The sequence below is a fragment of the Hemiscyllium ocellatum genome, chromosome 40 (genome assembly GCF_020745735.1).
Source record: "Hemiscyllium ocellatum isolate sHemOce1 chromosome 40, sHemOce1.pat.X.cur, whole genome shotgun sequence".
In the NCBI taxonomy this organism is placed as follows: Eukaryota; Metazoa; Chordata; class Chondrichthyes; order Orectolobiformes; family Hemiscylliidae; genus Hemiscyllium; species Hemiscyllium ocellatum.
In genome coordinates, this window is record NC_083440.1 from 19,870,873 (window position 1) to 19,942,961 (window position 72,089).

Genomic DNA, 72,089 nt, shown 5'->3' on the forward strand with positions numbered 1-72,089 from the left:
TTATTGCTAAATTTAGTAACTGTAGTAACCAGCTGACTAGTGCTCAGTTCAATAACCACAGTAAACAGCTGATTCATGTTCAGATGAGTAAATACATATCTTTGCAATACATCAAAGATACGATTGAAAAGGCCTGAATCCTACAAGGAGGTTGAACAGTTCATCAACTTTACTAACACCTTCCATCCCGACCTCAAATTCATCTGGACTGTCTCAGACCCCTCCCTCACCTTCCTAGACCTTTCCATTTCTATCTCGGGCGACCAACTCAACACAGACATCTACTATAAACCGACTGACTCCCACATCTACCTGGACTACACCTCCTCCCACCCTGCCCCCTGTAAAAACTCCATCCCACATTCCCAATTCCTTCGTCTCCGCCGCATCTGCTCCCAGGAGGACAAGTTCCAACACCGTACAGCCCAGATGGCCTCCTTCTTCAAGGACCGCAGATTCCCCTCAAACGTGATCGACTATCCCCTCCACCGCATCTCCTCCACTTCCCAATCCTCCGCCCTTGAGCCCCGATCCTCCAACCGCCACCAAGACAGAACCCCACAGGTTCTCACCTACCACCCCACAAACCTCCGTATACAGCATATCATTCGCCATCATTTCCGCCAACTCCAAACGGACCCCACCACCAGGGATATATTTCCCTCCCCTCCACTATCAGTGTTCCGCAAAGACCACTCCCTTCGTGACTCCCTCGTCAGGTCCACACACCCCACAAACCCAACCTCCACTCCCGGCACCTTCCCCTGCAACCACAGGAAATGCAAAACTTGCGCCCACACCTCCTCCCTTACTTCTCTCCAAGGCCCCAAAGGATCCTTCCATATCCGCCACAAATTCACCTGCACCTCCACACACATCATCTATTGCATCTGCTGCACCCGATGTGGCCTCCTCTATATTGGGGAGATGGGCCGCCTACTTGTGGAACGCTTCAGGGAACACCTCTTGGGCGCCCGGACCAACCAACCCAAACACACCGTGGCTCAACACTTTAACTCTCCCTCCCACTCCACCGAAGACATGCAGGTCCTTGGACTCCTCCATCGCCAAAACATAACAACATAACGGTTGGAGGAAGAGCGCCTCATCTTCCGCCTGGGAACCCTCCAACCACAAGGGATGAACTCAGATTTCTCCAGTTTCCTCGTTTCCCCTCCCCCCACCTTGTCTCAGTCGATTCCCTTGAACTCAGCACCGCCCTCATAACCTGTAATCTTCTTCCTGACCTCACCGCCCCCACCCCACTCCGGCCTATCACCCTCACCTTGACCTCCTTCCACCTATCACATATCCATCGCCCCTCCCCCAAGGTCCCTCCTCCCTACCTTTTATCTTAGCCTGCATGGCACCGTCTCCTCATTCCTGATGAAGGGCTCTGGCCCGAAACGTCGAATTTCCTGTTCCTTGGATGCTGCCTGACCTGCTTTGCTTTAACCAGCAACACATTTTCAGCTCTGAATCTAAATATAGTCATGCTGGACAACACTGGCACCTCCACGAAAGAGTGACCAGCTCCTAAATATCTCCAGCTAACTCACAAACTGGATCTGGACAGTTATTCAAACGTTTCCTACAACAGGCAATTTAGACTCGTCCTTTAACAAGGTGGAAGTGCATGGAGCAGATTGGCCAATGGACTAGTAAAAGACTCCGAGTAATTTTCATCATTTGTACAAATGAGCTGCCAATGACCATGTTGTATAAATTCATCCATGTCGATGACATTTAGTGTGGCAATTAAGTTTCATAATCCTCGTCTTTGAAGTAGATCCTTATTGAAGTATTGGACTACATGGCATTTTGCATTCAATACCTCATCAACAATATCCAGTCCTGTACTCAGCTTTCAAATTCTACCTTCCAAAATGCATCACCTCGCATTAATCCAGGTTGAGCTCCATTTGCCACTCTCAGCCCATCTCTGCATCCCGTTAATGTCCCGCTGCAGCCTACAACAGCCCTCTATACTGTCAACGACACCACCAACCTTTGTGTCGTCTGCAAACTTGCTGACCCATCCTTCAATCCCGTCATTCAAGTCATTAATAAAAATTACAAACAGTAGAGCCCCAAGAACAGATCTCTGTGGAACACCATTCACCACAGACTTCCAGGCAGAATATTTTCTTTCTACTACCACTCGCTGTCTTCTGTTGGTCAGCCAATTCTGTATCCAGACAGCTAAGTTCCCCTGTAACCCATTCCTCCTGACCTTCTGAATAAGCCTATGGGCAACCTTATCAAATGCCTTGCTGAAGTCCATATACACCACATCCATAGCTCTACCCTCATCAACCTTTCTAGTCACATCCTCAAAGAAATCAATAAGGTTTGCGAGGCATGACCTTTCGCTCACAAAGCCGCATTGACGGCATTTAATCAAGCTATGCTCTTCCAGATGGTCATCAATCCTATCAATCAGAATTCTTTCTAAAATCTTGTAGATGACACACGCGAGACTTACTGGTATGTAATTGCCGGGGATTTCCCTATTTCCTTTCTTGAAGAGAGTAATTACATTTGCCTCTCTCCAGTCCTCAGGTACGACTCCAGTGGAGAGCGAGGATGCAATGATCTTCGCAACTGGCGAAGCAATCACATTTCTCGTTTCCCAAAGCAGCCGAGGACAAATCTGGTCTGGGCCTGGCGACTTGTCAGTCTTAATCTTTGACAAAAGTTTCAGCACATCAGCTTCCTCTATCTCTATATCCATTCCAGCATGCACACCTGCTGTTCAAAGGCTTCATTCACCACAAAGTTCGTTTCTTTCATAAAGACAGAAGCAAAATAGTCATTCAGGGATTCACCGACCTCCTCAGACTCCACACACCAATTCCCTATGCTATCCCTGATCGGTCCTACTTTTTTTTTGACCATTCTCTTATTACTCACATAAGTGTAAAATGCCTTTGTGTTCTCCCTAATCCATTCTGCCAAGCCTTTCTTGTGCCCCCTCCTGGCTCTCCTCAGACCATTTATGAGCTCCTTTCTCGCCTGCCTGCAATCCTCTAGAGCTGAGCTTGACCCTAACTTCCTCCACCTTATGTAAGCTACCTTATTCCTTTTGACGAGAAGAGCTCCACCGCTCTCATCATCCAAGGTTCCTTTATGTTACAACTTCTTGCCTGTCTCAGAGGGACATATTTATTCGTCACTTGCAACAACTGTTCCTTAAACAGTCGCCACATGTCTATAGTGCCTTTACCATGGAACAATTGTTCCCAATCCACGCTTCCTAACTCATGTCTAATCGCATTATAATTTTCTCTTCCCCAATTAAATATTCACCCATTTTGCCTAATCCCCTCCTTTCCCATAGCTATGTAGAATGTGAGGCAGTTGTGGTCACTGTCATCAAAATGCTCTCCCACCACAAGATCTGATACCTGCCCCGGCTCGTTTCCGAGCACCGAGTCTAGAATGGCCTCTCCCCTCGTCGGCCTGTCAACGTTGAGTTAGGAAACCCTCCTGAACACACCTTACAAAACAGCTCCATTCAAACCTTCTGTTCGGACGAGGTTCCAATCAATATTGGGAAAGTTAAGGTCACCCATTACAACAATCCTACCACGTCGACACTTCACCAAAATCTGCCGACCTACGCTTTCTTCCAACTCCCTGATGCTATTGGGGGGCCTGTAGTAAACCCCTAACGAGGTGACTGCTCCTTTGCTGTTCCTAATTTTCACCATACTGACTCGGTAGGCAGATCTTCCACGACAATGAAAGCTTCTGTAGCTGTGACACCCTCTCTGGTTAGTCGTGCTACTTCCTCTCCTCTTTCTCCCCCTTCCTTATTCTTTTTAAATGGTCTAAACCCTGGAACATCCAGCAACAATTCCTGCCCCTCAGAAACCCATGTCTCCAATATGGCCACAACATCATAGCACCAGGTACTGACCGATGATCTAAGTTCATCACTTTTATTCCTGATACTCCTTGCATTAAAGCAAATACATTTTAAATAATCCCTTGGTTCCTTCCCAGGAAATTCCTTCCCACTAGCTGGTCTACCTCTTGCTACTGCCTCATCTGCATCAACTCTCACCTCCTGTATACAGCTCAGGTCCCCACCCCCCTGTCATTCAAATTTAATCCCTCGTGATTTACAAGAGCAAACCTTCCACCCAGGACATTGGTCCCCTTCCAGTTCAGATTCAACCCATCCTTCTTGTACAGGTCCCAACTTCCCCAGAAGGCATTCCAATTATCTACATATCTGAAGCCCTCCCTCCTACACCAGCTGCACAGCCACGTTTTAAGTTGCACCCGCTCCCTGTTCCTCGTGTCGCTATCTCGTGGCACCGGGAGTAAACTAGAGAACACTACGTCCTGCTTTACAGCTTCCTTCCTAACTCCCTGAAATCACTTTTTATATCTCGATCCTTTTCCTGGCTATATAATTAGTGCCAATATGTAACACGATTTCTGGCTGTTCGCCCTCCCCTTTTAGAACCTTATACACCCGATCAGAGACGTCCTGAACCCTGACACCAGGGAGGCAACATACCTTATGGAAATCCCGATCCTGACCACAAAATCTCCTGTTGGTTCCCCTAACTATCGAGTCCCCTACCACGAGTACTTTTCTATTCTGCCCCCTTCCCTTCTTTGCTACAGCGTCAGGCTCAGTGCCAGAGAACTGAACACTGTGGCTTCCCTCTGGTAGGTCATCCCCCCACACCCTCTCCCCCAGCAGTATCCAAAACGGTATCCTTATTGTTGAGGGGAATGTCCATAGGGGATACCTGCACTGTCTGTCTGTCCCCTTTCCTCCCCCTAACTGTAACCCATCTATCCTTGTCCTGAGCCTTAGGAGTGACCAACTCCCGGTAGCTCCTCTCAACTACCCCCTCAGCCTCCCGAATGATCCGTAGTTCATCTGTAATGTCCTTTGTATTTTCCTGGGTTATCTTTTCTTCGGTCTTCTGCTGCACAACATTTCTTATGGACAGGTACCTTTCAGAGAGTTATTCAGCTTGCAGTCTGTACTTGTGGGTACTCTTTGCAGTTCTCCCCCAACTGTGGAAAATATCTGGTTTTATGCCCCTAAGCATCAGATCAGTAAACTTCAAATTCAATTGGATTTTGATTGACATAATTTAAGCTGATTGTTTGAATTTGAATTTGTTCTTGTTCCCTGGCAACACAACTCCAGCTATTTGTTTCAAGCAAATCTTCCATTTTTAAATTGTTCTGTACACTTTGTGCTTTCAGTCAGCTTCCTCTCTCTCTCAAGGGAACAGCACACACCTACACCTTCATAATATCATCCCCCTCAAGGAAAAATTAGCCATCATAATGAAAGATGGCTTCATTCTTTCCCCTCTAATCCTTAACCACGTTACCATAATATGCATATGACTTTAACCTAAATTCTTATTAACTGCTTCCTGCATATATATCAAATATGGAATATTTTACAATACCAATCACATCTATACTTTATTCACTAAATCCGCGATAACTCATCTATGATGACATTCTTACACACCACAACATGGCCGATTTGTAAATTGAAAGTCTGTAGCATAAGACTCCAATGAAATAGTCTCATACTTTTGTCTTTAAAGCATTACAAGCATCTAAGAGGATGATGATCCGTGAACACAACCGTCTCTGACACATTCTTTGTGGCCTGCATATCAAAATGTTGTAAGGCCAGTACCAAACTCAATACCTCTTTTTCAATTGTGGAGTATTTCCTCTGGTGGATGCTGAGTTTCTTCAAAAAGTAACCAACTGGCAGGTCAATCCCGTTCACGTCATCCTATGTCACTAGGATCGATGGCAACTTTGAAGGTGTTTGAAAAGTTTGGTGTAGCTAAAACTGGTTAATATTACTTTCAGATGGTCGGATGCTTCCTTGCATTGTTCTGTCCACCGAAACTTTGTGTTCTTCTTCAGAAAATTGGTGAATGGTGCCACTACACTGCTAAAGTTTGGAACAAATTTTCGATTGAATCTGCTTAGCCCCAGAAATCAAATAACCTATATCTTAGAAGTTGTTCAAGGAAAATCCATGATGGCTTTCGTTTTGGTGTTCCGTGTAGGCAACCTTCCATGACTGATGTTACATCCTAAGAATGTCACCTCTGCTTTCACAAATTCAGTTTTGTTTAAGTTTATTACCTGTTTTGCTTCTGGTAGTCATTCAAATAAGTCTGCCAACTGCTCCATGTGATCTTTCCACGGCTTATTAAAGATTGCTACATTGTCCAAGTAGACTCCATGGTTTATTTTTAACCAAGCCACAACTCTATTCATGAGTCTTTGGAATGTGGTGGGACTGTTCTTCATTCCAAAGAGCATCACTTCGAATTGATATAGCCCAATTCGTGTTACAAACGCAGAAATTAATTTCACCGTCTCTGATAGAAGTACCTGTCAGTCACCACTCTGTAAGTCCATTGACTATGTAAGTGACTTGTCTGACTTTTTCGATACAGTCCTTCGATCCTGCTATAGCATATGAGTCCAATTTTGTAATGGCATTGACCTTCCGATAATCCATGCAAAATTATTGAGTCCCATATGCATTTTGAACTAAGACAATCAGAGAACTCCACTCGCTCCAGCTTGGTTTAATGATATCCTCATTGAGTATGGCCTCCAACTCCTTCTGGACCTAGGTGGCTTTGACAGGATTAAGCTGACCGGGTCAAACCCAAATCTAATGTTTTTGCTAATTCCACAAGTATGGCCTTTTTCTTTTTGTCTAAACTTCCTTGGCAAATTTGAGAATCATCTTCATATCCAAGACTCTCTTTGGCAATTTTAAGAGCCATTTCTCTCGCTTTCAATTTAACCAACCACAAGTTCGTAAATTAATCAAATTGTGTCATCTGCACTTAATTTAAAGATGTTGGACACTAACCTGCAAGTATTTCAATTTACTGGGCTTTCTCGTGCCCCGAATGTATTCAAATCTGTCCAAATCTCAGAGTGGATCTGTCTAAACCTATTTAAATTGCAGATGATAGCCCCCAAACTGTTTTGGCATGTGGCAAACCCCTCTGCAAGACAGAAAAAGATTCACCTTGTGCTGTAATCTGTTAAAATTCAAGAGGCAAAGAACTATCCCAGAGGTCATTATTTAGAGTTAAATTTAACAACTTTATTCTTTATGTCCAACAGAGAATATTAACACATTTCTCTTAAATGTATCTTTTACCTCCGACTCTGCAATACTAGTCCGACAGAAAACTCCCAATTAAGATTTACAAAATAAAATGTTACAAACCCAGTCAGCTTTGCTGCATCTCCTTTGTAGTTTTTCCGCTGCAGATTCTTTCCAGATCAGCCTCGATGTTCTGCTGTGGAAACACCTTTCCCAGACAGATATCTTTCAGATAGCTCTTGAGCTAGCAGTGTCTGTGGCAGTTCTCTCTCAAGTGTTCAAAAGTGTCTGGTTATATACCCTAAAACATCAGATCGTTTCATTGGTTATCATATTACCAAAATGCGAATTCGAACTTGAATGGAGTTTGGTATCTTGGAGCGTACTTTAAACTGATTGGCTGAATTTGAATTTGCTTTTTTCTCATGGCAACCTAGCTGCTCTATTTGTACCAACCACGTGTTACATTGTCACCTTGTTCAGAACAGTTTGTGCTGTATCAGGCAGTTTTGCTAGCTTTTACAGTACCTCTACACCTTCCTAACACTTTCTACTATCAAGCCAATTTTGGATTCAGTTGACTATCTCTCCTGAATCCCATGAGATTTAACCTTACACAACAACGTCCCCATGCGATACCTTGTCAAAGATCTTGCTAAAGTTCATGTAGACAATAGTTATCGCACTACCCTCATCTACCGTCTTGGTTCCCACTTCAAAAAAAACCGAATCAATCAGGACTTTGTTTAGGCTAGATTTGGAGAATTGTGTGCAGTTCTGGTCACTGCATCAGAGAATGGATGTGATTGCACTGGAGGGAGTGCAGAGGAGATTCTCCCTGAATGTTGCTGGGGATGTCGCAATGCAGCTGTGAAGAGGGTGGCCCATAAGCTCAGGTTGCTTTCCTTCGAGCAGGAATCAGGATATATAATACCAGGAAGGACAAGGACAGTGCGGATAAACAGTAGTTGTTTCCCCTTTGTCAAAGGTCCAATAACAAGGCAGCATAATTTTAAGTTGAAAGGCTTGGGGGGGGAGGGCATGAGGAAAACTCTTCTCACCTTGAGGATGGAAGTGGCATGCAATACACTGACCAGGAGGGTAGTTGAGACGGGAAACCTCACAAGCTTTAAACAATACTTGAGGGACCATGAAATGTCTAACAGTCAAGGCTCTGTGCTAAGTGTTGTAAAATGGGATGAATGAAGATTTAGTATAATTTTGGTGGGACAAACATGATGGGCCGCCCAGTTTCTTCTGTTCTATGTGATTCTGTTATTCTATAATTCTGAAGGTAAGGTTTTGAATTAGTTTCTTTTCCCGTATTTGTCTGAGTATCAGTTCCAATTCATGTTGTGATCAGTATCAGCATCAAGTTCTGTATTAGAATACTCGTTCACAGATAGAATTTCCCAAATGAGTTGGAAAATTGAATGAATAAGAACAACAGTGGGATAACAGGGTGCAGTAGAACAGCTGTCAAGGAGCTCGATAGCATGAGGGACTGAATGACTGAATAGCCTCAGCAAAATGAAGGGATTCACTGAAAAGAATAACAGAAGATATTTAGATATTTATGGCATGTGAAATAATTCAAGTTTTTTTTGTTTGAAGACAAATTGAATTTAACTTTGATGCCTAAGAGGATCAGATTAATCCAGTCTTTGGGGTATTCAATTCCAGAGGCAAATCTGAAAAATGCCACATCATTAAAATAAACGTGTTGCCATAATTTGTTTGTTCGAAATAATATAAAAACATATAATCACAGTTTCCCAGTGGAGATGACATGCAGTATAAAGAAAGCATCACTGGATCTGTGTCAGTTCCAATTTCGAAAGGATTCTCCTATTCTGACAGTTTGCAAGCAGCAGACAGAGGTTGTTTCACAAATATCAAAATGCATCGCCCAGAACAAAAGGTCGCCAGAGTATACTACACCATCCTTGTTGTTGTTGGTATTCCTGGTAAGTCTTGCAACAACTTAAGTTGTATACATTTCTGCTTTAAATCAGACTAATTCCACTCTTTGGCTTTTAATCATTTAATTTCCATTTAGCAAGGCAAATACTGATGCCAGATGCCAGTATCCTCACTTACTGAGTCTAAAGAAAATAGTTGTTTGATTAGGAGGTTCCCCAGTAATGTGTAACATTGTCTGTTTCTCTATACTGTGCAGAATGGGTTTGTCCTGATGCCACAGTGATGGACTTTGGTTGAGCACCAGCCTTGGTTGGTCTAGAAAGTGTTTAGCAAGATCCCACTCTCTCTGTGGGAGTTCAAAGCTTACCATTTGCCAGTTGGCTTTTGCAACAACCCACCTGTTAGTGATACCTGGTGTTTCCAATTCGTGTATGTGAAGGGATTGTGTTGGTGGGTCTTGCTCAGGCAGCTCGCTCCAAATCGGAGCCTAAATGCAACGTTCGAGTTGAGCAAGTCATTACAGAGTGAGAAGTGAATGTCATCATGAACAACTTTGACCATCTTGTCTGTTTTCTTTTCAGTCAGTGGATGTATGGGAGCATTATATTTAAGAGGACAGGTCACTGGGAGTGGCATTGAGTACAGGATTCTAATTATGATGTGTAATGTTGAATTATTTGATTGACAGAAAAAAATGAGTGGGTTGTGCCACTTGTAAAACATTGGACAGTATTGTGGTGTTGAGTTTACTAGTACAAACACTGAGATCTGGGGTATAGTAGTAGTACCTCTGCACAGAGGATCAAACAACTTTGTCCAACAGGACATTTCCCATATTGTCTTTTGTTGCTGTTACCCTTTGATGTTCCTGGAACAATACTGGTCCATGTAAAGGGGCTCCCATGTACATTTCTTTGGGATTGTTATTTAGTCTTTAGTTACCAATATGGATAAGTTTTACTATTATTTTGCTTCTTGTTATTGCTATTTTGTTGGTACTGACAAATGAATCCACAGGATATATTTTAAAACTGATTCACCATCAGGCTATAGTGTTACACCATGGAGTGCAGTGCCCCATCAACTTTGTGAAATCTCTGTTCTTCTACCTGGTCCACTGAGCTCACAACGGTGGTGACTAAGTGGTTCACCAGGATTTTTCACTGATGAAAGACAACTTGGTTTGGGGTGACTGATGTGTAATTTAGGATATTTTATATCGTTGTGCTGCTCTGAGGGTCCAATAGGGATCAAGAACATCCGGCCATATGGACTGACAGTTAGCCCTTCTGTTGCGATGAACAGCCTGCAGACCCTGGTTTGCATGACGTTCTTTGCCCAATATTATGGGACATCATTGCACGAATTGTCACACGGAATTTCTGTCCAATCAGTGATTGTGGTTTACAAGGTGGGGTGGTTTATTGGAGATCACATTTAGGTGCTAAGTAAACCCAGAATGTTTTGTGGCTATCGAGGAATGCTAATTGAGTTGAGGATGGGAGAGAGTTAGTATTGAAGGGACTTGTTATTGCCAACTAGCACTTAGAATGATAGAGTCATAGAGTCATAGAGGTGTACAGCATGGAAACAGATCATTCTATCCAACCTGTCCATGCCGACCAGATATCCCAACCCAATCTAGTCCCACCAGCCAGCACCCAGCCCATATCCCTCCAAACCCTTCCTATTCATATAGCCATCCAAATGCCTCTTAAATGTTGAATATGTACCAGCCTCATCCTCTGGCAGCTCATTCCATACATGTACCATCCAATGTGTGACAAAGGTGTCCCCTTAGGTCAGTTTTATCTTTCCCCTCTCAACCGAAACCTATGTCCACTAGTTCTGGACTCCCCCACCCCAGGGAAAAGACTTTGCCTATTTATCCTATCCACGCCCTTCATAATTTTGTGAACCTGTATAAGGTCACCCCTCAGCCTCTGATACTCCAGGGAAAACAACCCCAGCCTCTTCAGCCTCTCCCGATAGCTCAAACCCTCCAACCCCGGATACATCCCTGCAAATCATCTCTGAAGCCATTCACATTTCGCAACATCTTTCCGATAGGAAATTGCACGCAACATTCCAACAGCGGCCTAACCAATGTCCTGTACAGACGCAACATGACCCCAACTCCTTTACTCAACACTCTGACCAATAAAGGAAAGCACACCAAACGCCTTCCCCACGATCCTATCCCACCTGCGACTCCACTTTCAAGGAGCTATGAACCTTCACCCCAAGGTCACTTTGCTCAGCAACACTCCCTGGGACCTTATCATTAAGTGTATAAGACCTTCTAAGATTTGCTTTCCTAAAATGCAGGACCTCGCATTTATCTGAATTAAACTCCATCTGCCACTTCTAAGTCCATTGGCCCATCTGGTCAACATTAGGTTGTAACCTGAGGTAACCTTTTTCGCTATCCACTCCAATTTTGGTGTCATCCACAAACTTACTAACTGTACCTCTTAAGCTCACATCCAAATCATTTATTTAAATGATGAAAAGTAGTGGATACACCACTGATCCTTATGGCACTCCACTGGTCATAGTCTGAAAAACAACCCTCCACCAACTAGATGTTCATAAATGCTTGCAGTAATGATAACACTGAGCTGTTCACTCCCACAGCACATTGTAAATATCAGGGCTTCTGCATCAATATTGTTGGCTGGGGCATAGCTGGCACAGTCGACAGTGTAGTGCTCAAAAAGCACAGCAGGTCAGGCAGTATCTGAGGAGCAGGAGAATCAACATTTCGGGGATATGCCATTCATCAGAAATTAGGTTTGTGGGGCAGGGCTGAGTGTTAAATGAGAGGGCATGGGGTTTGGGTAAAGGTAGCTGAGAAATTGGTAGATGGATGAAGGTGAGGGGGAGATTGATAGGTCTGGAGGGCGGTGCCGAGTTGGAGACTTGGGACTGGGATAATGTGGGGGGAGCGGAAATGAGGAAGCTGTTGGAATCCACATTTATCTCATGTGGTGGCATGGTCCCATGGTGGAATATGATTTGTTCCTTTTCCAGGCATCGGGTGGTAACGGTTTGGTAGCGAAAGAGCTGCAGGAACTGCATGTCCTTGATGCAGTCGGGGGCGAATTGAAGGGTTCAGCCAAAGGACAGTGGGGTTGGTGGGGTGCACGTGTCTCAGAAATGTTCTCTGAAATGATCCGCAAGAAGGCATCCTGTCTCCCCGATGCCAAGGAGACCACACTAGGTGCAACGGAGTGAGTAGATGACATTGGTATAAGTGCACGTAAACTTCTGACAGATATGAAAGGATCCCTTAGGACCGTTGACAGAAGTGAGGGGAGTGGTGTGGACACAGGTTTTGTACTTCCTACAGTGGCAGGGAAAGGTGCCAGGAGTGCGGTGTGGGCTGGGGGGAGTGTGGAACTGATGAGGCAGTCGCTGAGAGAACGGTCTTTTTGGAACACTGATAGTGGTGGGTAGTGAATATATCTCTGGTTGTGGGGTCTGTTTGGACATGGCGGAAATGGCAGAGGATGATGCATTGTATGCAGAGGTTGGTGGGGTGGAAGTTGAGGACAAGAGGGTTCTGGTCTTGTTGCGTTGGGAGAGGTGGGGTTCAAAAGCAGTGGAGGAGATGCACTGGAAAGGGAAGTTATGATCTTGGAAGAAGGAGGCCATCTGGGACTTTTGAGGTGAAATTGATCATCCTGGGAACAAATGTGGAGGCGGAGGATTTGAGAACAAGGGCTGACATTTTTATATGACGTCGGATGGGAGGAGGTGTAGTCTAGATGGCACAGTGTGTTTTACGTCAGGGATGTGACACAGTGGATCAAAATCTTTAATGCAATAATGTCCTGTTTCTTCAATTCCACAATAGTTCACCTGGGGGAAAATGTTACTGTTGGAACGTTGGGTAGGAAAATATCAAATAACTTTCATATGCTAGCCAATAAGACTGTAAGAATGAGAAAACATGACGGCCATAGTGCCAGAGGTTAATGCAATACAGAAATCTGAGTCAACAACAAAACAGATACTGCTGGGAAAGGTCAGCAGGTCTGGCAGCATCTGTGGAGAGAAATCAGAGTTAACGTTTCAGATCCAGTAATGGGTTTACTGTGATTTCTCTCCACAGATGTCACCAGGGCTGCTGACAGTTTCCAGAAATTTCCAGTTCTGTTTCTGATTTCCAGTATCCGCAGTTCTTTCGTTTTTTTTTGAGAAGGCAGAGTGTTTTGTAGCATGAACATTCCGTCATTCGCTGCTTTTTGGGGGGTTTTTTTGTTCTACTCTTGAAGTTCGGTTTTTAATTCTCCAAAAGGTCCTCCTCACTGATGTCGAGTGCTGTTCGATCCAATGCTCTGCAGGATAGATACATTTAATCCTTGACTTACTGAGCACTGGACTGGGGCAGTGTTGAGTGTGTGGTGCTGGAAAAGCACAGCAGGTCAGGCAGCAAACGAGGAACAGGAGAATGAATGTTTCGGGCATAAGCCCTTAATCAATAAAGGGGCTTGTGGGCCAAGGGAGAAGAGAGATGAATGGGAGGGGTGGGGCTGGGGGAAAATAGCTGGGAAAGCGATAGGTAGACAAGGGGGGGTGAAAGTGATGTGTCGGAGAGGAGGGTGGAGCAGATAGTTGGGATGGAAGATGGACATGCAGGACAGTTCAAGGGGGCAGTGCCAAGTTGGAGAATTGGGACAGCGTTAAGGTGGGGAGAGGGCAAATGAGGAAACTGGTTAAATCCACCTTGATTCCATGGGGTTGGAGGGTCCCAAAACGGAAGATGAGGCGTTGGGTTTTTAGGGTTTTGTGGTCGAGGAGGCTGAGGATCTGCATGTCCTTGGCGGATTAGGAGGGGGAGTTGAAGTGTTCAGCCATGGTGCAGTGGGGTTGATTAGTGTGAGATACACAGATATGTTCTCTGAAATGATCTGCAAGTTGGTATCCCATCTTCCAGATCTGGAGGACACAATATCATAAACTATATCCCTAAGTCTGGAGGGATATAGTTTATGATATTGTGGGCGTACAGGTAAATTTCTGTTGGAGGTGGAAGGATCTTTTTGGGCCTTGAATGGATGTGAGGGGGCAGGTGTGGGCGTAGGTTTTTCCCTCTACATCACTGAGTCATTTTCACAGAATAACCCCACAACCCCAAGGCTGAACATTTCAACTCCCCCTCCCACTTCGCCAAGGAAATGCAGGCCCTGGGCCTCCTCCATCACCAAACCCTTACCACCCAATGGCTGGAGGATGTACACCTCATTTTCCTCCATTTCTTGATCTTTGAAATTGGGTAAAATTTGCAGTGGATCATTTCACATTTGCGATATTGTACTCAGTGTGGGGATATCCAATCCCAGAGTATGATCTAAAAAGGGAGCAGTGAGCTTAGGCAGGTTGATGGCTGTGCATGGGAACTCCATTTTATTTTTTTCATTGCAAGGATGTGGGTGTCTCTGGTTAGGAAAACATTTACCACTCTTACAGAATTGCCCTGAGAACAGTTAATCAGATTGTCATGGGTCTGGAGTCACATGGGTAGATGAGGTAAGGATGACAGATTGCCTTCCCTGAAGGACATTAGTGAATGAGGTGGTTTTTCTTCCTGACAACTGTTTCATCGTCATCATTAGACTTATTGAAATTCCACCATCTGACATGGGTAATGTTGAATACAGCTCCGAAGATCATTCCCTAAGTCTGTGAATTAACACTGTCGTGATAGTCCCTTTAGGACATTGTCCTCCAACATCTTTAGTAATGGTGTGAATCCACAGAGATGTAAGGATGGCACGCTGGCACCGTGGTTAGCATTGCGGTTTCTTAGTGCCATGGAGCTGGGTTAGATTCTTGAATAACTGTCTGTGTGGAGCTGGCACTTTTTCGCCGTGTTTGCATGAGTTTCCTCCCACAATCCAAAGATGTGCACATTAGATGGGCTGGCTAAGCTAAATGGCCCCATAGTGTCCAGCATATCAGGTTTGGTGCGTTAGTCATGGTTGGGTGGGTTTGGGAAGGATGCTCTTCAGAGGGTTGCTGCAGATTCGATGGGCTGAATGACCTCTTTCCACACGGAACGGTTTCTATGATCGATTGCCATGGAAAATGCTGGTGAGGTGATGGGGATTCCTAGTCCTACTGTGTTATCTGAATCTGGGAGGGGGAATTTTTATACACCAGGAAAGGAGTTTGGGAGCATGAGACGGGACTTCACTTAATCCCGGATAAAATGTATGATTTCAGAACCAGAAAATTGCAATGAACAATGCAGCACGGATCCCGGTTTTATGTGGGTGGGGGCTGTGGTGTACGATGTTGGACATGTGGGAGAGTCCATGTCAAATGTTGCAGTGCTAATGATTTCTGTGGGTATGCAGCTTGGGACATGGTGGTTGGATTCACAGCTGAGTACTTCCATGTTACAGATTGTCAGGTTGTTCAATCCTGCTCATGAAGGATGGACTCAATGTCTGAACATTTGATTCTCCACATTGCAGACAACTAGGTAAAAAAAAACAATCACTCAGATGCTGGAAGCCAGATTTTGGATTAAAGTGGTGCTGGAAAAGTGTAGCAGTTCAGACATCATTCAAGGAACAGGAAAATCGATGCTTCAGGCAAAGGCCCTTCATCAGGAATACAGGCAGAGTGCCTGAAGGAGGGAGAAATAAATGAGAGGAGGGTGGGGGTGGGGAGAAAGTAGCTTCGAGTACAATAGATGAATGGGGGTGGGGATAAAGTTGATAGGTTATGGAGGAGGGTGGTTTTACAATTCCTGCGGTGGCAAGGGAAGGTGCAAGGATGGGAGGGTGGGTTGTTGGGGTGGGGGCATGGACCTGATGAGGTAGTCACAGAGGGAACGGTCTTTGCGGAAGGTGGAAAGTGGTGGAGAAGGAAATATATCACTGGTGGTGGGGTTTGTTTGGAGGTGGCGGCAATGTCACCGGATGATTTGGTTTATGCGAAGGTTGGTAGGGTGGAAGGTGAGCACCAGGGGGGTTCTGTCCTTGTTAAGGTTGGAGAGGTGGGGTCTGAGGACGGAGGTGTGGGATGTGAACAAGATGCATTGGAGGGCATCTTTAACCATGTGGGAAGGGAAATTGCGGCCACACCTCCTCCCCCACCTCCATTCAAGGCCCTAAAGGAGCCATCCACATCCATCAAAGTTTTACCTTCACATCCATCAATATCAATATTGTATCCGTTGCTCCCTATACGGTCTCCTCTACAATGGGGAGACTTGGCGCCTCCTGACAGAGCACCTTAGGGAAAATCTCTGGGACACCCGCACCAATCAACCCACCGCCCTGTGTCCAAATATTTTAACTCTCCCTCCCACTCTGCCGAGGCCATGGAGGTCCTGGGCCTTCTTCACCATGTCTCCCTCACCACCCGACGCCTGGAGCAAGAACGCCTCATTTTCCGCCTCAGAATACTTCAATCCCAGGGCATCATTGCAGACTTCACCAGTTTACTCAGTTTCCCTCCCGCCGACCTCACCCCCAGCTCCAAATTTCCAGCTCAGCACTGTCCCCATGTCTTGTCCTACCTGCCAATATTCCTTTCCACCTATCCACTCCACCCTCCTCTCTGGCCTATCACCTTCATCCCCACCCCATCCATCCATTGTACTCTTTGCTACCTTCCCCCAGCCTCCTCTCCGACCTATCACCTTCATCCATGCCCCCATTCACCTATTGTAATCTATGCTACTTTGTCCCCACCCCCACCCTCCTCTAATTTATCTCTCCCCCTTTCAGGGACTCTGTTTGTATTCCTCATGAGGGGCTTTTGCCCTAAGTGTTGATTTTCCTGCTCCTTAAATGCTGTCTGAACTGCTGTGCTTTTACAGAACCATTCTAATCCAGAACATTGTAGACAACGTTCATTCCTGGACATCGTGTATGATTCAGTACCCTGTTCATAGTGTGCAGGTACAATTCTGGGGATAATATGAGCTGTGGAGGCTCTAAAACCAAATACTGTAATTTTGCAAACAATGTCCAAGCTGGATATTTCCCATTTTTTGTTTTATTGATTCGAGGTGTCATTGTGTGGATGTTGTGGTCTCAGGGGAAACTCCAGTCAGTCTGAGTAAACTATAAATCAGGTGAAATCAGCCGCTACCAACCCAAAAGAAAACATTCAGTACATGATTGTGTTTCTGTGAACAATCTGCTGTTCATATTCTTCCCTTTGTCTTTTAAAAGTGCAAGTGATTCATTTAGAGAGAGATTACTGCTATGGTTCAGATTCTTCAAACTTTATAAGACATGGAGCAACAAATATCATTGTGCCATTATTTACGTCTGGGCTCAGGCATCACAGAAAGTTTGATGAGTAACTTCAAGTCTGTTTATTACTTTTTTCTCTCTCTCTTACAGTTAGTCTCATGGTGATCGTAATCTTAGTTCGGCGAAAGTGTGGTCTGTCTACATGCATCACGCACTATCTGGTGGCCATGGCAGCATCTGATCTACTATTCATTGTTTTTAGCATCGTACTTTGCCGATTTTCATATGATTATTATCCACGGTGTTTCCTGGTCATCACTCCTGTTTGTAGTGTTATCTTTGTCCTCGTCCAATTGACCATTGATTGCTCTGTCTGGTTCACTGTTGCTTTTTCTTTTGATCGATTTGTTGCCATTTGTTTTCATCAGATGAAAACTAAGCATTGTACAGAGAAAACTGCAAAGCGTGTTATAGCAACAATCTGCATTTTCTTTTCTTTAAAGAACATTCCCAACTACTTTCGATATATACCTGGAAAGATCAGAAACAATGTTCCATGGTACTGTAAAACGAGGTCCAGCTATTATGACGACCAGTGGAAAAGTTTTAAATACTTTGAACATTTTTTAACACCAATGTTACCTTTCACTTTTATTCTCTTTCTCAACATTCTGATTGCCGGACACATCTTTGAGGGCGTGAAGATGCGAAAGAGACTGAGGGCCCACGGAAATATAAAGAATGACCCAGAGATAGACAGCAGAAAGAATTCTGTGACTTTACTCTTTGCCGTTACCACTAGCTTCATGCTTCTTTGGTTTCTGTATGTTTTAAAGTTCTTTCAAGCTGGTGATTCCTTGGATTACTATGGTTTTCATCTCTTTGAAGAAGTCACATATATGCTGCGGAACCTAAGTTGCTGCACAAATGGACTTATTTATGTGGTGACGCAGAAAAAAATCAGGGACCACTTAAAGTGTGCCGTGAAATATATAGTTATAAAGAAAATTCTATCGGTGAATAAATCCAAGTAACTGGGAGACAACATTAGACACAGCAGATAATGGAACGACAAATCCAAGTGAGGCATGATCTAAAGGAGGAGGGGGATTTCCAATGTGACAATACTCATGGGCAAGGAATGACTCCACCTGAGGGACAAAACAAAAGAGACTGGAGGAACAATGCCAGTGTTAACTGCTGTCAGCAAGGAATAACAGTTAGTAGAAAGCTGGACAATAAAAGCAAAACCTATAGAGGAGTTAGACAAGAAAGATACTTTCATACCAAGTGATCAGTTCTCAGTGAGCGACACAGGCACGTAAATAAATGAGTTGGAGGAAAGGATCATCGTTCACTACAGGCCAAGAGTGGGAAACACAGCGACAGAGTCCTTTTCCACTCTTCCTCACTGAATTCACTGATCCACAAACCTCGACAAAAGGGAAGTAAAAAGGAAGAGTGTTGTAAAGAGTAAATCAAGTTCTTTGTCTTGTGACTGCAAATTTATTTTCAAAAGTAATTCATTTCCATTCAATTTTCCAGTATCATTCCGTTTCTTTATTCCTTCCTTTCCGTGAACCAGCATATGGGTTAGTGGGGATTCCAAGCCCAACCAGAAGGACTCCTGGACACACTCTCTGCACCTTCCAATGACCCAGCTACCCCTCCAATTTAAGATGTTCCTACAAATCTGCCTCTTTGTACCAGTTATTGTCACTTGACCTAACATCACCTTCAGTGGGTCAACATCAGATCTGTTTAATTTGTCATGATAAAGGTCTTCATAAAATGTGTTTGGGGATTATGTTAAGGGAAAGTGGACAGTGATGGTGCTATCGTGGTGAGTACAGCTGCTTTCCAAAAAGGTGACCTGGGTTTGATTCCCGGCAATGGCAAGTTATGACTTTGACATTGATCAATCAGAAAACCCAAAGACAAAAGGAATTTGATCAGGAAGACAATATATACAGTTGTCATTCCAAGACAGTAACATGCTAAGCAGGAGCAGACAGAGGGTCGTCTGGACTAAACTAGTTACCTGCTGCTTTCTCTCACACCTCCCTCCCTCTAATCCCACAAAAATGACTCTGGCTGTGCTCCATCGCTGGGGGAGGTTTGCCGCAGAGAGAGGGAGCTGAATGCTGACTGGATGAACTGGGACTTGGATGGAGAAGGCACCTTAAAGTGAGAGACATGGGGTATTTCAAAGAGCTTCTGGCAGCCACTGATCCTTTCACCATGTGCACTGAGCAGGGAGTCAGTATCTGTGTGGTTCTGTCTGTCTGTGTGTGTGAGTGTGTGGGGAGTGTTTGAATCCCAATCCCAGTTTGACCGTCTAATACCCCCATTCCCTCCCCAAACCAGCCGCTCCTAAAGCAAGCCCCTAGAGCAGGGTTTGTCCCCAATGGGAAAGAGGGAGGTGAGAGACCATCGAGGGAGCTGGGACCAACCTGAATGGAGAGTATCACCACTTTAATCTAATCATGTCTTTCCTTAACTCCTGTTTATCTCTCTCTGAGCTTTCTTCTTTTCTCTGTTTCTATCTCTCTCATATTCCAAATCTACCTCTCAATTTCTTACTCTCTCACACTATCTATCTCTTTCTTATTGACAGCCTTTCTTTTTGCCTTTTTCTCTCTGACTTCTTTCAAATTTGTGGATGTTTTTCCCACTCTCTTGCTTTCTTTCTTGTTTTGCTTTCTCTCTCTCTCTCTCTTTCTTTCCTTCCCGTTTCTGTCTTTCAATCCTGAAACTGCAGCCCTCCCACCCCAATTGTACACACCCCACCCAGGCAAGTTTTGCAGTCTCACAAACTGAGTAACTCTCCCTTCCATGGCTCCTGTCTAATTGCCCTCCTCTGTGTGTCTTCATCTCTCCTGACCCGCCCATTCTGTACTTCCTCTATTACACACCCACTGTGTATAAGAGATCGTTTGTGTCTCCATCCATCCGCAATACTCTCCACGTCATGTACCAGCCCCTGTAGTGAATGACAAAGGGAGCATGTGCAGAGACTGATCTTTCTTTTTACTGCCTGCTGCAATGTCAGAGGCAATATAGCACAGAAACAGACCCTTCGGGCCAAACTGTCCACACGAACCATCTTCCAAAATAAAGAAGTCTCACCTGCCTGTGCTTGGTCCCTATCCCTCCAAACATTTCTTATTCATGTACTTATCCAAATGTACATCTTGGAAAGCCAAATCCAGGCAAGACATATACACTTAATGGTAAGGTCCTGGAAAGTGTTGCTGAACAAAGATACCTTCGAATTCAGGTTCACAGTTCCTTGAAAGTGGAGTCACAGGTCGACAAGATAGTGAATAAAGGTTTTCCTTTATTGGGCAGAGCATCCAGTATAGGAGTTGAGGTGTCAGGTTGCGGCTATGCAGGACATTGATTTGGCCACTTTTGGAATACTGCATTCAATTCTGGTCTCCCTGCTAGAGGAAGGATATTGTGAAACTTGAAAGAGTTCAGGAAAGATTTACAAGGATGTTGCCAGGGTTGAAGAGTTTGAGCTGTAGGGAGAGACTGAATACGCTGGGGCTGTTCATCCTGGAGCTTCGGAGGCAAAGGGGTGACCTTGTAAAGGTTCATAAAATCATGATGGGCATGGATAGTTTAAAACAAGAGGACATTGGTTTAAGGCGAGAAGGGAAAGATTTGAAGTGGAACTAATGGGCAATTTTTTCACACAGCAGGTGGCGTGTGTATGGAATGAGTTGCCAGAGGAAGTGGTGGAGGCTGGTACAATTGCAACATGTAAATGGCATCAGTAAATGGTTATATGAATTGGAAGAGTTTAGAGGAATATGGGCCAATTGCTGCCAAATGGGACAAGATTTATTTAGGGTATCTGATTGGCATAGGCGAATTGAATCGAAGGGTTTGTTTTTTGTGATGTACATCTCGATGACTCTCTGCCTCTTAAATATTGTAACTGCATATGCATTCATCATTTTCTCTGTTTCTATCTCTCTCACATTCCACATCTACCTCTTAATCTCTTTCACACAGTCTCTTTCTTTCTTACTGCCTTTCTTTTTGCCTTTTTCTCTCTGACTTCGTCTTTCAACTTTGTGGGGGTTTTTTTCCACTCTCTTGCTTCCTTTCTTCTTATTTTGCTTTTTTTTTTTATCTCTCTCTCTTGCTTTCTTTCCTTCCTGATTTCTGTCTTTCAATCCTGAAACCGTAGCCCTCCCACGCCAATTTTACACACCCCACCCCGGCAAGTTTTGCAGTCTCACAAACATTCCAACACATAATCCAATCTCTGTGTAAAAACGTTGCCCCTCATGTTCTTTTTTAAATCTTTCACCTCTCACCTTTTAATATGCTCTCCCTCCCCTCCATTTTGATATTCCCCCATCTGAGGGAAAAGACCTTGTGATTTACCTTCTCTATGCAACTCATGGTTGTACAAATCTCAATAAGGTCAACCCACCATCCCAAATGTTCCCAGTGAGAAAAGTCCTAGCATTTCTATTTTTACATCATAAACCCTCCGTTCCCAGCACAATTTTGATCATCTTTACTGAGCTCTCACCAGTTTAATCCTTCCTGTAACAGCCCAACCAGAATTGCACACATTAATCCGGAAGATGCCTCCCTCACACTCTGTTAAACCTCAGGATAATATCCCAACTGCTATATTCAATCGTTTGAGCAACGAAGGCAAGCATGCTAAACACCTTAACCACCCTGTCTACCTAGGACGCACATTTCAAACAATGATATACCTGAACCCCTCGGCCTCTCTATTCTACAACACTGCCCAGGGCCCTACCATTAAGCCCTATCCTTGTTTGTTTTACCAAAATGCAATCCCTCACACGTTTCCAAATTAAACTTCACATGACACTCCTCAGTCCATCGACCCATTTGAACAATATTTCTTTGTAATCTAAGGTAACATTCTTCACCACCAATTGGACAAACAAAAGTGGATTCAATACCGATCCCTATACCATGCAGAGCCTTGTCAAAGGTTTTGCTGAAGTTAAGTAAACAAAGTCTACTCCTCTGCCCACTTCAAACTTTCTTGTCACTTCTTAAAAGAATGCACTCAAATTTGTGAGGTGTGGATTTCCTCACACAAAACCATGCTGATTATCGCTATTTAATCCTTGTCCTCAATATGCATATAAATCCTATTTTTCAGAAGCACTTCCAACAACTTAACATCAAAGTCAGACTCATAGGTCTATAGTTCCCTGGCTTCTCGTTACATCCCTTCTTAAACAATGGCACAATATTAGCCACCTTCCAGTCCAGTGGTATTTCATCTGTGTTTATAGATTATATAAATATGTCTGCTGAGGGCTACGCAATTTCCCCCCTAAAGTCCCACCATGTCCTGGGAAACATTTGATCAGGTCTTGGAGATTTATCTACCTTTAGCACTTTCTCTTCTGTAATGTAATTCCTGTTTCCAAAACATTGATATTTATTCCCCAGAGTGTTCTCGCTTCCATTCCTTTCTCAACAATAAAAACTGATGCAAAATATTAATCTCCTGAGGTTTAACACAAAGATAACCTTGTTAATCTTTAAGGGATCTTGCTCTCTCTGCAGTTACTGTATGGCTCTTAATGTCTTTGTAGAACCTTTTTGGAATATCCTGAACATTATCAGCCAGGGCTATCTCATATCACTTTTTGCCCTCCCGATTTCTTTCTAAGTATGCCCCAATACTCATATATTAGATACAGATAATTGGGCTTGAAAACTGGAAATATTTTCAGTTTTCAAGCCCAATTATCTGTATCTAATATATGATATTTTTTATTCTTGACTAGAACTTCAATACCTTTGTTCATCTATTATTTCCTCATCTTACCATCCTTGCCTTTCACTCTGACAGGAGCAACATGCTCTGAGCTCTCCTTACCACACATACCTAAATGGCGCCAGATTAGGGAAACTAAACTCCCCTGCTATTACAAATTATTATTCTAACATACATCTCAGATCTCAACATGTTTTCTTTTCGATTTCCCTCTGACTACGGGGGTGTGGGGGGAGGGTGCTGTAGTCCAAGGTGATCATCCCATTCTTATTTCTCATTTCAAACCACAGATTTTCACTGACTTGTCCCCCAGTAATAGCTACACTAAGGACAGTAGAAATTGAATATCTGTGATTCCATGTCTAAACACCTTAAACTCTTCAGTTTGATTCCAGCCTGTAGTTCACTCCTCAGTATTGGTTAATCAATTGTGAACCACACCATACCGCTCGACTATACTCCTCCCTGTAACTCACTCTCTGGTACCTGTTACACTGTATACTAACCACCCTCCTCTCTTCCTCAATCAAAAATGTTACTCTCCCTCCTCTCTTACCCCTCTTTCTATCCTTCCTATAACATCTAAAACCCAGAACATTTAACAGTCTTTCTTGTCCTTGCCTCAGCTACATTTCTGTAATCGCTCTAACAGGCGAGGTCTATGTTGCCACACATAGCCTGAGTTCATCAGCCATATCTGCATAGAAATAAATGCAGTTTAATTCTTCAGAGTTCCTTTGGGCTCTGAATTGCTGTTGTCTACCTTTTCTAGATTACTTGCTCTGTTATGATTCAGAAAAATTCTCATCTTTCTGTCCATTTGCACTGTTACATAGGAAAGCCCCACCCTCCCCCCACCCCAAAATAAAGGATTCACAGCCTCTCGAAATACAACCCACCAGAATATAGGTCACTCCCCATTTCAAGTGAAACCTTTCCTTTTTGAACAGACCTTTTTCTGTCCCAGACGAGATCCCAAAGATCCTGGAAACAGAATCCCTGCACATTGCACCACCTCTTCAGGCATTGATTTATCTGCCCTGTTCTTCCCTCATTTTAATTGGGACTGGAAGTAAACCAGAGATTACTACTTGTGATTTTATGGTTCTTTAACCTTCTACCCAAGCTTTTATACTCATTCTGCAAAGCCCTAACCCTTTCCCTGACAATGTCATTCTCTCCAATGTATACACCAGTTTCCCACTCTCCCATTTGACAATATGCCTCAAATCTTTTGATATGTCCTTCACCCTGGCACCAGAAAAACAACATACCATCCTAGGTTGACACCTGCTGCTGCTAAATTTCTTCCCTATGCCCCTGAGGATAGTCCCCTGCAATAATTGTTCCTTTTAAGTCTTCATAAACCCATTTAACATTAGGTTCATTCTTCGTGCCCAGGATCTGACTAGTACTTCTGTTTTCTTCTGAGACACTTTCTCTTTCAACAGTAAACAAAATTGAGTATGTGTTGGAGAAAGAAATAAGTGTAGGAGACTTCTGAAGGACCCTCTTATCTTTCCTGACAGTCAATCATCTGTCTGACTGATTCTGTTGTGTAAGCACTTCTCTAAATCTACTTGTCATCACACTCAGTTTGCCCTGTATGCCCTCAGTAACATTAGTCTGAAAAAGAAACTCTCAGTAGCACGTTATATATAAAAATAAACTACCTTTCATTTACTATAGATTTGATATGAATCATGTAAAATAGTTGAGAAAAAAAATTAAACATGAAATATTAAAATGAAATCAAACACTGAACTGAACAAATGAAAACAAAACTTGCTGAAATAATCCAACAATCAGGTTTCAATTTCTGGATTAAAATAAACTTTTCAGAGCCATCCATATGCAGGCCTCCATGAAAGCTCTGTATATAAACTGTCTCTTCTTCTTTGTGTTCTTTGACATAACTTCGTTTTGTCAAAATCTATCCACGATTGATAACACGCTCACATGGATATATATATATATATATATATATATATATATATATATATATATATATATAAATAATTCTCCAGGATTAGTAATTTGTCCAGACCCTCCAATATGTTATTGTCAGTGAGGACGGTAGGGAGTTGGATGGGAAGCTGTGTCTATTGGGGACTTCACATCACACAGTCCAGCATTAAACAATTCTCAGATCTTCAGTAATTTCAGTCTGTGAGGAGGAGCTTGCTGGTCCTTTTGCTGAGACAGTTGTATCATCGAAAACCACAGGTGAAGTGCTGAAATACTGGATGGTACCATTATTTAATTAGAAAGTAACTGGCAACATTTCCGAATCCATGAGGAAACGCATCATCATCCCTGAGTACACGTGGAAGAGGTAAGGACAGCAGGCCGACCCCACTGTTCCTCTGTCATTGACTCAGGGGAGACACACTGATCCCACTGTGTCTCTGTCCTTTACCCGGGAAAGACCTCACTAATCCCATTGTGTCTCTGTCACTGACCCAGGAGAGACTACACTGACCTCACTGTGTCTCTGTCACTGACCCGGGGAGACCTCATTGACCCCACTGTGTCTCTGTCACTGTGCAGAAACAGGCCCTTTCTCCCAACAAGTCCACACCGATCCTCTGAAGAGTATCCCCCCAGACCCATTCCCCTAACTTACTACTCTACATTTCCCCTGAGTAATACACCTAATCTACACATTTTGAGCATTTTGGGCAATTTTGTGCATGACCAATCCACTGAACCTGCACATCTGTGGGGGCTCTCTAGTTCTGGATACCCCCACCACAGTGAAAAGTCTCCACTGTCTTCAGTTTTCCTGCTGCTGATTTCCCTTCTTCACCATCTTTTCCTTTTTTATTGTGAATAGGCTTTACATGTAAAGGTACCTTTGATACCTTTAATTTCTTTGAGAGCAAGATGTAGATTTGCAGTTAGCTTTCCAGCAGTTTTTCTCTCTCTATGGCAGTTGCTTTCTGACCAGAATGTACTGACGAGAGCTAGAAGGGGGCGTGAAAAAGATTTAGCAGGTAGGGTTAAGGAAAATACTAAGGTATTATACACTAATGTGAGTAATAAGAGGATGACTGGAGTGAGTGTAGAGGCATAGATGGAATGAATAATCAGATTTTTTTTTCTCAGAGCAGAAATAGTTATTACAAGGTGGCATAATTTTAGGGCGATTAGAGGAAGGTTTATGGGAATGTCAGAGGTGGGTTCTTTACACAGAGAGTGGTGGGCAAATGAAATGCACTGCCGGTGATTTTAGTCAAGTCAGATAGATTAGGGACATTTAAGTAAATCTTGGATAAGCACATGGATGACAGTTAACTCAAGGGTATGAAGGTTAGTATGATGTTGGAGTAGGTTAAAAGTTCAGCACGACATCAAGGGCCTATACAGTGCTGAACTGTTCAATGTTCTATTTCTCTATGAGTATAACTTTCTCTACCACTTTGCCTTCGGATTTTATTCATTACATCATCCCAAGTGTGACTCCTTTTGCCAATATTTAGTTTAAAATTTTCCCTCTTGCCTGAGTTACACTTCTCAGTAGAATATAGACCCCAGAAAGTTTTTGTTGGAGATCATCGCAATTGCCTCAGGAACTGGAATCTACATCTCAAAAACTACTCTTTGAAATCAAACAATTAATTCATTTTATTTGCTTTATTCCAACTTTTACTTTCCTTAGCCAATAATGAAATTATTATTGCTTTCAGGTTATGCTTCGTGGTTTCATGCCTAGTTCATTACACTGACTATATAGAAACTTTTTATTGATCCTGTCTGTGCTGTTGGTTCCTACATGGACCACTGTGCATCGATCCAACCCCTTCAAGTTCCTTTTCAGCCCTGAGCTGGTATTGCAAATTCTGGTACCTGGTAGGCAAACACCTTCACAGATTCTCACTTCTTTGCTGATGAGAGCATTGTCAACCCTTGTTACAATGGTTCTTAGGAACAACATATTCATATTTTCCTTTTTTATTACCCCTCCATATATCATCTGACATGATTTGAATGGTTTCCTATACTACAACACCAATTTCATTATTTTAAGCCAACCTGTAGCCCTCACTCTCATTGAAACAAGCTGAAGTAACCAGAAACCTGCCAAAAATCTGCAAAGTTTGGGGTCTCCTGCCATCTGTTGACCCCTTATCTCCCTCAATTTGTGTCACATCCACATGTTCCAGGGCACTGACCAACTGAAATCCCCTAAGGGATCCTAAGGAATTCCACTGCATCCTCGTACAAAACATCTCAGTATTTACTCCCACCTTGAAGTGTCACAGTGTCTGCACCTTGAGCTCCAGCTCACAAACTGTTCACTGAAGTTCTTCTGGCCACTAGTACTTTGTGCAGATGTGTTTGGCCTGGCTCAGCCTGGCGTCAAAGTGCACCAAATATTGCAATCATGATACATCAACAGTCTTACCATCTTTAATGTGTTTTAATTAAGTACTTAGTCTTTTCTTTTGACAGAATTATTATAAATTATATATAACTGATTAACTATACCACCAACTCTAATATTGGAATATAAATGATTATAGGATGATAATCAGTCAGCTGCTGTGCTGACTTAAACATGTTTTGTAAAGCATTATGGTTTTATAAAAAAAAAGGAACACAAATAAAAACCTCCTTTTCTTTTCTAGTTAATTTCCATAATCACCAGTTTAACTGGATTTAAGTGTGTAATGATGACTGTGAATCCATTATTGGTTGTCAGGAAAAAGTCTATCTGGTTCATTCATGTACTTTGAAGGAATGAAATCCTTACTTGATCTGGCCTACATATGACTCCAGACCTACAACAATGTGATTGACTCATAAATACCCTCTGGACATTTAGGGCTGAGCAAAATTGTTGGCTTCACGAGTGACACCCTCATCCCATGAATGAAAGAAGAAACCACCCAGCATTCTGCAGAGAGGTGCACTCAAATATTAGGGCACAGAAGCTGACTCCAGTTTTATGAAGAAGAAAAGTTTTCATTATTTTCATCTTAATTCATTTGTGGCGTTTTAGCTGAACTGAATTGGCTTGTTTAGCTAAGTTACCATATTTCTTAAGGATCTTGGAATCACATAGAAACCAAACCAGGTTAAGGTCTTCCTTCCTAAAAGGACATTAGTGAGTCAATGGACTTTCACAACACTTACTGAAAGGATCTTTGCCATCATTTCAGAGTATCTGTAGCCCAGCAAGCCTGCGTCAGACTGACCCAGTGATCTCTTAATGATTGAATTTCAATTGCACTTGGAGTGTTATGGTACAGAGGTAGGCCTTCAACTCATCACGTCTGTATTAGCTCCAGAAAGAGCTCCCAGCTAGTCCCATTCTCCAGCCTTATTTATGTTGCCATTTAAATTCATTGCTTTCAAATATATAGACACCTGTCTTTTGAAACCTCCGACGGAATCTGCCTCCACCCCTCTCTCAGGCAGTCTATCCCAAATCCGAACAACTCCCTGAGTAAAGAAGTTTCTCCCCATTTCACTCCGAGCAGATAAGATCAGAAAGATAGGGTAAGAACTGCATAGACATGCAGAGGAACTTTGGGGACTATTTAGCTGGCTCTATTCCTTGTTAGGTGACTGAGCGAGCTCCATTGTTCAATGTGCACTGGTGGTGCTGTTCTTTATTATTATCATCTTTGTTTTGATCTCCTGCTGTAGAGCTCTTTGCACCTCCATGTCAAACAAACTGTGACTGCCCACATGATGGTCCAACAAATTGTCCCTTTGGACCCTCAATCGCAAGAATAATGGTTGGTCCCGAGGGAAATGGGCTCCATTCACATTGAGAATTGACTGCCCTTTTAGGACAAGATGGGAGGAATTTGGAAGAATAAAATGTTATGGAGACCAGCATGAAGGATAAGGTGGCTTGAGTTTGGCATTGCTGGTGGTGAGTGAACAGAAAGCTGCAGCTTGAACAAGCAGGCTTCTTTTGGCCAGAATTCATGAGAAAGGCAGATTGCTTGGGAAAGGACACACTGACCTAATGAACTAGATATTATTCACATACTATCAGTTATGCCCAATATCACAATTTTGTACTAACTGCTTTGCTGAATAAACATGTAGAGCTTTTCCCATGTTTAAGTTATAACAAGACTGTATTTTGAATCACTTATTGGAGTTTGATGTTACCTATATTGTAGAATACTCTCTCACCTGCTGCATGCAGGAAACATAAAGATTGGTTTGGGCAAATAAATAATTTGTTTCAGATCAATAAAAGACTTTGACAACTCCCAGCCCAATTGTTAATTTTGCAGAATTGTGAGTCCATGTTCCTTTTAGTTAGGTGAAAAACCTTCTGATGGGTTTTTAGATTGCACTTCAGCACCAGGCTCCTGACTGGAGTGGGCTGAGTTGGGCAAGTGAAAAGACCTCCTGGTGAGCCTGCTCTAAGTCTGGATGAAATGGTTATTAATAGGTACAGACTGCAGGCCATAGAGGTGGTCATCATCCTGACTATTTGCCCCTCTTCATCAGCTACGTTTGTGCCCTGGTACTCTGAAAGAGGGAGCTCGTGGTGTCCACTAAAACACTTGATGCTTCTGTGGGTTAAAGCACAGCTGGATATGTTTGAAAAAAGGAGGTAAAACAAAAGTTAAAGACAGCAAGCAAGCATTTGTCTCGAGCTCAAGCATTCTTGCCAATTTAAATCAAATGAATATTGCAAAAAGCCAAAGCCTAATATTGACCAGAGAGCAAGCAAACTTATAAAATGCACTTAAAATAAATTAGACTCTAGTTGAAGAAACAGATCATGATTGACAAGTTTTGTTATTCCAAAAAAAAATATGTTCACCTGTTAATCTTCTCTGCTTCAAGGTGAATAAGCCTAATTTCTCTAATCTTTCCTTTATCTTTCCTGGTACCATTTTAGTAAATCTCCTTTGAACTCTCTCCATGCTTATTTCTTAAATAAGTCATCCATTCTGACCTTCCCAACATTTCATCCAAGTAAAATTGTCATCACGCTTGTCTTCTGTTGTCTGTTTATTTGTTTTCCTTAAAAAAAGACAAATTATGTAATGGATGAAAAAGTCAAACTATGGACAGGGATTTGATTCCAGTTGCCAGTTTCTTGGTGCCGTCTTCAGAGTGACACATGGAATTGTTGATCTCAATTCAGTTACTGCTTTTGTAAGTATTTAAATAACTTTTGGAGGGAAAACATTTTCCAGTCATCAAAATAAATCTAATTGACTACAACTAGGAAAGCATTAACTCCTACACTAGAGATCAGGGAGGGAACTAATAGGATGACCATGCTGATTTTCATTCTTTTATGACTGTGATATAAACCTAATCTTGCATTCAAGAATTATCCATTAACCTACAAAATCCATGAGGTCAATTGGTGCAGACTTCTAAACTAGGAGAAGGCGCCTCAGCAAAGATGGCAAGGCTTGGAAATTCAACAGCGATTGCACTGTTTTAATATAAAACCTTCACTTAATTGTTTAATTATATTGATACATGACTGTATCCTAATTGTGTTTGACTAAGCAAAAAGAGGTTTGTTTTCCGAGATTAATGGCTGGAAGCAGTGTAATTTCAAAGAATCAAACTTCAGAATATAAACTCATTGTCTAAGCTCTGCAGTTTTCTTTTTTTATGTTTTCATTCATGGGATGTGGGTGTCACTGCTTAGGTCAGTGCATATTGACATTTCTGATTACAACTGAGAACATTATGTGTGTTGTCTTCCTGAAATGCTGCGGAATGGGCAGGAATGACCAGGAACAAAATGCTGGAGGAATTCCACAATTCCAGCAGCAACAGTGGAAAGAATAGCAGAATTGACGTTTCAAGCTCAATAGCTTTCTTGTGGAACTCAATACCTTTTTTTTTCCTCAGTGTAAAAATATACGTGCATTAACTCTGAACAACTGTAACAAATGATCTCAAAACTGTTCACCATAACTACTGTAAAAAGATGACAAAACCCAAAATTTGCCAGCACTTGGCCCATATCCCTCTAAACCCTTTCTGTACATATAGCCATCCAGATGTCGTTTAAACGTTGCAATTGCACCAGCGTGAAAATTTTGCCCTGTAGGTCCCTTTTATATCTTCCCTCTCTTACCTTAAACTTATAACTTCTAATTCTGGGCTCTCCCAACCAAAGGGAGTGTAGAATTACCCTATCCATGCATCTCATGATTTTATAAACCTCTCCAAGGTCACCCTCTCAGCATCCGATGTTCCAGAGAAAACAGCCCCAGCCTGTTCAGCATTGGCATTGGTTTCCCGATTGTTGATGTTGATGTTACACTTTTTCATACTGGCTTTTATAATGTCTTTAAATCTCATCTGCTTTTCGCCTATTTCCCTCTAGCCGTCTTTAAGATGAGAGTAGAAGATTTGTTTTGTCAGACTTTAGTCTTTCATCTGAATAACATGACCGCCCCATCTTAGTTGGTTCTTGCATGATGTAGACTTCAATGCTTGTTGGTTTTGCTTCATTCATCCCTATCTTCCCAACTGACATTTAAGATATTTCAAAGGCAGCATTGGTGGAACGTTTCAAGTGCCTTCAGATGTCATTGATATGCTGTCCAAGGTTCTGATGCATACAGGGGTGTTGGGATCACCATTGCTTTGTATGCTAACATTTTAGTGTCTGTCTAGATGTCACAATCTTTTTTGGAGACGGCCAAAAGCTGTTCAAGCGCATTTAAGGTGATGATAGATCTCGTCATTAAGGTTGATATTGGAGGAGGCTTCGAGGATATGGAAAGTGGTCCACGTTCTCCAGGGTTAGTTCACCAAGTTGAATGAATGATTCTATCCAATTTGTCTCAGTTGCTAATGGTTGATAGATGATATGATATGTATGCATGGTTGAAGACAGTCAAAATCTGTTGTACATGTTTTTCTGAGAGAGCTGCAACACTGTTGTCATCTGCATATTGGACCTTTATGAGGGAACTCATAGATGTCTTGCTTTTGGACTTAAGATGGAAAAGTCTGCCATCTATTGTGTAGACAATTTTGATTGCTAGGGGTGGGTCATCCTTCATGATTATCACGATGTAGATGGCGAACAAAGTTGGGGCAATCATGCATCCCTGTTTTACTCCTGATCTAACTTAAAAGGCTCACAGTTACTGTTGCTGATCATAACTGTGGCAATCGCGCTATCATGGAGGAGTCGCAGGATTTGAATGCACTTTTCAGGGCATCCATAGGTGGATAGGACATCCCGTAGGAGTTCCCTTGATACCGAGATAAAGGTTTTGGTGATGTCGATGAATGCCATCAACAAAGGTTGAAGTTGTGCACGACATTTTTTTTTGTAGATGTTGCATTGGGAAGATCATGTTGATTGTTCCACATAATGATATTTTCTGCTGTTGCTAACTTGGAAATTCCATGAAAGTTTCCACATTCAGATCAATCACTTTTTCTTTTATTGATGGTAACGATTGCTGAGTCTCTAAAGTCTGCTGGCACCTCTTCGTTTATCCAGTTCTTGATGAGAAGTTGATGCAGTTGATAATGAAGCAGGTTACCTCCAATTTTGCAAACCTTAGCTGGTATTCCATCGAGTCCAACAGCTTGGATGTTTTTCAAGGTCTTGATGGCTTCCTTGACTTCTTAAAGTGCTGGTATTTTGCTTAGGGAGTCGTCAAGCACCTGTTTTGGAACATTGTGGATCACATTCCTGTCAAATGTATTGGTTTGATTTAGAAGATCTTCAAAGTGCACCATCCATCGTGAATTGATGTCAGCATTGCTCTTTAGAATGATTGAACCATTGTTGCTTTTGAGAGGGTCTTGACAATGAATGGATGGGCCCACAATAGCGCTAGTTGTGTTGAAGTAGCCTCGAGTGTCATTGGCGTCTGCTCGTTGTTGGATTACCTGAGCTTTCTTCTTCCTCTATTGGTTTTCATGTTTCAGGTGCTCTTCTGGACTGTAGCCTTACATGCCTGATACTGTTTCCTTTTGGTAGCCAGTTGTTGGTCATTTTGTAAGGTGATGAAAGCTTTTCTCTTTTCATTGAAAAGTCGTTACCATTGAATCAATATTTTTTTTTGTCTTGAATCCAATTGTTTCTTTGCAGGAAGTGATGAAGTGTTCTTCAATTGTTTCCAGTATTCTTCTACAGATGTTGGGATTTGTTGAGGCAGTTGTTCTTGAAGCTTTTGTTGGAACTTCTGTACACGGTTGATATTTTGGAAGATATCAACATTGAACTTCTTCATAGTGTTCCGGGTTTACTGATTCCTTTTGGGCCGAATCTTCAATCTCATGATGGATGAGATGAGTCAATGGTCTGTCCAATACTTGTCGGCACCAGTAACAGCTCTTGTTATCAGTACATCTTGTTGGTTTTGAGATCGTACAATGATGTAGTCGATGAGGTGTCAATGTTTGAAGTGTGGATGCTGCAAAAAGACTTTATGATTCTTTGGCTGGTGAAACAGAGTGTTTGTAATCACCAGATTGTATTCAGCACATTTGGTGAGGCCGAATATTCCACTGGCACTGACCTTGCCGACTCCTTCCTTGCCAATTATTCCAGTCCAGAGCCTATGGTCTTTCCTGACTCTGGCACTGAAGTCTTCCAAGAAAATGAGCTCACCGTTGTTGGGAACAGAGGGAAGGACATCATCAATGTGGGAATAGAGATTCTCCTTTACTTCATCTTCAGCATTCAGAATTGGAGCATAGGTACTGATGATAGACGCAAGTTGGTTTTTGATGAGCTGAATTCACAGAGTCATTAAACATTCATTGATTCCGAGTGGTTGCTCTGTCAGCTTCTGAACGAGGCTGTTTCGGATTGGCAAAACCTAGTCCATCGATTCTCGGATGTTCAGGATCAAGTCCTTTCCAGCAAAAAAGATATACTGACCATGCTCTTCCTTTAGTTGCCTTCTCCAGCTCTGCGGGTCTCACTCAGAGCAATCATATCAAAGTTGATTTCTTGGAATTCCCATACAACAAAAGGCAGTTCTCCTCTCTGCCAGTCTAAGTTTGGTTAATCCATCAGAGTTTATATATTCCAGGTTCCAAATTTCATACTTTCACTTCTCAATGTTTTTTGACTGCATAATGGTGATCACTGCAGACAGGGTGAAGTGAAGAAGATTACTTTTATGGCACCTTTCCTAGCCCCCTCCAAGTTCAGGGTGAGCAAAATGGATCCTTAATAGGGCTACGCAGACATGAATATTGCTACCGAACAACTTTCCTGCCTCTGTTCAAATGTTGAACAACTTAATCAAGTATTCAGTACTTTTGTGTCGCTTCTTAGCTAGGAGCTTGCAGCCATCACATTGCCTCTTCCTGTCGCCCTCAATTGCTGAAAGACTTGAAGAAGTAGCCCACAGAGCAAAGATGTCTGTGCATATATTTGTTTAACGTGTACTTGATGTTGTACTCCAAGAAGCACATGATCAACCAACTGATTCCAATCGCATGGAGACAACGACGACTAGAGCTGATGAATTTGTTGCAGTCTGCACAGCCATTGAGTTCGAAGGAACTTTGTCCACCTGTTCCATTGTTGAGAACTTGGTTAGATTGTTCTTTGTCAAGGACCCCCCCCCCCCCCCACCTTCCCACCATGGGTGACACTACCAGGAGCATAGCTCCAGATGGTATCGCTCAGGACATCTCAGGACAACACAAGCTTCTCCACCACTACAAGGTGACAATCCACACATATGGTGCAGGGCTGGTCTGATCCACAAACCTATGCATCTGCAATCACCTTCTACTTCATCTGGAGGTCTAAAGTGGATCATATCTGCAGGAACACCATATACAAAACGCTGGAGAATGGGGGAAAGAACATGCACAACGCTGCCCACATTCTAGTGGCTACCTTTGTGTGTAGCTGCATCCAGGTGTTTTTAGATCCTGAGTACACAAACACAAAATGTCTCCCTGTCCTGGTGTTATGAAGGATGGTACAGGCCTTATTGCCATGGAATACTACAAGTATTTTGACCATTCTGTATCACCTGTCCTTTGTGCAGAAATTTGCAAAGGAAAACACCTTTGACCACAAGCCTATTAGTAAGTAGTCATTACGTAGCATCTCAAGGGCCTGTGGGAAAAGGAGAGGTTGGATCCTCCGCATGATTCCTTGAACAGACTGTCCAAGTCATTTGACAGAATGCCTTATCACCAGAACTTTCCAACAAGCACCAATCCATTGCTTGGCTGGTGGTAAGAAGAGCATAATCTACGAGATGCTTTTTGTATGCCTGGTCAGCCTGAGCCACTGAATGCTGCCCTTGAAGAGAATGTCACACATCACCTTCTGAAATGAGTCTTTGCACAGGAAGTCTGGAGAAAGATGCAATAGTTTTTGTCAACATTCATTCCAAGCAGCTTCATGACACAGGACACGGTGCTGTCCAGTCTATTCTCTGGGATGCACTCCAAGACAAACATTAATTGCACCTGGAGAACCATCAACTCAGTGAAAGACATTTTTATCTGCATAAAACTTATTGGTCTTCCAGAACAGGGAGTTGACCCCGACCGAGTGTTGTAGAATGGCACATTCTAAGGTCCAGAAATATATGTTGAGGGACACATTAAAGCTTGGGGCGGCTGCCACCAACGCGCAATGGGGAAAGACAACTGTTTGAGATCTTCCTGACAAAGTTAAATGTGGGTCTGGCAAGTAATCAGACCTTCCCAATATCTTAATTATATGGAAATATAATATTACAAACTAAGAGATGCATTTGGTTTGTTTGTTAGACAGCCAAACTCCAATGTTTGTTTCCTTGAAATGTTACTGTGTAGAATTGCATTTGTGACTATGTACATTTAAAAAGATATTAAAGTCATAGAGTAATACAGCATGGAAACATGCCCTTCAGCCCAAACTGTTTCATGCTGACTATGGTGCCCATTCAGCTAGTTCCAATTGCTCACATTTAGTTCTTATCCATCTAAGCCTTCCCATCTCTGCACCTATCCAAATGTTTTTCAAATGTTGCTATTGTATCTGCCTCAACCACTTTCTCTTGTCGCCCATTCCACCACTCTCTGTGAAGAAGTTGTTCCTCAGGTCCTTCTTAAATCTTTACCCTCTCACCTGAATCCTTTGCCCTCTAGTTTTCAATGCCACAACCCTGGGAAAAGGACTACATACTTTCATTTTATCTATGCCCCTGATGACTTTATATACCACAATAAGATCATCCCTCATTCTCCTACACACCAAGAATAAAAGTCCTATCCTGGCCAATCATTCCCTAAAACTCAGGCCTACTAGTCCTGGCAACATCCTTGTAAATCTTCTTTGCACTCTTCCCTTATGTCCTTCCTGTAACAAGGTGACCACAATTGTACGCAATTTTCTTTATGAATAAAATGTATTTTTGAAATTAAAGAAAATGTCAGACTGAGAAGACATGGTAACCTCAGCTGGTGCAGGAATTTAACGTGCACTGTTGGCGTCACATACGCAGCTGCTCAGCCAACTGAGCTAACATATAACTCAAAGAGGGTTCCTATGTTACAATGGTAGTGACCCTCACTCTGAGCCAGGAGGTGTGGTTTCAAGTCTCAATTGTTTCAGTGATGTGTAATAACATTTCTGAACGAGTTGGTTAGAAAATCTCAACCAATACAAGGGTAGAGCTGTGGTTAGGAGTTCTTGGTCAGGGCTGATGAGCTAGGAGTATATGCAGTGAGTCTCAGGCTCAGTCTTTTTGATTTAGTTATACACCCATCAGATGACACCGCAGACTTTGCATTTCCCCAAGTCCCCACCTAACTTTTCTATCTACCACTCTATCACTCTCCAACTCCAGGCATATGAAGAAACCAAGTCTATTAGTGTACTGTCTCTCCATCGAAGCCTCGATGCGAATTAAAATCAACAACCCACTCCCTCTGCAATGTGGCAAAGGTTTGAAATTGGGTAGTATTCCTGAGACAGAGTGTACACATTAAGGTGTATTTCCACTGCAGTTGTGCTGAGATGTTTCTGAGTGAACCATAATATAAGGAGACAGAACATTTTACTGCACTTTCTGCAACTTACAATATTTTTGTGGCAAGAGATAAGTGAGAAAGGATTCCAAATTCTTGAATCAGACCCAATGGCGGAGGTGGGTCAAACCCAGGCATGTTCATCTCTTTCTGTAATATCTCAATGTCAATATTGCAAGGGATTAGACAAACTGCTCTCTGTCTCCAAGGACATTCTTTGAACCATGAAGCAGTTGTGCAATGTGAGAGATTCACAGTCTTCGATGCATTCTCAAACAAATGGCAGTCCAGTGGCTCAGTGGTTAGCCAGAGATCTGCATTGGATTCCATCTCTTTCCCCTCACCTCGCATAACCCTTTTCTACTCTCTATCATCTCCCCATCTTATATATTGAGTTGTCCCCTTTCAGCATTGTAATTTCCTTTGCATCAAAGCCATCAAACTGCGATCCCACAATTAAAGTCCAATGTTCCCTCCTGCTGCAGTAGCCCTGATCACCCTTCTTGACTTTTAGTGGATGGAGCCAAAGGGTAGATCAGACTCCATTCTCTTGAGAGAATTAGCTGGATAAAGAGCTCCCTGACTGTGTTCCACAACAGGTTGTACCAGGATCCAAAAGGCAGTCTGTGACCCACTGGAAGGCACTGAAGATGTGCAATTCCCTTATCCTGACTGTTGTTGATCAGCTAGCTCTCTGACACATCCAAACAGCTGGACAGACATCAGATACTGCCTTTGACTTATTGTACACCTTGTACAGCTAGACTGAAGGGAGTCATCCCAGATTTGACTGAGACATACTCTCATTAGTTTTTGAAGCATGATCAACTGCTTGTAAAATATACGACATGTTTGGCATTCTGATGAAAAGTCACCAGAACTTGGAATGTAAACTCTGTTTTCTCCCTACAGTTGCTGCCGAAGCTGCTTTCACTAAACAGCACAGCAAGATAACATATTGTGATCTTTAAGGTCGAACTGAGGGGCCAAAATTCAAAAAGGCAAAGCAACACACCGGGGAGGCACAAGACAGTGAGTATTATGACATCAACAGAGATGCAGCCTCATCTAGTCTGTGAACTGGTTCCCTGTTCTTTTGCGTAAATAGTCCTAGCAGTCTGGCAGCATAAATACGGATTCTAAGAAGGTAGTTGCTGTGCTGCGATGATGCAAAGGTTAGCACATGTCAGATGCTACATGTTAGATGCCAATGTCCATCGACATGGTGTGCATGTGGCTGTTGCCAGTTGAGCACGCCTTGAGATGGTGATGCTGGGTGTCCAAGGTAGATGTCCAGAGAAGTGAGTGCTGACGTGGTATCACAGGGATTCACTAACGTTTGTGTCAGAAGGTCTTGACACCTAGTTTCCATTCGGAATGTAGTAGAATAAGATACATGTATTAATGAGACAAGATTAAGTAATAATAATCATCATAAGAATCAATAATCCCCATTAATAAGTCTCTTGCCATTTACAAGTAATAATCTCATCTCAGCCTCCAGGATTTGGTTGGAAAGGCGACATGATGGTCTCAATGGCAAGAAAGGCCTCACTTGATATCTAACATAATTCTTCCAAATGATATACTGTTGTTGTTTTTTTGGGCTGCTCATGATCACAGGTACCTAAGACAGACAGTTGACAATTTGTAAGTAAATTTTTCATGGTTTATTGAATTTGCAAAGCATCCGTTTCAGTCTGATGCATTAGTTAATTCTAGAGTCACAGAGATGTACAGCATGGAAACAGACCCTTTGATCCAACTCATCCATGCCCTCCAGATATCCAAACTTATCTAATCCTACTTGCCAGCACTTGGCCCATATCCCACTTAACCCTTCCTATTCATATACCCATTCAGATGGGTCTTAGTGTTGTAATTAAACCAGACTCTATCAGTTCCACTCCAGCTCATTCCATACATGCATTACACTCTGCGTTAAAAAGTTGCCCTTACATCACTTTTAAAACTTTTCCTTCTCACCTTAAACCTGTGTTCTCCGGTTGTGAACTCCTCCACTCCAAGGAAAAGATATTATCTATTTACCCTATCCGTGTCCCTCATGATTTTATAAAGCTCTATAAGGTCACCCCTCAGCCTTCAACACTCAAGGTAAAACAGCCTGAACCAATTCAGCCACTCTCTACAGCTCAAACCCTCCAACCCTGGAAACATCCATGTAAATCTTTTCTGAACCCTTTCAAATTTCACGACACCCTTTCTATAAGAGGGTGATAAAGGAAGTGTTCAACAGTGACAATTGGTATCAGTACTGATACCAGAGGACAAACAGACTATCGAGGTGAAATATTCCAATTTCATTAAAGCACTGGGGACATGATCCTGGTCTCTCATCGAGGTGATCAGGAACTCTTCTATATGACTTCCTTTTTTTATTCTTCTGGTCCACCTTTCGCCTGCCTGGTGAGGGCTGTTCAATGAAGACTGCTCTCTGGGCACCAACTGATGAGATGTGCTTCCTTCAAGGTCTGCTTGATGAGAACTGCCCTTTGAGAGAACTACCCTCTGCCCCAGTCTTATTACTATATCATATTTCCATGGGCAGGGACCTTACACTGTGCTCTTTTGGCCAGTGGACCAATTGAGCGGCCCAAAACCTCTTCCTGAACCTATCTTCATCAATTATGACCGACTTAACACTGGCATTCTTTACAAATCCATCGACTCCCACAGCTACCTGGATTACACCTCTTCCCACTCCACCTCTTGCAAAAATGCTATTCCGTATTCACAATTCCTCTGCCTCCGCCGTATCTGCTCCCAGGAGGACCAGTTCCACTGCAGGATACACCAGATGGCCTCCTTCTTTAAATACCATAATTTCTATTCCCATGTGGTTGAAGATGCATCTCATCCACGTGCCGCACCTCCGACGTCAGACCCCACCGCTCTAACTGCAACAAGGACAGAACCCCTTGGTCCTCACCTTCCACTCCACCAACCTCCACATAAACCGCATCATCCGCTGACATTTCAGCCACTATGAACAGACCCCACCACCAGGGACATATTTGCCACTCCACCCCTTTCCGCTTTCTGCAAAGACCATTCCCTCCATGACCACCTGGTCAGGTCCATGCCCCCCAACAACTCACCCTCTCCTTCTGGCACCTTCCCTTGCCACCGCAGGAATTGCAAAATCTGCACTCACACCACCCACTCCACCCCACTTCCACCCAAGACCCCAAACAAGCCTTCCACATCCATTGAAGTTTCACCTGCACATCCATCAATGTAATTTGTTGCATCCATTGCTCCTGATGCAGTATACTTTACATGGGGGAGACAGGGCACCTTCTCACAGAGTGTTTTATGGAATATCTCCCCGACACCCACCCCAAGCAACCCAATGCCCCGTGGCTGAACATTTCCACTCCCCTGTCACTCTGCCAAGGACATGCAAATCCTGAGCCTCCTCCACCGCCGCTCCCTCACCAACTGACACCTGGAGGAAGAACTCCTCATCTTCTGCCTCAGAACACTTCAACCCCATGGCATCAATATGGACTTCACCAGTTTCCTCATTTCCCCTCCCCCCACCTTACCCCAGTTCCAATCTGCCAGCTCAGTACCATCATCATGACCTGTCCAACCTGTGACTCTTCCTTCTCACCTATTCGCTCCACCCTCCTCTCCGATCTATCTCCTGAGCTGCCTCCTCTGCAGCCCCACCCCCTTCCCATTTATCTCTCCACCCGGAGGCTCTCATTCCTGTTAGACGGCTTTTGCCCGAAATGTCGATTTTCCTGCTCCTCGGATGCTGCCTGACCTGCTGTGCTTTTCCAGCACCCCTCTAATCTTAACTCTGATCTACAGCATCTACAGTCCTCACTTTCGCTTTATTGCTAGATTTATTAATCCAGGGATCAATGCAATGTTCTGGGCTCAACTCCACCAGGGTTGATTGTGGAAGCTGAGCTCAAATATTAAAAATACCCGGAGTCTAAAGATGACATGATAGTTTGAATAACTTGACCTAGTCCTCAAGTGTTGTAGAAATGTACAGAATGGAAACAGACCCTTTGGTCCAACTCGCCCATGCTGATCAGATATCAAAAATTAATCTTCTTCCATTTGCCAGCACTTGGCCCATATATAACTCAATGTACCCACTCAGATACCTTTTAAATGTAATAGCTGTACCAGCCCCCACTTCCCCTGGCAGGTCATTCCATACACGTATTATCCGATGTGTCACGGGAACCTGAATCATCCATATTGAAAAGCTCACTTCGGACACTTAACAGAGATCACGAGAACCTGAATCATCCCCATTACCTCACTTCGGACACTTAACAGAGATCATGGGAACCTGAATCATCAACATGGAAAAGCCCACTTCGGACACTTATCAGATAAACTTTTTTTTTGCACACTAACCCTATACTATTGTATGCTAACGATATTAAAACGCGACCTTTAAACAAGCATGTGTTAAATGCTGACCGCGGCACGATTTCAAGCGGGTGTAAAATAGCTGATCTCAGTTCTTAAAACTAGTGATGTAATTACTTGACCTATTTTGTAAGGGATATAAGCAGACCTTCAAAGCAGGCAAATCGCTCTTGTCACTAGCTGGCAAGAGACACTGAACCAAGGTAGCTTCGGCTACTGAACCAAACAGGCTTGCAACAAAAGACACATTTGTGCATATTGAACCAATATCAAAAGATCTCAAACAAGAGACAACTAACTTGCAGCCTGCTCAAAAGATCCCCTTGAGGGACACTTAGGGAACTAAGCTCTGCTTTATCCTAGGTAAACTCGACTCGCAACTTTGAATCGGAACTTTGACTGAAGGAGAATCTAAGAAACTAAAGTAATCTTGACTCGCGACTTTAAATCGGGATTTTGAGCTAAGAAAATCGTAAGGCTAAAAGTGAGTAACTGTAGATTGATTTCTTTTATATGGTTCAATAAATTACATTTTTAATTTACACACACACACGAATCGCTGAACAGTTATTTGATTAAGATATATTGGTATTTTTATTGTGAAGTGTTAAGAGCTACAAACCGTCGGAAGGTGCTTGGTTGGCCCAAGGCGAGCCGCTCTCACTCATAGGTGAAAGGGGTAATACTGAAGGATGACCTATAGACCTACAATAAAGCCTAACCGGGTTGGAAGTTTCTAGGACCAGACAGTAGTTAAAAGTCTCACCAAGGGTATTCACTGCCGGTAACGGCCTCACTCAAGGTACGGAGGAATAATCCCTAGGGTAAGCGATATAAACTAGAGTTACCCACCTAGATAACATAACAATTGGCGCCCAACGTGGGGCTCGAGAGATTGCACTAATCTTGACCTTCACGACCAATATTATCTTATAACACCAAATAACCTCCCATCTGTACTGGGAACAGCAAACACAAACGGAGCTCCTATAAAAATATAAAATGGCCATTCCTCAAGAGTACTTTAGAAATACTTGGGAGGAAATCCTGACAGCAGGTGATCAGGACACAGTTTCACCCCCGGCCCTAAGAGGACAGGTAGTGAGACTAGGAGCAGACGAAACAATACTCCAGGGATTAGACAGACAGGCAGGAGATCCTGTCCCCACAGGAGTAAGATATAGGTTCAGGATAGAATATAAAGACGGAACATACCATCACTATGACGGGGTCGTAGGAGATGATGGGCAAGGAAATCGAGTAGAACCCTTTTTACATTCTGCAAGTGTACTACCAGAACAACAGGCAATAACATTAATCAGGGCAGAACCTGACCTTAAAGGCAGAGAAGTCCCGCATATACCAGGAATGACAGCACATGCCTGGGCAGAAGACATATCGTTACAAATTATAGTCCCCCCAGATAGAGTAAGACAGATACCAGCAAACAGAAGGATAGCAGCACAAGCATTAGTAGCCCAACACGCTGCGGACAAAGCCCGATGGTTAATAAATAACCCAAGACAGGGACCAGGACCCGTTCAACAATTGGCAGCCAGACGAGTATATGGGGACCCGACATTAAAAAACTTTAAGATATGCTTCCCCAACTTCCCAACTGAAGACAGAGCAGCAATAAAATGCATAGTAGCCAATTACGAAAAATTAAGAGCATTTTTAGAAGGACTAACTCCCAGAGAAATAAGTGACCTATTTAAAGCCGTAGATTGTCCTTGTTTAGATCAGGAAGAAAATACCACCATCAGCCTATTAACACTACTCCATGAAGCCCATTTTCGGGTATATGGAACTCAAAGGGCAGAAGCAGCAAATAGAATATTTAAAACTCTTCTTGACTCAGGAAGAACCCTAATGCAAATAACTCAAGCGGCAGAAGACCTAGAAATAAATTTTGTACAGGTTCGAAACCAATTATTTAGGAGCCTCAGAAATGAGACCCACACTAACCACCTGAGAACAGCAGTAAATAACGCCCGACCAGGACAAAACCCTTGGCAAATATTTAGACAAACCTTAACGGAGTTAGGAGAATCATTAAATCTTTCACTAGATAGAATAAGAAAGGAAAACCCTCACGCCAATACCCCTGAAGAGAAAAGGACAGAAAAACCTAAGACTGAGCCTAAGAGACAGGGACAAGGTAATAAAAGACACCCAGGAACAAAAGGACAATGGACTTACCGACCACAATATGAACCACTAGGACAAATGATAGAAAGGTTTGACTACCAGGGACCCAGACAAATAGGACCTCGGAACCCAGACTCCAGACCCTGGATAAGTCCTAATTATAGAGGAAACAACCCAATTCCAAATTACCAGCCCCAAGGACCAAGAGGGGGAAATAACCACCAAGGAAATAATTATCAGGGAAACAGGCAACAGGGAAATGAACATCCACAAAGAATCCCACAGGGACCCCCACAACCAACCCATAGGTATAACCTCAGACCAAGAGACAACCAGGGAAGGGCTCAAACGACAGGGCCAGCCAGAATACAAGCCCAGGGAGACGAAAGAAATAAGCAAAAACCTCACCAGACAAGAATGCTGAAAATAAGCCCAAAACAACAACAAACAAGATATCCTGAAGAAAGAGGAAAGATAGAAGGCTACAGACCTAACCGAGAACAATGACTCACAATGATGCTAGATACTGGGGCAGAGATGTCCTTGATAGATAAGAAATTGGCAGATAGACTAAAAATTAAAATAATTAGGCAAGAACAATATCAGGGAATAGAATCTCCTATCCAACAAACAGATGTAGGGAAAATTAAACTCACTCTAGGAAACGGAAAACAAATTCAAGCAGAAGCCCTTATAGTCCCAAATTTGATTCAACATGGACAAAAATTAATAATTGGATGGCCAGAAGTACAAAAGTACAGGCTACTAGAAGAAACAGAAGACAATAGAGAAGCAGATAAGGAAAAGATACTAGAGCAGGTCAAAGATCCAAAAATAAAAGCCAAAATTACTAACCTAATCAATACCCATTGGGAGATATGGCAGAAAGACTCATATCATTGTGAAAAGTTAAACATTGAACCAGTACCTACAGGCATGGGACACTTTGAAATAAAGAAAAAATATGGGATAAATAAACCAGAAATAGTTAAAGAAATTCAAAGAGTAATAAACAGATTGGAAGAACAAGGAGTTCCAGTGGAACAAGGATCACCCTATAATACCCCAATAATGGGAGTGCCAAAACCCGGCAAGCCAGGCAAATACCGCTTAGTCTGCGACTACCGAGATTTGAACTCCAAATCGGTGCCCTTTTCACCATACTTTAAAGGAGCTCAGGTTACTCTAAATACCTTAAAAAGGGAAAAATATAAGACTACATTAGATTTATCAAACGGATTTTGGAGTCACCCCATCCCAGAAGAAGAACAAAAATATACAGCTATAACAGATACCAAAGGAAGGCAACTAGTATGGACCAGGTTACCACAATGATACTTAAACAGTCTAGTAATATTCTCCGCAAAAGTCAGAAAAACGATACAGGACTTAGCAGAACCAGGACGCATTGAATGCTATGTCGATGACATATACATTACCCATTCCGACTTGGATGAGCACTTTAAGTGTCTCCACAAAATACTAGAAAGCCTATTCCACGTAGGATATATAATAGGACTAGGAAAATCACAAATTGCCAAAGAAAGCGTCAAATACCTAGGAGTAGAATTAACTGATGAAGGAAAAGGACTTACAAAAGAATTCATGGAAAAATTAGGAGAAATAAAACCCCCCATAAAAATTAAAGAACTACAAGCCATATTAGGATTAATGAATTATGCCAGAGACTTTATCCCAGGGTACGCAGAACTGTCAAGACCACTCTACAAAAAACTAACCGAGAAGGTATTCTCATGGACGTCAGAGGATCAGTATGAGCTAGAAAAACTGATTGAAGTATTAAATAAAGCAGAAAATATGGGAAAACACGAGCCAGGAAAAAATATAGAGATGGAAGTTATAGTGGGACAAGAAAGTGCCACAGTCAGACTAACCAGTGAGGGACAAAAGAAACCGTTTCAATATGTCTCACTAAATTTTACAGACACAGAATAGAAATTTCCGAAATTAGAGAAAACTTGGGTGGCGATAACCAGAGCTATGGAGTCAGCCAGGAAATTACAAGAAGATGGGAAGATAGTAATCAAAACAGATCTAGCAGAACTACAATCCAAACAGCAGAAGATAGAAAAGAGTCAGAAAGTACATACCGCCAGATATGAAAAATGGGAAGTACTAAAAGCAGACCCCACTATAGAAATAAGACCACGTTTAGATAAAACAGATACCTGGTGGATACCTAAATTCCAGATTAAAGAGGAAAAACAAATAGGAGACAATTCTAAACCAGATATTTACATCTATTCAGATGGAAGCGCACAAAAGGGACTTAACAAACATGGAAAAGAAGAAAAACAGACAGGAATAGGAATAGTAATAGGGACTAGAGTAGATAACGATTTCCAAGAAGAAAAAATATTAGAAATAGAAGGACCAACTGGGGGTTCCGCCCAGAAAACAGAACTTAAGGCCTTAGAATTAGCCTTAAAAGAAGCAAGCCAATATCCCCCTGAACTCCGTATACTCATTTGTACAGATAGCTTCTATGCCAGTCGAGGCTATAATGAGGAATTAAATAAATGGAGTGAAAAAGGATTTCATGATAATAGAAATCATTCCATACAATATAAACAAATAAACAAAGAAAACCTAGACAATACAAAAGTTATACACATAAGAGGACACCAAAAGGAAGGTGAGCACAAAAAGGGAAATGATTTGGCAGACAGGGCAGTCAAAGTAGCAAGCTCAGGCAGAATATATCAACAGAAGTAATAACTAGACAGATGAAGAGGGAGAAGCAGGACAAAGAACTAGAAGCATTGCTAAAAGGAGAAAACCCGCCAGGGTTTCCAGAAAATCAGGAATATTGGGAAAAGGAAGATGGTACGGTTATGACCAAAATTAAAGGCCAGAAGAATGAACAGGGAAAAATAATACCACCAAAATCAGAAAGAAAAAAAATAATAGAACAGGCCCACACAGGCTTGGGTGCTATACACCCAGGAATAAAGACCACACAATCCCATTTACTCCAGAAATACTGGTGGCCAGGGATAAAACAAGAAACTAAAAAATACTGCTAAGAATGTAAAATATACCTGAAATACAACATAAAAGGAGGAATTAAAAAAGAACCTTACATAATTAGGCCACAAAACATGGAACCAGGAGATAAATGGATAATGGATTTTATCGGCCCATTACCGACCTCCCATGGTAAAAAACCATTTAAAAGGCCTAATAAATATTGTCTAGTAATAATTGATGAATGTACTGGATTTACCACCCTGACACCGACAAAAAGTTGTAGAGCCCAAGATGTCATAGAAACTAGTGAGCTGATGCTGGTCGCTAATGGACCTCCCAGAGTAATTCACTCAGACCAAGGACCTGGATTTAAAAACCAGGACTTTAACATGTGGTGTAACTCTCATGGGATACAGTTGCAGTTTAGCACACCTTACCATCCTGAATCTGCAGGAAAGGTAGAACGGAGAAACCAAGCTGTCAAACTAGCCCTGGCAAAAATGTTGGCCTCTCGCGGAGGAAGTTGGAGTCATTGGTTAAAGGAGGTACAGCTGGCCATCAATAATACGCCCATAGACTTAGTAGGAGCAGAGAACCATATAACTCCGCACTATCTAAAGTTTGGGGTGCAAATGAACACTCAAAATAAACCAGAAACCCCAGAGCAGGGAAAGATGAAAAAAGAATGGCTGGACATACTACAGGAAAAGAAAGAAAAAATGAGAGAAAAAAGATTAGAAAATATAAAAACAGAAATAAAATATTGGGAACCTAAAATAGGAGATTGGATACAAGAGAAAAAACAGAACAAAACAAGCAAAGCCTTTAAACCTAGATATTATTTACCTCAACAGGTAATCAAAGTAGGAGACAGAACAGTAACAGTTGGGAAAGAAGGTAAGGAAAGGGTACTTTCAATTGACAATATTAGACCCGTCACAAAAGAATGACTGAATGGATAGAATTATACCTAAAGGAAATGGAAGAGGGAGAGAGTAAAGCAGCACAAGAAAAATTCTCACCTCAGACAAAAAGGATTAGCATAAATTGGAAGAAATGGTGGAAACAGTATAACACAAAAAAGGTGCGAAGCAAAGATTTAGAAAAAGGAATCAGAGCTAGAAAAAAGAAAGTAAAAAAGGAGAAAAAGAATAAGGACGAAAAAGAACACCTAACGAGGCAAAACACCAGATGCAGTATTTTCAACATAGGTCAACATATTCTCTTGATAACGGTCATAATATTCTTGACAGTAGGAGGAATACTAAAAGATGTAGTAAATAAAAATATAGAATGTGCCAAAGTAGATGAGATAAACATAAACACAACATCTTTGACAGGCATGGCAACAATAATTACTGGAGGTACAATGCGGAGTTGGATATTAATAGGAATAGGAATAATGCTACATCAAGGAATAAATGCACAACTATATGAAGAGATACAAGATCCTAGACCCTCAGCAGAAGAAGTAGGAACAAAATTAGAAGGATATGAATTCTGGTTAGATAAAATAGCGCTAAAACAGAAACTAGGAAGTGAAGACCTAGAACAAGACGAAGAAATTGACAAAATGCTAGATAGATGGCAAAAGGAACTAAAGAAATATAGTATACAAGGAATCAAAGGGAACCAGACAAATCAGACGGAATTGGAAAGGGAAAAATGGTTATATTGTATATACACCGAAAACCCAAGCACTCAGGCTACAGGAGACGAAACATATTATAATTGCTCATATCCAGATCAGGGACACCCCCTAAATAATAGAAACACTCAACATCCAATTATTATGGAGGCCATAGGAAAATGGAAATATCAGAAGGAAGGAGGAGCAATAAAAGGACAAAGATTATGGGCCCAAAATAATGATGACCAAGTATATATAACGTTATTAGGAGAAGATGATGCGACAGTACCCAACCTAGGAAGATATGAAGTAAGGAGGGAACCCCGCATTAATCAAATTCTCATTATTTGTGATCACTCCATTTTCCAGAGAAAGAGTAGAGAGATAATAAAAGAGGTCATGACCACAAATAATGGAAATAAGATAAGAAAACTTTTTAACCCATACTTAGACCCCTGTCACCATCATCGAATTGGAAAGGCGATAGAATATGCCAACCCTAAATCACACATTTGGATAGAAGAGACCGAGGAATTCGATAGACAAACCAATAACGCCTGTTATCACTATTATAAGAATAAAACCCATATAATAGGATGCACCAGCAAAACCCGCTGCTGCAAGGATAGATTCAGTAAGAAATGCACAAAGGAGACACAGTGTAAAAGAAATGAAACCCATGGACCATGGCATTGTAGAACACCCAATAGTGGAAAAGTGGTATATATACAAGAGGGAATATTCAAATGCGATTATACTTATAAAGTCCCATATGACAACTATAAGAACATTAGCAACTATGAACAAGAAGATCTTGATATGAATTGGAAATCAGTATATGCAGACTCGTATAAAAAGCACTTTAGTAAAATGTTAAAAAATATTACCAGAACTAATGCAGAAATAAAGGTAGAAGATGACACCGTCTGGTGTTTTCATTGGGGTAAATTGTACTGTTACAAAAACAAGAAAAATGGTTCATTTTGGGAACAATCCCCAGCGATGAGAATAGCCTTAATCAATAATGCTAACAATAATAATGCTAACAATAATAATAATAACAATAATAATAATAACAACAACAGGCAACAGCAAGCAGAAGACTACATAAAAGATATGTTCCAAAGACAAAAAATCCAATGGGAGGCAGGAAAAGACATCATAAAGGAGCTAATTACAATTCAGAAAACATTGGCATGGGAAAAAGGAAGAAACAGTCTTAGGCAACAATTAAGCAACCTTAAACAAAATTGGCTACACAATGTGATAAAATCAGAAAACCGAACTATAGAAGATTATACAGCCCAGGTAGTTATAACACAAATAGAGGAAAAAGAACAAAACATTTATATTAGCCTGGTAAAAATAAGTAAAGTACTAAGAAACGTTAACATGAATACTAAAATACAAAGACCCATATGGATGAGCCTAAAAATGGCTGGATGAAAAGAGAAAAATGTTCAAAGATAAAGGATAGACCCTATGAGATAATGGAAGAAAATATAATTACACTCAGACCTTGTAACAAGAATATAACGATATATTGGAAAAAAGATTGTTATGTAGAATATTTCCCCACAGGAAATACATGGCTAACCAATCAGTCAGGAGAATTTAAGGTCAAGACAGGAGATAAAGGATGTAATGGAGAGCTGATTAAGGAAAATAAAAAACAGAAAACACCATACAAAAAGGAGATCAGACTAAACATTGATAGACCTGATCCAAACATAGTTCATCTAGAAAGGCTCCTAACAGAATACTCAGATCAGGAGTGGATGGAGATCCACTTTACAGGACAAACAATAGACGAACAGCTGAAAGATCTAAAAGATAAAATAGCGATAGAAAGGAGAAGAGAACAAAAAACCCTAAAAGAAGAACTGCAGATATGGGTAAAAGAACACACAAGTAATATAACGTGGGGTTCTATACAAGACACAGTCACATATGCAACGGGCAAAGCCGCGATTATATGGATACAGATATATGATTGGATTTATTGGATACTTAGTTGGTTCGGATTGGAAGATTTGGCCCTCTTCCTGGTAGGAGTAATGATTGTATGGATACTAGTAGTGGTGGTATGGCCATTCGCCAAACCACTAATTAAAGGCCTTATACCTAAAAATAATCCCACTATTTCGATCACAGGAAAATAATGGATCAAAATTTGCAAAAGTACGATAAAGTAATTGAATTTCTAAAGAACCAGAAACACCCACTACTCAAAACCCTTTACTTGAACAAATTTTCTGAACAACCCAGGGCAAACATCGTCTCTGCCCCAGCATGGAACCTAAATCATCCACAAATGAAAGACATATGGATACCTGTAAGTCCTGTGGTAACATAGGAACAGGGGAAGGATATACAGAATGGAATAAGCCTTCAAATTTACACCCAAGAGGCCATCCCTGCTTACGCCTAAACTTTCAAGAATCAGCAGAACAGGCAAAACCTGAATGGGAAAAAGTAAAGATAATTAAGTTTAAGACATTCATGGAACAATTGGATTCCGAGAACTTAAAAATAATTAAACAAAACCCAAACATCATGCAAAACTACTTTTCGGGACTACCCTCATCAGAAAAAATTAACCTGAACATCATGTGCACCCCGAGGGAAAGGAAGCTAAAAAGAAAAAGAATAACTGAATCGGATGATAAAGTACACCCTGAAACAAAAATTCTGAAATTAAGAGACGAATTAGACCTTAAGTAAAGGTAGGAAAATGATGCAATACATAGACCTCATTATTTTAGCATCAACTATGATAATCTGCTTACTAGCAGCCACATGGCTATTAATACTTAAGAAACGAAAAATTAAGATTAACAACCGAAAAGGAATAACAACTTTTGGCATAGGAATGATAATAGTAATGATACCAATACTTATAGATAGAGGGATAGAAGCATTGGGAGGAAATCATCATAATGAAACAGAATACCAAGTTGATAGAACACTAGGATGGTTTAATTTTGCTTTAGAAACTTGTTTTGCAATACATGAATGTATAGGACACCCAACAGTACTCCCAGTAACCCTCTGGGACACACTTAAACATAAGATACCCATTCCCATATACATATTAGTTATAGGAGGACAAGCGCTATGGGGCATAACAAATACGGAAACAGCTAGCCTAGTTTTAGGAATTATGATAGCATTTTTATTAATATTAGGGGCAGAGTATAAATTCAGATATTGGAGCAGTAATAGGCGAGGATATTCCACATGCTTGATTTTAATCATGGCCAGCATAACGGTTAGTATTCAATATCAACCGGACTGGATGTATTATGCACTAAGCCTCTTTTTTGTGACAAAACTTTTAATAATTGGATATTCCGTTTTTCAAACCACCTCTTATCACAACAAACCAAAACCAATACAACTAAACATGAACCAAAAGGATTTCGATCCTAAAACCAAAATGCCAAAATGGCAGAAACCAAAAAACCTGAACCAAAAGGATTTCGATCCTGAAACCAATGAACCAAAAATCATGAACCAAAAGGATCTCGATCCTGAAACCAATGAACCAAAAATCATGAACCAAAAGGATTTCGATCCTGAAACCAATGAACTAAAAATCATGAACCAAAAGGATTTCGATCCTGAAACCAATGAACTAAAAATCATGAACCAAAAGGATTTCGATCCTGAAACCAATGAACCAAAAGGATCTCGATCCTAAAACCAAAATGCCAAAATGGCAGAAACCAAAAAACCTGAACCAAAAGGATCTCGATCCTAAAACCAAAATGCCAAAATGGCATAAACCAAGCACCAAACTCTTGAACCAAAAACTTACGTTATCGGAATGGCAACAACTTGCGCAACACTTACAACGACCACCCCCTTATGCAGACAGCTAAGCAAAAAATGGATGGAAACGGATCATGGGGGAAGAAGATTTTGATCACCCAGGAATCAAAAAATATGTGATACAAAAGAATATATACGATAAATTGGTGAAACAAAATTTTGTGATTCAAGGAATGAAATTTAACCCTAAAAGTTCAACAAATCAACACAATTGAACTCAAAGACAAAAGAGTCAATTGAAAGAAGGAAACCAACATCATAATAACCAAGGATGGTGAAGTAAACCCATCTCACTACCAGACGATTACAACCAGAACCAATGCATAATATGTGACTCTGGCAAGATCACGGGTGGACTAACCTGCCTACGATATAACAGAATATGCACTAAACTAAGTTTGAACATTTTATTATGTATTGCAACAACTGATCCGAAAAAACCAGCACCGACGACTAGCCAAGGCTGAAGGTAGTAAAATTAAAGCCTGGAATAAAGTCGGCATGAATTTAAGGAACCAAGCAGGACTAAGACTTTGAATCGATTTTTCTACATGATATTTACATTAATTAGATTAATGGGAGAATTATACTTGAAATCAACATCAACACACAGGAAATCGGCCTGTGGCAGTGCCAAGAGTGGTGGAGATGAGCAACAGCCTTACCATTTTGATTAGGTATGGCTTGGCATGTTTAATATACTGTACAATTGTATGGAGACTTTATTACTATGGACTAAAAAACAATCGCTTGACCGAATCTCGCTTTTCAAGAGGGGGATGTCACGGGAACCTGCATCATTCACATTGAAAAGCTCACTTCGGACACTTAACAAGAGGTCACAAGAACCTGAATCATCAACATTGAAAAACTCACTTCAGACACTTAACAAGAGGTCACAAGCACCTGAATCATTCACATTGAAAAGCCCACTTCGGACACTTAACAGATAAACTTATTTGAAGTTTGCACACTAACCCTATGCTATTGTATGTTAACGATATTAAACGCGACCTTGAAACAAGCATGTGTTAAAATGCTGACCGCGGCACGATTTTAAGCGGGTGTAAAACAGCTGATCCCAGTCCTTAGAACTAATGACGTAATTGCTTGACAAACTTTGTAAGGGATATAAGCAGAGCTTCACAGCAGGCAAATCGCTCTTGTCACTAGCTGGCAAGAGACACTGAACCAAGGTAGCTTCGGCTAATGAACCAAACAGGCTTGCAACAAAAGACACATTTGTGCATATTGAACCAATATCAAAAGATCTCAAACAAGACGCAACTAACTTGCAGCCTGCTCAAAAGATCCCCTTGAGGGACACTTAGGGAACTAAGCTCTGCTTTATCCTAGGTAAACTCGACTCGCGACTTTGAATCGGAACTTTGACTGAAGTAGAATTTAAGAAACTAAAGTAATCTTGACTCGCGACTTTAAATCGGGATTTTGAGCTAAGAAAATTGTAAGGCTAAGAGTGAGTAACTGTAAATTGATTTCTTTTCTTATGTTTCAATAAATTACATTTTTAATTTACATACACACACGAATCGCTGAACAGTTATTTGATTAAGATATATTGGTATTATTATTGTGTAGAGTTAAGAACTACAAACGGTAGGAAGGTGCTTGGTTGGCCCAAGGCGAGCCGCTCTCACTCATAGGGGTAATACTGAAGGATGACCTATAGACCTACGATAAAGCCTAACCGGGTTGGAAGTTTCTAGGACCAGACAGTAGTTAAAATTCTCACCAAGGGTATTCACTACCGGTAACGGCCTCACTCAAGGTACGGAGGAATAATCCCTAGGGTAAGCGAGATAAACTAGAGTTACCCACCTAGATAACATAACAATTCCTTATCTCTGAGGTGTACTCCATCCATCACACCACTTCCGATCTTCATCACCTCCTCCATTCCATACACACCTTCCTGTCGCTTTAATCTCCCCGACCCCAACAGCCTCTCTAATTCTGTAATTTCATCCAGCACCAATGTCCATCTGTGTAACCTCCTCCAGCATCAACAAATGCCCTTATGTCTGAAAACTCCTCCAGCTCTCACACATCTTCCTATCGCTGTCACCTCCTCCAGATACTTCTGTCCGCTATATCTGGGAATACTCCTCCCATCCCTGACACTCCCAGTATATCTGAAAATTCCTCCAACCCCTACATCAGTCCATATTAATGTTATATCCTCGATTCCCCGCAACTCTCCCTATCACTGTGTCATCTTCCAGCCTGTATACCATTCCTTATCGCTGTAACTTCTTTCAGCAACTACATCACTTCCTATCTCTGTATCATCCTCCAATGCTGCAGGAATGGGCAAGGTGAGAGGAGGAAATTTACATTTTGGATTAAAATTTCTGGCCCATGTTAAAAATCAGTTCTGAATAATTTGCAAGTTTTAATAAGCTCGGTCTGAAATTTGTTATGTTGTGGCCTCTGTTTCTCACAAACTCTAAATGTCGTTTTCATAAACTCTGGAGCATTAATTCCCATAACCCCTCCAACCTCAGTTTGTGCAAGAGGAAAAATTTTAGATTAAACTTTCAAACCAAACTATCTTCCGCCTGATCACCTCCCTGATGGTCTTTTCACAACGTTGTGTTGTGTAAAGTGAAGCTGCTTTGATCCTCTCTCTGATCACACTGACTCGCCGACAGATCAGCCTGAGACACAGTCAGTGCAGTGACCTTGCCTTCCCTGGATTTCCTCGTTCAGCCTCGTGCCTCAGACAAAGCCAGGTTACAAATCGATTGTGATGTCAGCTCTCTCTCTCTCTCTCTGATGTAAACGGTGATGTCACGCTGGCACTGTGAGGTCACACTTTGAGCTGTCCAGCACAAGGGGCCTGACTGAGATCAAACAGAGAGTTACTGAAACCCTCACTGTCACCAAGTTACAATATGTTCACATTCCAGAATGTGCTAAGTCCTTCCAGACGTAGACACTGTGGGATAAAGGCAATATACAGTATTGGGATTATCATGACCTTTTGTGCCTTCTCTTAGTAAGAGCATGGTTAGCCTTTTGCTCTGGGTAAATCGGTGATATCTGCACATCAGCGAGAGGTGCGTGGAATGACAGCAGCCTCCTGACAGTCTGAGGTGGTGGGTCAGACGCGCAGGCTGACCAAGACTCCAGACCATGGTTGGGCCCGTGTGCCTGAATTGGTGGTTCCAAACACGTATGGAGAAAACACTTCAACTTTAATGTCTGGATGTTTTGCTTGCCTTTTGGCTTTCTGTTATTTCTGCTGTTTGTTTTTCATTCTGGTTTTGTAACTAAGGGTGTACCAGAGGATGGAGATTTTGTACATTTTTCAACGTACTCATGTATTCCTATTCTTCATGACACTTGAAATTAAAGTCTAATCCTGGCTCTAATTCTAGCACCAAACCACCAGGAAGTCAGTTGTTTTAACTAAGTAGTTACATTATTGATAGTCACTTAACAAATATACTTAGTTTGTTTTATATGCTTCACACTGAAAGGAAGAGTTGGCAATGACTTTAGATAATTCAGTAAGACAATATTTACAACTGGAAGCTGAGATTTTGAAATACTGACAGCGAGCCAATCTCCACAGATGATGGGAACTATTCCCAGACAGATATCACAGAACCAGCTCTTGACCAAGATCTCGTTCCCTATCTCCTTCGAATCAGTACTTTTGTCATCACGGAATCCCTACAGTGTGGAAACAGACCATTTGGCCCAACAAGTCGACACCATGCTTGAAAAGAGTAACCCAACCAGATCCATTCCCCTCTTCTCTTACTCTATATTTACCTCTGACAAAAGCCCCTAAGCTGCACATCATTGGATTGTGGGATGAAACCGGAGCACCTCCAGGAAGTTCATGCAGACACGGGGAGAAGTGCAAACTCCACATACAAACTCCTGAAGCTGGAATCAAACCGAGAGCCCTGGAACTGAGGCAGCTGCACTAATCACTATACCACCATATCCTTACAATAACACTAAGCAAACATTGCCGGTTTTAATGTAGAACTGCTCACTCTAGCAGGTACTGTACTTTCCTGATACTTGTGTTACCCAACAGATGCATCAGAAATTACAATACTCTTCTCATCCAACTGAAGCTTCAGTGTTGGTTACAGAACACATTCTCATTGCAATGACAGTAAGCGATTTGCTGCATTGTTGGAGTATACCAGGCAAAATCCTCATAAATGTCCTCTGCAACTTTTCCAAACATCCCACAATTTTCCTATTATGTGGCCACCCGAACTATACTCCAAGCCCGGCAGAACCAGAGTTTTGTACAGTTGCAACATGACCTCGTGGCTTCAAACTCAAACCCTCTACTCATAACAGCTAACACACCATATGCCTTCTTAATAACCCTATCAACCTGGGTGGCAACTTTCACGGATCCATGTACCTGGACAGTGAGATCTCTCGGCTCATCCAAACAACCGAGAATCTTACTGATAGCCCAGTACTGTCTATTCCTGTTCCTCTGTTCAAAGTGATTCATCTCACACTTTTTCACACTCAACCTCATTTTCCACCTCTCAACACAGCTCCGCAGCTTACTTATATTCCTCTATGACCTGGAACATCCTTTATTACTGTCCAAAAATCCACCGAATGTAGTGTCATCTGCAAATTTCCGAACCCATCCTTCTATGCCCTCATCCAGATCAATTGTGAAAATAAGGAACAACATGGACCCAAACAGATTGTTGAGGTACACCACTAGCACCTGAACTCCAGCATGAACATTTCCCATCAAACATCACCTTCTGTCTTCTTTCAGCTAGCCAATTTCTGAAACAAACCATTAAATCACTATCAATCCTGTGCCTCTCTATTTTATATAATAGCCTACCGTGGGGAACCTTATCAAATGCCTTGCTGAAAATCATACATGTCACATCAACCACTTTACCCTCATCCACCTGTTTGGGCACCTTCTCAAAGATGTCTAAGGTTTGTGAGGTACAATCTACCCTTCACACAGCTGAGTTAACTACCCCTCAGCAATTTATTTCTTTCTAGATGATCATAAATCCTCCCTCTTATAATCCTTTCCAACACTTTACTCACAGCAGAAGTAAGGCTCGCTGATGTCTAATTGATTGGAAATGCTGGTGTTGGACTGGGGTGCACAAAGTTAAAAATCACATCACCAGGTTCTAGTCTAATAGGTTTATTTGGAAGCCCTACCTTTCGAGGGCTGCTCCTTAATCAAGTGATTATGGACTACTCTACAACCCACAACCATCTAATGAAGGAACAGACCTCTGAAAGCTAATGCTTCCAATAAAACCCGTTGGACTATAACGTGTTGTTGTGTGATTTTTAACTTTGATCTATAATTACTAGGGTTGTCTCTACTCCCCTTCTTGAACAAGGGGACAACGTTTGCTATCCTCCAGTCTTCTGGCATTATTCCTGTAGACAATGATGACATTAAGATCAAAGACAAAGACTCTGCAATCTCCTTAGCTTGCCAGAGAATCATAAGATAAATCCCATCTGGCCCAGGGGCTTTAACAATTTTCACACGTTCCAGAATTGCTAACACATCCTCCATGTGAATTTCAATTCTGTCTAGTCTAGGAGCCTGTATCTCCGAACTTTTTTCGATAATATTGTTGTTTTCCTGTATGAATACTGATGCAAAATATTCAGCGCTTCTCCACTCTCCACAGACTCCATGCATAACTTCCAACTACTTCACAGGCCCTAATGTTACTCGAGTAATTTTCTTTTCTTTTTTTTTTTCCTGACATACCTCTAGAAAGCTTTAGTGTTCTCCTTGATCATGTCCTCTCCTTCCTCTTCTTTAGTCCTTCCAAGCTACTTGAAACTGTCAAGACTCCTAACTGAGCCTTCATGTCTCATCTTTATGTAAGCTGCCTCCTTTTTTTGACAAGTGATTTAGTAAATCATGATTCGCTTGCTCGGCCACTTCCTACCTGCCTGACAAGTACATACTTATCAATGACTCGCAGTAGCTGTTCCTTGATCAAGCTCCAAGTTTCAGTTGTACCCATCCACTGCAGTTTCTTTCCCCATCCTATGCATCCTAAATGTTGCTTAAGTGCATCATAATTGCCTTTGCCTCAGCTACAGCTCTTGCCCTGCAGTTTCTCCCTATTCCTTTCCACCGCTAAATTAAATGTAACCTAATTGTGGTCAATGTCACCAAAGTGACCACATACCTCCAAATCTAACACCTGGCCAAGTTCATTGCACGAACCAAAATCCAGGATGGCTTCACCTCTTGTTGGACTATTTACATGCTGAAAAGGGTTACACCTGAAATGTCTACTTGTGCACCTCCTGATGCTGCCTTGCTTGCTGTGTCCTCCAGTCTCATGCCTGTCTGTTTTGGATTCCTGCATTTGCTGCCTTTTTGTCTTTATCTGCATACTGTGTCAGGAAAGTCTCTTTCACACATTGGACAAAAACTGACCTATCTAAAGTACTCAAACAATCGCATTTCCAATCAATATTTGGAAAGTTAAAATCCCCTATAACATCGCCCATGTTATTTTCGCACATATCCAGAATCACCTTTACTATCCTTTCCTCTCCGTTTCTGAAATTTTTCGGAGGCTTATAGAAAACTCTCAACAGGGTGACCTCTTCTTTCCTGTTTCTAAGTTGAACCCATACTTCCTCAGTAGATGAGTACTCAGCAAATGTACTTTCTGCCACCGTAACACTGTCCTTGACTAACAATGTCACACCCTGACTCTCTTTTACCACCTTCCCTGATCTTAGTGAAACATCTAAACCCCAGAACCTGCATCCCCCTAGGTTGAGCTAATGAACCAATTTAACTCGTGGCAGCAACTGCCAGATAAACCCAAAACTCCAAATTAATCAATGAAAAAAAAGCTGTAAATGTTGTGTATCGGAAAGTAAATCAAAAACTGCTGGAAAAGTTGAGAAGGTCTAGCAGCAGCATCAGATTTAAGGTTTCGGGTGAAGTAACTATTCCTCAGAAATGATGGCAGCTAAGAAAATATTGGCTTCTATGAAGAAGATAAGGTGGGGAGGGGAAGCAGTAAACGACAATTGGGGACGCAGCTCAAAGGCAGAGAAGAATAGTTGACCATAAAAAAAAGAGTGGATAACGATCTGGCGAGGAGGGTAAATAAAACTTAATAGGAACTGTCAGTGATTAACAATGGACTTGTGTATTAGTGGACTGTGTGATAACAAGGCCTGATGTGTAAACGTTGCAGTTAGAACATGGGACAGCTCAAGTGCTAAAGCTTGATTAAGTTAAAAAAAATCTTCAGAGGGAGAGGACACAGTACAAGCGGAAAACGATGTGCTGTTCATTCCGTTTGTGCTGAGCTTTGCTGGAGCACTGCAGCAAGCCTGAAACAGATGTGTCGGCCAGGGAACAGGTTGGGGTGTTGAAGTGGCAGGAAAATGGATGCTCAGTATTTTTGATACAAACAGGACATAAGGGTTCTGAGAACTGGTCACCCAGTCTATCTTTCATTTCCCCAATGTAGAGGAGACCACATTTAAAGCAGGAAATGCAATACACTGGGCTGTGTGAAATTCACGCTGAGGGTGATGCAAGTATGGAATACACTGACAGAAGAAGTGGAGGAGGCTGGTACGATGCCAATATTTTGAAGGCATGTGGATCGGTCAATACATTATTTCGTGCGTTTGTTGCTGTCTGCGCCCGGAGTGTTGTCTACACTGTTATTGCGGTGTTACATGCCGTCTATAATATATGGTTCTGTCAGCATTACATTCGTCTCTTTCATAGTTATTCACTCATTGGAACAAAACTCTTTCCAGATTAAATTGAGCCCGTCTGCATTACCAATGCACTTTCTGCTAATTTCCTAAACCACATTCCAGCTGACAAGTTTTACATTTGAAAGGGTCATGGGTTACCTGTTGCCACATGAGAAACGGTGGACCTCATCTCAATCGGAAGCATTTGTACTTTATTCAGACAGCAGCAGTTTTTGTAGTTTCCTGATGGTGAAAATGTGCATCTGATGGTTTCCATTTTGGAAACCCTGCCCTATTAACTATCAGTGATTTCGAGTAACAACAATCAATCTGCTGAAATATTTAGGTAGCATTACAGTATGTAATTTCAATACAAGTACCAACAAAGGCAACACATGCACTAATCTGACCGTTTATATGCAGAATGCAATTGGCAAATACCAATTTGTGATGCAATCGTTTGAGTACACAGATAGGATCTCAATGGTCATCACCTGTGGTGAAAATGCACAATTTGTTGGCTCAAAACTATAATGGAGTCGTCCTCATTTCCAATCTTACAAAGAATGGGATGAAACAGTGAGTTTATCGTTCTGTTCACTGGAGTGGAACTGCGATGCATTTTGCATCTTAATTAACCCTCTGGAGACTCTTAGTCAAAATAATTGAGGGAAGATTAGACGGCCTCACAGAGTTAATGTCGACAGTTTTGTTAATGCCTTTAGTCTATGAAAGGCATGCACGCACCAGCAAATGGCCCATTCTTTGCCATTGCCTATCCCATTCTTGCTGCAATTGGTGCTCCTGGTAAGTATGGATCCTGATAAGGTTTATTTTGAAGTTTACGGATATTTTGTCTCATGCCTTTCAGGAACAGATTCATTCTTTTTTAATATTACCTATTATTTGAATGTCAGGAAACTCAAATAGGTTATGTATATTGGTGATCTATATAATGTGTATTATTGTGAAAGGTAGTACACTTTGAGTGCAAGGTGCGCACTAACAGATATCACTGCAACTTCATAGAAATACAACAAATCATATCACTGAAATATGAGTAATAATTTATGTTACTAAGCACACATTGATCTATTAGATTTTTTAATCAGTCCAGTGAAATGTAATCAAATGTGTTTAGTTATATGCAGCACAATGATGTATCAGTATCAGTATTGTCCTTTTCTTACCACTGCGTTGAAAAATAAATCATTGCTTTGCAATTATCATAGAAGATACATTTTAATATACTATTTATTGATTGAATGAATCAATCTTCTGTGCAAACTCTGGAGTTAGACTTTGGTTAGTTCTCACTGGTAAGTAATGATTGCTAATGTGGTCCTGTATTCACTAATAGAAATATTTAAAAGAGGGATTTCAGTGGAAAATTGTTAAGTTTGCATTGTGCTTGAGCTGATATGTTTTTATACATTTGTGTATTCTTTCGGCAATGTTATGTTTCCTAATATAGGAGCATTCTGAAACAAGGAATTAAGAGGGCGGAAAGGGGACATGAGATATCTTTTGCAAACAGTGTTAAAGAATATCCCAATGCCTTTTAATCATATATAAGGAGCACGAGGGTAACAAGAGAAAGTGTTGGCCCACTCAAGTGCAAAGGAAGATTCAGAGAAATTGGGTGAGGTTCTTAATGAGAACTTTGCATTGGTATTCACCGAAGAGTGGGCAATGACGGATGTTGAAGTTAGGGATAGAAGGCTAATTAGTCTAGGTTAAGTCGGCATAACAAGGGAGGAAGTGTTGGATATTCTAAAAGGCATTAATGTGGACAAGTCCCACGTTCGGATGGGATCTATCTGAGGTTATTGAGGGAAGTGAGAGAGGAAATAGTTGGGGCCTTAACAGATATCTTTGCAGATCCTTGAATACGGGTGAGATCCTGGAGGATTGGAGAAAGCTAATGTTGTCCCCTTGCTTAAGACAGGTAGCAGGGATAATTCAAGTAATTATAGACCACTGAGCCTGACATCAGTGGTAGCGAAGCTGCTGAAGAAGATACTAAGGGATAGGATCTATTCCCATTTGGAAAAAAAAAGGCTCTTCAGTGATAGGCAACCTGGTTTTGTGCAGGGAAGGTTAAGTCTTACCGACTTAATAGAATTCTTTGAGGAAGTGACAATGTTGATTAATGAGGGAAGGGTTGCAGATGTTGTGCACATGGACCTCAGTAAAGCATTTGGTAAGGTTCCCGATGGTAAGCTGATGGGCAAAGTGAAGTCGCATGGGGTCCACAGTGTACTCGCTAGATGGATAGAGAATTGGCTGGGCAACAGGAGACAAACAATAATAGTGGAATTGAGTTTCTCAAAATGAAGAACTATGACTTGTGGTGTTCCACAGAGATCCGTGTTTGGACCACTGTTGTTTGGGAGATACATAAATGATCTTGAGCAAGATATAGGTGGTCTAATTAGCAAGTTTGCAGAAGACACTAAGATTGATGGAATCAACAGATACTGAAGGGGACTGTCAGAGAATGCAACAGGATATAGCGTAGATATACCATTGAGCAGAGAAATGGCAGGTGGAATTCAATCCGGTGATGCATTTTGGAAGTTCAATTTCAAGAGCGATGTAAACAATATAAGGATACATCCTAGGGAAAATTGACATACAGAGAGATCTTCCAGTTCAGGTCCTTTGTTCCCTCAAGGTGACAACGCAAGATGAGAGAATGGCCAAACAGGCATACAGCATGTGTTCCTTCATTGGACAGGGTATTAAGTACAAAAGTTGTTAGGACATGTTACAGTTGTATAAGACATTGGTTCAACCACATTTTGAATACTGCGTACAGTTCTGGTCACCACATTACCAAAAGGATGTGAATGCTTTTGGAGAGGGTCAAAGGAGGTTCACCAAGATGGTGCCTGGTATGGAGGGCGCTTGCTGTGAGGAGAGTTTGAGTGAATTAGGACAACTTTCATTAGGGAAGACCAAGGTTGATGGGGGAACCTGATTGAGTTCTACAAAATCATGAGAGGTACAGACAGGGTGAATCGCAAAAGCATTTCTCCCCCAGAATTGGGTACTCAATTACTAAAGGTCAAGAGTTCAAGGTGAGAGGGAAAAGGGTTAAGGGAGATATGCATGGAAAATTCATTACACAGAGGTTGGTTGGTACCTGAAATGCGTTGCCAATGGAGGTGGTAGAAGCGGACACAATAGCATGATTTATGATGTACCTCGGCAGATACATGAATGGGCAGAGAATTGAGGGATACCGATCCTTAGAAAATAGGCAACATGTTTAGATAGAGTATCTAGATTGGCACAGGCTTGGAGGGAGAAAGAGCCTGTTCCTGTGCTGTAGTTTTCTTTGTTCCTCATTATTTGTTCTCAATCATTGTCTGATGTGACACATCCCGTGCAAAGTTAACATGTTTTGTTCATCTTGATTTTTTTTCACTTGACAATTTTGGGACTCCAGCTGAGTGTTTAGTGCTGTTGGTTTGTGGTTGATGTAGATCAAGGTGAATTGCTCCGTGCCTGTGATTGCAAGTGGCAGCACTAAGTGACAGGCAAACATGGATAGTGGGAATTCAGTGGGAAAATATATTCCTGAGGAAGAAGAAGAAATATTTCATTGATGTCTCACTCAACCCTTCTCCCACTACCTTCACATCTTACCCCACCAACGACCATCATCATCCGCAACAACTGCTGTGCTCCCTGTGCAGCTGTTCAGGGAAATTCAAGGCCTAATTCTCTGTACGTACTTGCCATAACCAGTAAACGAACCCAGTGTTAGCGGCTCAGAGCTACTGAGTCTGTGACCCCAAGCTAACTGAGGAGTATCCTTCTTCCCTTATCCTTAAACCCATTGCCCTGTCCTTCTGATTGTGTCTGCTTTCTGGATGGATAGGTCTTGCATATGGATTCAATTACACAACATTGGGGCAAATTTTCCTATCCTGAAAATGGTTCTTTTTGAAAGAACCATCTGACTAGTCCGAGACTCCACTTTCTGCCTTGTTGCCCATTACCAACAAACTCCTCTTCTTTAATAATATTTCAGTCTCCTGTCAACAAGAACACACAAATAAGTTAATCGTGGCTATGCATCTGATGCAAACCACACTGCATTTATGGCATAAATCAACAGATCATATGTCAAAAACATAGATGGTGTAGTAAAATAATGGTTTTCAAGTAGAAAATCCATACCCTTTTTATATAATAGGATGCCTGAGTGGTGTATTCGGCCTCATTTGTATGTTCCTATCGTATTTCTCATTTAATTTCTCACAGCGAACTTGGTGGCAATCTTAATCCTTTGCCGGGGGTGATGCGGTCTGTCCCGGTGCATCTCACTCTACCTGGTAACGATCGCAGTGACTGATTTCCTTGTCATTGCCAATGGGTGCATCCTCAATCGGATCGGCCGAATCTACTTTCGTAATAGTGTCCTGTCCACTACTCCTGGATGCAAACTCACTACTATGCTGATCTTTGCCACTCGGGATTGTTCGGTCTGGCTGACAGTGGCCTTCACCTTTGACCGTTTTGTGGCCATCTGCTTACAGAGCCTGAAGACCAGATATTGTACTGAGAAATCTGCATTGCTGGTCATAGGAATGGTCTGTGCGTTAAGTTTCGCAAAAAATGCTCCTTTCTACATCATCTTTAAGCCCTTGTACTTTGTGGATGGGGTGCCATGGTTCTGCATTATCAAGACCTTCTCTTACACAGTGTCCGCTTGGCAGGCCTTTGATTCGCTGGATCACATATTAACTCCTTTTCTCCCCTTCCTCCTCATTCTGCTGCTCAATACCTTGACAGTACGAATTATCTTAGGGCCCGCAGGAGACTCCGGAGCACAGAGAATCATGGAGACACAGAGATGGCAAACCGCAGGAGATCCATTGTCCTGCTGTTCGCCATCTCACTCAGCTTCCTCCTCCTATGGGTCACTCATGTCATACAGTTTCTCTACGTGCAAATTACTGGTGTGGGTTACTTTAACAGCTTGGACTTCAATGATCCACAGTACATCCTTCAAGAGACAACCAATATGCTCCAAATACTCAGTTCCTGTAACAATATTTTCATCTATGCTGTGACCCAGAACAAATTCCGAGAGGAGTTGAAGCAAGTCCTAATTTATCCCTTTACCATTTCCATTGCTGTTTTAAACAGGAAACCGCAGTAAAACGCACTCCAGTCACTTTGTTTAAATTTGTGCCATTCGATGTGTAACACTATTTCTCTCAATATAAGCCAAATTCCCATACTTCAGAAATATATAGATCACACTCCAGTAGCAACAGGTCACTGTTCACAATATTGAAAGAATATTGAGCTAATTGGTTTGCGGCTTCTTTGTTGACATGACAAGCTATTCTCTTTGATGAAATGTGAAGAGTCCCACAATCTCTCCCGTTATCTGGTCCAATGACGAGACTAAATTAGGGATGAGATTTCGTGCAGTATGGATACAGGTCCTCCAGCCCAACAAGTCCACAGTGACCCTCCGAACAGTAACCCATCCAGATCCATTCCCCTATCCTATATTTACCCCTGTATAATGCACCTCACACTGTGGAAAATTTAGAATAGGGAATTCATCTGACCTGCACATTTTTGGATTGTGGGAGGAAACCAAAGCACCTGGAGGAAACCCACACAGACACAAGGAGAATGTGCAAACTCCACACAGTCACCTGAGATGGGAATTGAACCCAGGTCTCTGACACAAATGTAGAATGTCTTCTTTCTTTCTTCCTTTCTTTCACTCCCTTTTAGCCTCTTTCTTATTATCCTTATTGTCTTTTTATTTTCTTGCTTACTTGTTTTTCCTTCCAGCCTTTCAGCCCAAAGCGGGCCTGCATAAATGAAGAAAAGGTACATACCAACGCTACTTTCACCTTGCAGCACCTGATTTGAAGCCTTTCAGGTTACGATTGAGGTTGTACATGTCCAACATAAAGTGAATTCCAATAACCCACTTTTACCAATCATCTTAAAACCGTGTCATATTGTAAATTACAGCTCCGCTCAGGAAAATGGATCCTCGCAGTTTATTTTATCTGGGTTCCTCATAATTTGTTGCATCTCAATTAAGTTAACCCTCAGTCTCCTCTGCTCTCAGGGAAATAATCCTACTTTCTCCAATCAATCCTTGTAACTGCAAATCTTTCAGTAGTTGTTATGTCTTTCTTGTAATGCAGTGATTAGAATTGCACACAAAACATCAGTTATGGAATTACGTAATTTGAATTTACAATTCTGTTAGTATATGCTCAGTAATGGCAGGGGGATGGAAACCATAGCGAGAGATCAGAGGTGAGGGCAGTTGTTGAATGGGCAAAATAGAATGCAGAGAATCTGTCGAGAAGGATGCACAGTTGATAGGGTAATGGAATGTGTTAAAGTTCAATGTAAGCCATGTCAGGAATAAGAGTGGTGAACTTAGAGCATGGATCTCAGACTTGGAACTTGGATCTACCATGTTGTGGATAGAACAAATACATGGATTTCACAGGGACAAGAACAGTTGCTGAATGTTCCAGGGTTTAGAACTTATAAAAAGAACAGGGAGGAATGTAAAAGAGGAGGAGGAATAGCGTTGTTAATTAGAGAGTGCATCACAATTGCTGAAAAGGAGTCTGTTGAGGAGGGTTAGTCTACTGAGTCAGTAGGGGTGGGAGTCAGTAACAGGAAAGGAGCAGACACTTTATTGGGTGTTTTCTACAGACCCCACAATAGCAGCAGAGAGGTGGAAGAACAGGTCGGACAGCAGATGTTGGAAAGGTGCAGATGTAACAGAGATATTGTTATGGGTGACTTCAACATTCCCAGTATTGTTTGGAAGCTTCTTAGTGCAGATGGTTTGGATGGAGCCAGGTGTGTCAGGTGTGTCAAGGAAACATTCCTGACTCGATATGTAGACAGGCTGACTGGGGAGAGGCCATATTGGATTTGGTGCTAGGGCACAGGCCAAGCCAGGTGTCAGAGCTTTTTCCTTTACCATAGCAATGGAAAGGGATATGAGCAGACAGAATGGGAAGGTATTTATTTGGTAGAGGGGAAATTAAACTGCTATTCAACAGGAGCTGTGGAGTATAAATTGGGAACAACTGTACAACGGAAAATGCACAATAGAAATGTGGAGGCTGTTTAAGGAGCACTTGTCGTGAGTGTTGGATAACTTTGTCCCACTGAGACAGGCAAAGAATGGTAAGATGAAGGAGCCTTGGATGACAAGAGCAGAGGAGCTTCCTGTCAAGAGGAAGAATGAAGCGTACTTTAGGCTGAGGAAGCAGGGATCTTGCACAACTTTAAAGGATTACTGGGTAGCTCGGAAAGAACTGAAAAATGGACTGAGGAGAGCTAGGAGGGACAAGAAAAAGCCTTGGCGTGAAAGATTAGGGAAAACACAAAGGCTTTCTGCATGTACATGTGAATAAGATCATGATCAGCACGAGGGTAGGGTCAATCAGGGATAGTGGAGGGAACTTGTGTCTGGAATCTGAAGAGGTAGGGGAGCCTCTAAGTGAGGTTTTGCTTCCTTGTTGATAATGAGAATACTGTGGACCAGGTTAATATGCTTGAACAGATTGATATGAAGAATGTGGATGTGCTGGAAATTCTGGGAAGCATCAAGATAGATTAGTCACCAGGGCCAGACCAGATATATCCAAGATTATTACAGGAAGTAATATTGCGGTGCCTCTGGCGATGATCTCTGCATCAGCACTCTCCATGGGAATAGTACTGGAAGGCTTGTGGGAGGCAAATTTTCTTCCTCTGTTCAAGAAGTGAAATAAGGAAATCCCTTGCAATTACAGACCAGTCAGTCTGACATCTGTTGTAAGCAGGTTACTGAGATATGATGTATGTTAATTTGGAAAAAACATAATTTGATAAAAGATAGTCAGCATGGCTTTGTGAGGGGCAGGTAATGCCTCACAAACCTTATTGAGTTCTTTGAGGATGTGACAAGACGAGTTGATAAAGGTCAAGCAGTGGGCTGTGGCGTATATGATTTCAGCAAGGCATTTGATAACATTCCCCACGGTAGGCTCATTCAGAAAGTTAGGAGGTGATGGATATAGGAAAATTTAGCTGTCTCGATACAGAATTGGCTGACCAAAACAAGACAGCAAGTAGAAGTGGATGTAATGTAGTCCGCCTGGAGGTTGGTGATGAGTGGTGTTCAGTAGGGGTCTGTTCTTGGGCCTCTGCTTTTTGTAGTTTTGTTGCAACATTACATTGACAGGATGTAAGGGTGAGCTGAGAAGTTGCAGATGAAAGTCAATCTGGATAAATGACAAGTGGCTCATTTTGGAAGGTTGAATTTGAATGCTGAATACAATGTTTAGACAGAATTCTTGGCAGTGTGGAGGAAGAGTGGGATCTTGATGTCCATGCAAACTTGCCACCCAAGTTGATAGGGCTGTTAAGAAGGCATATGATCTGTTGGTATTAATTATCAGGGGAATTGAGCTTAAGAGCTGCGAGGTTATGCTACAGCTCTATAAAATCCTGTTGGACTACACTTGGCATCTTGTGTCCAGTTCCGATCGCCTCATCAGGGGAAGGATGTCAATGCTTTAGAGAGGGTGCAAGATGCTGCCTGGACCACAGTTCATGTTTGGTTAAAGAAAGGTTGAGGGAGCTACGTCTCTTCTTGTTGAAGCGAAGAATGGTGAGAGGCAACTTGGTAGAAGTGCACAAGATGATGAGAGGCATAGATAGAGTGAATAGTCAGAGACTTTTTTCCCAGTGCAGAAATGGCAATCACGAGATGCATAATTTTTCATGATTAGAAGAATATTTAGGGGAGATGACAGACCTTGTTTATTTTTAAACACAGAGAGTGGTGCATGCGTGGAATGCACTGCCACCGTTGGTAATAGAGTCACATGCCTTAGGGACATTTAAGTGACGCTTGGATAGGCACATGAATGATATTAAAATGAAGAGTATGGAAGTTGATTTGATCTTCGAATAGGACAAAAGATTGGCACAGCATCGAGGGCAGAATGGCTTGTATTTGCTGTACTGTTCAGTGCTTTGTGTTGTATGTTCTATGGTTGAAGGTCTTAGTACCTCTACCTCTTTCATTATCTCAATCAAAGCGAGGTTCTGAATTTAGTCGACGCTCCCAAATGCCGAATGCACACTTGTCTGTATTCAGACCCATTTGCCATCACCTACTCAACTGAACAACTGACAACATTCTCCATTTGATAGCCATTACCTTTACTCTGAACTACAACAGTGATACTTACATCGTCTGCAAACCACGATTCATCCTTTACACCCAAATCATTAATATGTACAAATAATGCAAAGGTATCCAAAATTGAGCCCTGTGGAATATCATTGCAAACAACTTTCCATTCACGCAAATTTCTATTAATTATTACCTCGAATTTCCTTTCACTGAACAAATTTTAGATTGAACTGGCACCATTCTCCTGTTCCTTAAAATTTTGTTTCTCAGGCTAGTCTGTCAAATGGGATCTTGTCAACTGACATACTAAATTCCATGTTGACAACATCCACTGCATTACCATTATAAATCCTCCATGTTATGTCCATCAGCAATGCATTTAGTATGACTCAACCTTCCTTGAATTGATGTATTTATTGGCAGGTGTATTTTGTTGCAAAATATAGAGAAAAGTATTGTACAGCATTGCCTCTTTCCAACGCCATCTTAAAAAATACACAACAACACTAGACATGGAATTTTGCTACACAAAAATAAAGAAATAAAGACGAAGTATTCAACTTTACAGACCTCCTTGTTAATTGCTGTGCCATGGGCAATGGACCTCATGAACAGGCACGATTCCCTTCACCACAAATTGCCAGTGGAATGAGAGTCGCCACTCTTCAGTGCCATCTCACTCTCAGTGTTGCCTGCGCCACTACGAGTCATCGCTGGGCAACAAAACCCCACGACTATACCAAGTGGCAGTTTCTCCTGTCAGAATTGATTCTTAAAAAAATGCAGACTATGGAATTCAGACCTGGCTTAAATAGCCAATCTTTTTTAATGCTGCACGCTACACTGTTCACAGATCTCCAATCCTCTGGTACATCATTGGTATGTGGTGAGCATTAGAAAATGATTTGCAGTGTGACACTTATTTCATGTTTGGCTTCCTTTAAATGGGTGAAGGATCCATCGCCCTCTTAATTTATCCACTTTCTCAGAGAACATTTCCGATGTTTCAGCTCGGACTATGCATGTTGTATCTAATAATTTATTCCTCCTCTTTAACTAGATTGCCTACATCATCCAGTTCTTTGTGAAAACAAAGTCACAGAGACAAACACTCGTTGAACATCTCCATCTTCTACATCTAAGTGTGCGATGCCCTTTACATCCTAGATCAGCCCTATCGTTTCTTAATTATCCTGCTGATGTTTGTAAATGTGTTTGTTGAAGTACTGGTAACATATCTTTGCTTTTTCCTGTCAATGCATTGCTCTATCACTTTGTTGATTTCTTAATTCTCTTCTTTACTTCAATCCTGTACGTTCAACACTCAGCTAAGCTTATATCTTTGTCCCTATCCATAATGATGACAAATCTAGTTGCAATCTGATTGCTATCTGGTTAAGTCACTCACTGCTATTGCATTCAATCTTCCAGCTTCTTTACCTAAAATAATCCATAATCCAGAACGGTGCTACTCTCGTTTGTCTTATTATATGGAGAGAAAACAATATTCTCTTGAATGTTCTTGCAAACATTTGGTGCCTTTTTCCACACTCTTTGTAATTCAATTAGTATTATCTTAGTTGAAGTAAATAACTGTTATTACCTTATTTTTTTCTCTCTATGTAAAGTGAATTTGACTTTGAAATTTGTCCGTAGTTTTGAGTTGATACAGGGAACAGGTGATAAAAACAAAAGGATCATACAAGAAACAACATAGCAACACGTGACTTGGATTGAATGATTGGTTTTGCTTTCCATTATTTGCCTCTATAACATGTCTTCTCCAAGACCATCGACAATCTTATCGTCTCAGGAGATCTTCCATCTGTAACCTCCAACCTTAGTTCCCTTAACACCGCACCACCCATTTCTACCTCTGCCCCAAAATTAATAAATCTGATTGCCCTGGCCGATCTGAGCAGCATCTGCAGTCCTCAGTATCTCCAACTCTCCAACATTTGAATGACATCCTACACTTCACTTTCATTCACGTGGCAAAGTGAAAAATCTAATAACTAATCGCTCCTTCAAAGAGGAAGACGATGGAGTTGTTTACACAAAGGTTAATTCTCATTCTCTCTTCTCCTGGTGACTGGCTGAAGTTCAATGCAAAATTCTGTTTGCACGTGGGAATGTTTGGATAGTTTCAACGATATCAGCCAATAAAATTTGTTAGCTTCTGTTAGATATGTTTCATTTTTCTTTATTGTATTGGAAAAGTAACACCATTCAACAATAAAAAGCAGTATATATCTGTTAGCATTTGTCTAGCATGTTGCAAATAATAATACGGCCAAAGATGATTGACATAACTGATTATAAAGCTAAATCCAAAAACACACTTCAAAAAGAGGCGTCAGGAGCGTGACAGAACACCTAATGAAAGTGGTAAGGCCAAATGAGCATCTTAAAGGATTTCACAGGGTCTGTCAGGCAGTGAAAGCTTGAGAAAACACTACACTGTCCGAATTCTGGGCAGAGTAAAGTAGACCGTTGATGTGCTGGGCTCTCCCATCATTAAGGATACTTATACTTTCATAAACTCATTGTCTAGTGAGTTGTCCCATTCTCTACAGTCATTCACGATTGGTTGTGACAGAACTGCAGACCGGAGATTTTGAACTTTGGTCGTGGATTCACTTAGCTCTGATTATTAACCACTGTTTCAGCTGTTTAGCTTGCAAGTAATCTTGTTGCACAGCTTCACGAGATTGACAACGCATCTTAGTTATACATCGTCATGCCCTTGCCGGCCCATCCTCCACTCTTCAATACACCAAGATTGAACCCTGACTTGATGGTAAAGGTAAAGTGAAGGGTCCGTCAGGCCATTCGGGTGCAGATAATGTTCGAATACAGTTTGGCCGCTGTTGACTACAGTGCATTGTGGAAGTTCAATTTTGAGTTGCTAGATCTACTGAGATATTCATCCCATTCAGCACGGTGGCACCAAACAGCACATGTGAGGTGTTATCAAAGTGAAGGGTGAACATTGTCTCCATAAGGTGTGTGGTGGTTCGTCTTTCTCAACTGTCATGGACAGATACATCTGTGGC